Source organism: Lolium rigidum, chromosome 2, assembly GCF_022539505.1.
Source record: "Lolium rigidum isolate FL_2022 chromosome 2, APGP_CSIRO_Lrig_0.1, whole genome shotgun sequence".
Lineage (NCBI taxonomy): Eukaryota > Viridiplantae > Streptophyta > Magnoliopsida > Poales > Poaceae > Lolium > Lolium rigidum.
Genome location: NC_061509.1, coordinates 23,071,017 through 23,143,105, shown reverse-complemented (window position 1 = coordinate 23,143,105; position 72,089 = coordinate 23,071,017). Strand labels below are relative to the sequence as shown.

The following is a 72,089-nucleotide window of genomic DNA, read 5'->3' as shown; positions in this document are numbered from 1 at the left end:
TTTGCTATTTTCCATTTCTATTTCTATTTTCTATTTTCCATTTCTATTTTCCATTTCTATTTCTATTTCCTATTTTCCATTTCTATTTCTATTTTCTATTTTCCATTTCCATTTCTATTTTCCATTTCTATTTTCCATTTCCATTTCTATTTCTATTTCCTATTTTCATTTTTGTTTCTATTTGCTATTTTTTCCAAATTGCAACAAGTAATTAGTAAAATGCAAAAAAAAATACACACCACGGGGAGGCAGGGGCGGAGCAGGGGAGGCGTCGGCGGCGCGGCAGGGGCGGCAGGGGCGGAGCAGGGGAGGCGGCGGCGTCGGAGCAGGGGAAGCGGCGGCGGCACGGCAGGGGCGGAGGAGCAGGGGAGGCGGCGGCACGGCAGGAGCAGGGGAGGCGGCGGCACGGCAGGAGGCAGGGGCGGAGGAGGGGAGGCGGAGCAGGGGAGGCGGCGGCGTCGGAGCAGGGGAGGCGGCGGCGGCGCGCGGGGTTGGAGGAGGCGACGGCGGCGCGGGCTTGAGGAAGAGGGAGCGTGCGTGGCTCGGTCGGCCCGACCAATTAAGTTAATGAAACCCTATCTGTGCCGACGGCTAGGCCGTCGGCACACTTTTTTTCTTTTTTTTATATTTCTATTTATATTTTTCTTTTTCTTTTTATTTTTTTATTTTTATTTCTTTATTTACTTTTGCGGTGGTTGCTAGGAGCTGAGCGCGCGGGGTGGAGGAGCTGACTGTGTTTACTTCGCCAACTGTGCAAAACGGGGCCGCCGGGACATGCGGTATGGTCGTACCGGGCGCGCGGTTGCACCCGTCCGCCAACGCGCGAAACGGAAAACATTTAGCACATAAAATGACGCGTCATAGACCTAAAAACATTTTCCCCTCCATTTATTGAGCGAAGGAAAGTGTCGCCCCAGTTCAAATCCGGTCAGTTTCCAGCGGATTCGGCGGGACACCGCAGGAAGCGGGAGGGATTCCCAGATGGCTACCGCGCGCATATGGCATGTGATAGGTGGTGCGTAGGAGGTATCCTACCGCTGCACGGAGGTCCCGCGCAATACTGAAATGTGCACCATGTAGCTGCTTCACAAAAAAAAGCCCTTCCGGCACCCCGAAAATGGAAAAACCGTCGCCCGTGGTTCGGATTGGAAATCCGCGACCGGGGCCTTGCTTCCCATCCTAGGGCCCACGCACGTGCCAAATATGGCCTCGTTCCGAGCAAACTATGTGGTGAAACGGGCCGTTTCCTACTCATTTCCCCTAAAAGCCATAGAACTCCGAACGTGATAGCCACGTTCGTGAAGGGTTTTTTCAAGATAATTGCCGTATCCCGGTTCCGTCTTTTGCGGTGGTTGCTAGGACACATAAAATGACGCCACGCGGCTCCGCGCGATTTTATGACTTCGTTTACTTCGCCAATCTGTGCAAAACGGGGCCGCCGGGACATGCGGTATGGCCGTACCGGGCGCGCGGTTGCACCCGTCCGCCAACGCGCGAAACGGAAAACATTTAGCACATAAAATGACGCGTCATAGACCTAAAAACATTTTCCCCTCCATTTATTGAGCGAAGGAAAGTGTCCCCCCAGTTCAAATCCGGTCAGTTTCCAGCGGATTCGGCGGGACACCGCAGGAAGCGGGAGGGATTCCCAGATGGCTACCGCGCGCATATGGCATGTGATAGGTGGTGCGTAGTAGGTATCCTACCGCTGCGCGGAGGTCCCGCGCAATACTGAAATGCGCACCATGTAGGCCGCTTCACAAAAAAAGCCCTTCCAGGCACCCCGAAAATGGAAAAACCGTCGCCCATGGTTCGGATTGGAAATCCGCGACCGGGCCTTGCTTCCCATCCTAGGGCCCACGCACGTGCCAAATATGGCCTCGTTCCGACAAACTATGTGGTGAAACGGGCCGTTTCCTACTCATTTCCCCTAAAAGCCATAGAACTCCGGACGTGATAGCCCTGTTCGTGAAGGGTTTTTCAAGATAATTGCCGTATCCCGGTTCCGTCTTTTGCGGTGGTTGCTAGGACACATAAAATGACGCCACGCGGCTCCGCGCGATTTTATGACTTCGTTTACTTCGCCAACTGTGCAAAACGGGGCCGCCGGGACATGCGGTATGGCCGTACGGGCGCGCGGTTGCACCCGTCCGCCAACGCGCGAAACGGAAAACATTTAGCACATAAAATGACGCGTCATAGACCTAAAAACATTTTCCCCTCTATTTATTGAGCGAAGGAAAGTGTCGCCCCAGTTCAAATCCGGTCAGTTTCCAACGGATTCGGCGGGACACCGCAGGAAGCGGGAGGGATTCCCAGATGGCTACCGCTCGCATATGGCATGTGATAAGTGGTGCGTAGGAGGTATCCTACCGCTGCGCGGAGGTCCCGCGCAATACTGAAATGCGCACCATGTAGCTGCTTCACAAAAAAAAGCCCTTCCGGCACCCCGAAAATGGAAAAACCGTCGCCCGTGGTTCGGATTGGAAATCCGCGACCGGGGCCTTGCTTCCCATCCTAGGGCCCACGCACGTGCCAAATATGGCCTCGTTCCGACAAACTATGTGGTGAAACGGGCCGTTTCCTACTCATTTCCCCTAAAAGCCATAGAACTCCGGACGTGATAGCCCTGTTCGTGAAGGGTTTTTTCAAGATAATTGCCGTATCCCAGTTCCGTCTTTTCCAGTGGTTGCTAGGACACATAAAATGACGCCACGCGGCTCCGCGCGATTTTATGACTTCGTTTACTTCGCCAACTGTGCAAAACGGGGCCGCCGGGACATGCGGTATGGCCGTACCGGGCGCGCGGTTGCACCCGTCCGCCAACGCGCGAAACGGAAAACATTTAGCACATAAAATGACGCGTCATAGACCTAAAAACATTTTCCCCTCCATTTATTGAGCGAAGGAAAGTGTCGCCCCAGTTCAAATCCGGTCAGTTTCCAGCGGATTCGGCGGGACACCGCGAGGAAGCGGGAGGGATTCCCGGATGGCTACCGCGCGCATATGGCATGTGATAGGTGGTGCGTAGGAGGTATCCTACCGCTGCGCGGAGGTCCCGCGCAATGCGAAATGCGCACCATGTAGGCTGCTTCACAAAAAAAAGCCCTTCGGCACCCCGAAAATGGAAAAACCGTCGCCGTGGTTCGGATTGGAAATCCGCGACCGGGGCCTTGCTTCCCATCCTAGGGCCCACGCACGTGCCAAATATGGCCTCGTTCCGACAAACTATGTGGTGAAACGGGCCGTTTCCTACTCATTTCCCCTAAAAGCCATAGAATTCCGGACGTGATAGCCCTGTTCGTGAAGGGTTTTTTCAAGATAATTGCCGTATCCCAGTTCCGTCTTTTGCATTGGTTGCTAGGACACATAAAATGATGCCACGCGGCTCCGCGCGATTTTATGACTTCGTTTACTTCGCCAACTGTGCAAAACGGGGCCGCCGGGACATGCGGTATGGCCGTACCGGGCGCGCGGTTGCACCCGTCCGCCAACGCGCAAAACGGAAAACATTTAGCACATAAAATGACGCGTCATAGACCTAAAAACATTTTCCCCTCCATTTATTGAGCGAAGGAAAGTGTCGCCCCAGTTCAAATCCGGTCAGTTTCCAGCGGATTCGGCGGGACACCGCAGGAAGCGGGAGGGATTCCAAGATGGCTACCGCGCGCATATGGCATGTGATAGGTGGTGCGTAGGAGGTATCCTACCGCTGCGCAGATTTCCGCGCAATGCGAAATGCGCACCATGTAGGCTGCTTCACAAAAAAACCCTTCCAGGCACCCCGAAAATGGAAAAACCGTCGCCCGTGGTTCGGATTGGAAATCCGCGACCGGGGCCTTGCTTCCATCCTAGGGCCCACGCACGTGCCAAATATGGCCTCGTTCCGACAAACTATGTGGTGAAACGGGCCGTTTCCTACTCATTTCCCCTAAAAGCCATAGAACTCCGGACGTGATAGCCCTGTTCGTGAAGGGTTTTTCAAGATAATTGCCGTATCCCAGTTCCGTCTTTTGCAGTGGTTGCTAGGACACATAAAATGACGCCACGCGGTTCCGCGCGATTTTATGACTTCGTTTACTTCGCCAACTGTGCAAAACGGGGCCGCCGGGACATGCGGTATGGCCGTACCGGGCGCGCGGTTGCACCCGTCCGCCAACGCGCGAAACGGAAAACATTTAGCACATAAAATGACGTGTCATAGACCTAAAAACATTTTCCCCTCCATTTATTGAGCGAAGGAAAGTGTCGCCCCAGTTCAAATCCGGTCAGTTTCCAGCGGATTCGGAGGGACACCGCAGGAAGCGGGAGGGATTCCCAGATGGCTACCGCGCGCATATGGCATGTGATAGGTGGTGCGTAGGAGGTATCCTACCGCTGCGCGGAGGTCCCGCGCAATACTGAAATGCGCACCATGTAGGCGCTTCACAAAAAAAAGCCCTTCGGCACCCCGAAAATGGAAAAGCGTCGCCCGTGGTTCGGATTGGAAATCCGCGACCGGGGCCTTGCTTCCCATCCTAGGGCCCACGCAAGTGCCAAATATGGCCTCGTTCCGACAAACTATGTGGTGAAACGGGTCGTTTCCTACTCATTTCCCCTAAAAGCCATAGAACTCCGGACGTGATAGCCCTGTTCGTGAAGGGTTTTTCAAGATAATTGCCGTATCCCAGTTCCGTCTTTTGCAGTGGTTGCTAGGACACATAAAATGACGCCACGCGGCTCCGCGCGATTTTATGACTTCGTTTACTTCGCCAACTGTGCAAAACGGGGCCGCCGGGACATGCGGTATGGCCGTACCGGGCGCGCGGTTGCACCCGTCCGCTAACGCGCGAAACGGAAAACATTTAGCACATAAAATGACGCATCATAGACCTAAAAACTTTTTCCCCTCCATTTATTGAGCGAAGGAAAGTGTCACCCCAGTTCAAATCCGGTCAGTTTCCAGCGGATTCGGCGGGACACCGCAGGAAGCGGGAGGGATTCCCAGATGGCTACCGCGCGCTACATGCAAGGTTAGCCAAACCCTACATCACACTTGTGCACATATGCTAGGGACATATGCAAGTTTTTAAGCGGTTCCGACGCTCCGCTGATCTGTATCTTCGGAAACCCTTGGGCGGGGACATCGCAGATCTACCCCCTATAGCTTTCTCCGTGTGACGGTGTAACAATGGATTTTTTTATTTGCTTTGGTTTGTTTAGAACATATGTACATGGGAAACCATAGGTTGGGCTTACTTTACCATAAAATAGGCTCCATTTTAGCCGTACCGGGAGTTTCCACATACGAGATCCTGGATTTTCACCAAGTCTTGGCCCATGTCTGCGAAAATAATCGTCAACGCCGGGTACATGCAAGGTTAGCCAAACCCTACATCACACTTGTGCACATATGCTAGGGACATATGCAAGTTTTTAAGCGGTTCCGACGCTCCGCCGATCTGTATCTTCGGAAACCCTAGGGCGGGGACCCCGCAGATCTACCCCCTATAGCTTTCTACGTGTGACGGTGTAACAATGGATTTTTTTATTTGCTTTGGTTTGTTTAGAACATATGTACATGGGAAACCATAGGTTGGGCTTACTTTACCATAAAATAGGCTCCATTTAGCCGTACCAGGAGTTTCCACATACAGATCCTTGATTTTCACCAAGTGCTGGCCCATGTCTGCGAAAATAATCGTCAACGCCGGGTACATGCAAGGTTAGCCAAACCCTACATCACACTTGTGCACATATGCTAGGGACATATGCAAGTTTTTAAGCGTTTCCGACGCTCCGCCGATCTGTATCTTCGGAAACCCTAGGGCGGGGACCCCGCAGATCTACCCCCTATAGCTTTCTCCGTGTGACGGTGTAACAATGGATTTTTTTATTTGCTTTGGTTTGTTTAGGACATATGTACATGGGAAACCATAGGTTGGGCTTACTTTACCATAAAATAGGCTCCATTTTAGCCGTACCGGGAGTTTCCACATACGGATCCTGGATTTTCACCAAGTGCTTGGCCCATGTCTGCGAAAATAATCGTCAACGCCGGGTACATGCAAGGTTAGCCAAACCCTACATCACACTTGTGCACATATGCTAGGGACATATGCAAGTTTTTAAGAGGTTCCGACGCTCCGCCGATCTGTATCTTCGGAAACCCTAGGACGGGGACCCCGCAGATCTACCCCCTATAGCTTTCTCCGTGTGACGGTGTAACAATGGATTTTTTATTTGCTTTGGTTTGTTTAGGACATATGTACATGGGAAACCATAGGTTGGGCTTACTTTACCATAAAATAGGCTCCATTTTAGCCGTACTAGGAGTTTTTCCACATTCAGATCCTGGATTTTACCCCTACAGTCTATAATCTGCCTGAGTTTTGGGACCATTCCCACCTTCCGATGCTCGATTTCTGATGACACACAATAATGATACACTTAAGAACTTGAGACCCACACACGTTACAAAGCACTTAAATAAATAGACCCACACACAAACCAAAGCACTTAAAGAACTAGACCACACACAAACCAAAGCACTTAAAGAACTACACCCACACACGAAGCAAAACACTTAAAAACTACACTTCTAACACACAAACCAAAACACTTAAAAAAGTAAACCCACACACGAACAAAGCACTTAACACTGGGTCGACACATGACCCGTTAGACACACGGACTCGACACACACACATACTAATCAGTACTCGAAATCTTCGTCCTCGCTAGGGGTGTCCTCTGAAGCGGTACTTGAGAGGTACTGGAACCACCGTTCATCATTTTCCCCCCATGTTGACGCCTCTCCTTTGGCGTACTCCGCGTCATATTCGGCCCTCCTCTGCCGCTTTTCCGCCCTCCTCTCTCTCCTGTACGCCTGCTTCTCCTTCCAGAATGCGCGCGTGGCCGCGACGTCTCCGGGATGGTCTCTGCGCCACTGTGCCATGAACTGCTCGTCCGCCTCGATGGTATCAATCCGCCGCTGGCCATCTCTGAACCGCTGCGCTTCACCCTCTGAGCGAAGTAGCGGCTCGATGAGAGACTCTCGGCTTCCGTCGGAGACCGACCTCGGGAAGTTCAATTCGTGGCGCGAACGGCCAAACCTCCAAGCCGCAACGTCGTATGCGCGGGCAGCAGCCTCCTTCGTGTAGAAGGTGCCGAGCCACACACGCACACCACCGGCGGTGATTTCGGACGCGAAATGGCCCGCAGCCCGGCCGGCGAACGCCGATGAAGCCCGTGTTGCTACGGCGACGAGGAGCCATCTCGACGGCGGCGAGCTCGAGAGGATTCTGTGGTGTTTTTTTGGATGAGAGAGTTGATGAGGAGAGAAATGTTGCTGGTGATGTTAGTGTGAAGAAGACATGGCTATATATAGGACGACGACGGCTGAAACGGCGGGAAAACTTGGCGGGAGAAAATGGGCGCGAGAAGAATGGCGGGAGGGAAAGAGCGGGAAAAAATGGCGGGAAAGTTGGAGGAAAAATTGGCAGGGAAGATGTGCCGACGGCCTGGCCGTCGGCCTACATAAGAAATGCGCGAAAAGAATGGCGGGAAAAAGGGAGGGAAGAAGGAAAAAAGGGCGGGGAAGCTGTGCCGACGGCCTGGCCGTCGGCCCACATCACGCCGTTTGCCACCTGGGGACGCCGTTGTCGGTGGCTGTCGGTGGCCCCACCATCTGTCCATGTGCCGACGGCTAGGTTACGTGCCGTCGGCACAGACTGGGTGCCGACGGCTAAGGTGTGCCGACGGCGGCCGTCGGCTCTAGGGTTTCTGTGCCGACGGCCGGGCTGTGCCGACGGCCAATTTACTGGGCTGACGGCGAGTGAGGCTGTGCCGACGGCCGCCGTCAGTATAGATTATGGCCGTCGGCACGTCGGCGGGTTCCCGTAGTGCACCCCGTATGGCAGAATGTGTGGCGCCCTTGCGAAGGGAGCCACACAAAAAGATTAGAAGCGTGGGATAGGTTGGCCCGAGGCTCATTTTATGCAATTGTTACCTAAAAGGGTTATTTTTTTTTTAAATCGCCGGAGGTGAAGTACATGAGCATTACTAGCATCAAAAATTTTTTTTTTTAAAGGTTACTAGCATGAACCTTTTTTTTTTTTGAAGTAAACTAGCATGAACCTTAATTCAAGCCAAGAATCGCATTCCCGCCTCTGCACACACATGGCACATGCGTGCATACGTGTGGGCCTAATCAACCTCGCTTAGTCACTGACGAAAGGTATCCACGGAAGACAAACTCTATCGCTGGCCCACCTGTCAGTGGGCGTAACAACCTGTTGACTACTCCCTTCTTGATCCCTTCCTGGCTCATAAAGCACCCTGAGAGCCTAACCGAGCGGCCCGGACGATCGGACGCGCGCGCCGGCCGGCCATGTCGTCCGCGGTCGGCGACGACGAGCCGCTGGTCCTCCTTCACGGTGACCTGGACCTGACCATCCACGAGGCGCGCGGCCTCCCCAACATGGACGTCCTCTCCACCCTCCTCCGCCGCCTCTGCATCCGCCGCAGCCGCCGCCGCCTCGCCACCCGCTCCGTCCCCGGCGACGACGCCGAGACCGACGCCGACAGCCCGCTCCACCGCCGCCAGCCGCACGGCCACCGCATCCTCCCCACCTCCGACCCCTACGCCGTCGTCGCGCTGTCGCCGCCGGACACCACGCTCGCCCGCACCCACGTCTTCCGCAACTCCGAGGCGCCCGAATGGTCGGCGCGCGTCCGCGTCGCGCTCGCCCACGTCGCCTCGCGGCTCGTGTTCCAGGTCAGGGACTCCGACCCCTTCGGCTCCGACCTCATGGGCGCCGCCAGCATCCCCGCCGCCGCCCTCCTCGACGGCCAGCCCATCGTCGGCGAGTGGCTCGAGCTGCTCCGCCCCGACGGCCGCGGCCCGCCCAAGCCCGGGTCCGCCATCCGCGTCTCCGCCACCTTCACCCGAGCAACCTTGTGCTCCCGTCGGCACCACGGCGTGCCCGCGTACTTCCCGGAGCGGCGCGGCTGCGAGGTCAAGTTGTACCAGGATGCGCACGTGCCAGCCGTCGATGTGCCGTCCTCGTACGAGCGTGCGCGGTGCTGGGAGGACGTGTGCATGGCGGTGCTGGGGGCTCAGAAGCTGGTGTACGTCGCAGGGTGGGCCGTCGGCGCCAAGGTCAGGCTGTTGCGGGAGGACATGTCGCCGGCGATGGCAGAGAAGGCCGCCGAGGTCAGGGCGCTGGCCGGCGTGTCGGTCGATGCAATGACACTGGGAGAGCTGCTCAAGTACAAGTCGCAGGAGGGCGTCCGCGTCTGCCTCCTCGTTTCCGAACACCATAGCGCTCCACATCATAGCTTCTTCCTAAGCACGGTACGGTATTTATATACTACTCACACGTAATTCTTGTTTCCAATTATATTTCGTTAAATTTCACTCATCTCATGTAGTAAGTTTGATCTCCGTCAGATTATCTCAGTCACACATCATGAACTGGAGCTAGTTCAATCGTAATTCAAACCTTTGCCAAATTTACTCGAATCTGTAGTGGATTTTTGTTGAATTCAAGTGATATTTTGTGACATTTGCGAAACTAAAGACCTTAATTTCTGAAAATACTGGTCATTAATCTCAGTGTTGTCCAAAAATTTCCCACACAAAATTTTGGGAACACGATTACCATAGGATTGTATGAAACTACTTGTGTTGATTATAACTCGGTAAAATCAGTCGAATACGCCACCTTTGGATGTAAATGAGAATACCTTGAGCGAGCATTTTAGGTCTATTTTAAGTCGCGAATATTCACGCGAGCGCACGCGCTAGTGTGGTGCAACCCTATGTGTGTCTCTACCATTTTAGATGTTACAAAAGAGCTCTCCTTATAAGTTGCTCCAAACCTTCTTCCCTTAGCAATGTGGGACTAAAAATTGGTCATGCCTCCACCACCTCTAGTATGTATGGCTATTTTCTGAAACTGGACTGGGTCATGGCCCATTATTCACGTTGATGGGCTGAATAGGGCAGACCATACACATACAATTATTACTACACATTGGCCTGCTGGGAGGATGAGAGTGTATGGAATATTTTAATGGTCATGCATGCAACATTCGATGGGTCATGAATGTGCAACGTTGAGCTCCTGAACACTGTGGCCTGAGAGTCCAATGCAGATTTCCTCCAGCTGATAGGGCGCCTGGACTGTATCGGTACCATTTCCAAATCAATGGGAATATGTGATGCATGTTGTCCAGGTTCCAACGTGCTCGATGTATTGGCTGGAAATTCCTCGTATTACAGTTTTCAGCGCGTTGTACCGGTGGGAGATTCCCCGTGTCAGATCTGAAAGGGAGCGGATCGGTGGCTGATATTGTGAGCATACGGGGTAGAGCTTGAGAAAAGAGAAGGAAGCAATTGAGATTTAAAATGGAACTTAGTGTGGAGGCCGGGCTGGACATTGACGAGGAAAAGGAAGCTAGCAGAGGAATATATGGAGGCTGGGCGCCATATGAGATGGAGCTTCTCATTTTCGGTGAGAGTCGCGCCAACTCTGATGAGTCTATTGTCGGGGCTGCACGCCAGCAGGAAGTACTTGGTCCTCATGGGCATTTTTCATGGTGGTGGGACAGCGAGAAGGTGTAAGCCTGCAACGCCTCGACATCTAGGGGCTTCATGCCAGCAGCGCCTCGACATCGGTGACCAGAACGCCAACAGAAATTTCGGCAAGCTGCACACCGGCAGCCACGACGTCGTCATCTTTGGGCATGTTGGTGAAGACGCCACACGCCAGCAACACCTAGATGTTGGCGGGAGTGTGGAAGAGTAGCACAACGTAACACTCTCATTAGCCTGGAACGCATGTACTGGTCGAGTATGCACCTCCAGTGCCGGTGCATGCATATAACACATGCATGGTATGCTAGGGTAAAGAAGGCGACAAGCTACACGCCAACAATTGGTAGATCATCATGCCCCTGTCTTCGATGTGGCCGACATCCGGGCGGCACGCCGGGAGCCACGCGAGTCCTCCTCCTTTGGCAAGGTTCGTGGATGTGATCCACGTGAGTAGCACGTTGAGCTCTGACGCCATCGCCTTGGGCACCATTTACGGAGGTGAAGATGGAATCGGGCTACACGCCGGAGCCCCGGAGAAGGTCGTCCCCTGCATGACAACGTGCCGGCCAGAAGTGGTGGCAGGAGTGTCGAAGAGTACAACAACGACTCTCCTCAACGTGGAGAGCATGCACTAGTCGTGTGTGGTGTGCCGGTGAAGAGCATGCACTAGTCGTGTGTGGTGTGCTTCTTTTTTGTTATTGTGGTGTGTGGTGCGTTAGTCTCATATGAAAATCAACAGTTTTGATATCCACTGCGTCCCATTTCCACTTGCATTTTTGTGGGTGCATGCATTAATGTGTACATACACGTATTTGATATTTATTGAGAGTTGTCTATACATCAATGACTTCTAGCGTAGTGTCTCCCTAGCGGAGCACTTGCTGATGTCTCTCTAGTGAAGCACGGGGAGGTGATACTGCACGCTACATGCCGCCAAGCTCAACACATCACAACGGTGTCTCCGTGCTGCATAGGCACGACTCGCGGTAAGCTACTCGTGGGCGATGTTGTGTCGCGGGATTACTGCATGCCAGCCTCAGTTCCATCGTGAGTCGTGAGGACATGCAGCGCCCTGAGCTGCACCAAGTCACCGAACACCATGACCACCATAGTTGTTTCTCCTCCGATGAGTCCGTGGTCGTTCTGATGAAGAACGGCAACAAGATTAGCACCTTGACGTTGTTCATGGTGGTGGTCTGGTCGAAATGGCGAGGGGTTGCATGCCCAGCTACATCATTGCGGCGAGGACGGGGCGCCCTCCACTCCCGCAGCTCTAGTGCGCTACCATAATAGTGAGGATGGTGGAGGTCTGAACGCCCACCGCTCCGGTGTCCATGTCATGGCGGCCAGGACGGAGAAAAGGTGACAAGCTGGCAAATCCTCATGTCGTCATCTTCGAGGTGATCTAGGAAAGTGGAGATGAGGCGGTGATGACCCACAAGTATAGGGGGTGTATCGTAGTATCTTCGATAAGTAAGAATGTCGATCCCAACGAGGAGCAGAAGGTGTTGGCAGCAGTTTCGATGAAGGATTCACTGTAAATGCTCACAGACAAGTATTCGGGGGTTTTGATATTTCGGATAAATAAAGTACAAGTAAATAAAATGCGAGAGAAATAATTGCAGCGAGTGGCCCAATCCTTTTTAGCACAAAGGACAAGCCGGTTTGATTACTTATAATGACCAAACGTTCACGAGGACACACGGGGATTTTAGTCTAGTGCTTTCGCTACATACAGACTGATTAATCTTCATTGTTTTGATAAGTGTTGTGTGGGTGAACCTATGCTAATGCACCGCCCTTCCTAGGACTAATACATACTTGTGATTATACCCCTTGCAAGCATCCGCAACTACAAGAAAGTAATTAAGATAAATCTAACCACGGCCTTAAACTATGAGATCCTGCGATCCCTCCTGCATCGATATACTAACGGGGGCTTAGGTTTCTGTCACTCCGGCAACCCCGCAATTAGCAACCGAATACAAGATGCACTCCCCTAGGCCCATAAATGGTGAAGTGTCGTGTAGTCGACGTTCACACGACACCACTAGAAGAATGACACCACAACTTAAATATCATAACATTGAATATTACTCAACCATAATTCACTACTAGCATTTAGACTTCACCCATGTCCTCAAGAACTAAACGAACTACTCACGAGACATCATATGGAATACAATCAGAGGTGATATGATGATGAATAGCAATCTGAACATAAACCTTGGTTCAATGGTTTCACTCAATAGCATCTACAACAAGTATAGAATAACACCGGGAGAGTTTCCCCTATCAAACAATCAAGATTTAACCCGAATTGCTACAGCGATGACGAGGTGCAGCGGTGGTGATGGCGGTGTAGATGGTGGAGATGATGATGATGATGATGGAGATGATGTCCCGCTCGATGACGATGGCGATGGCGTCGATTTCCCCCTCCGGGAGGGAATTTCCCCGGCGGATTCCTGCCCGCCGGAGAGCTCTTTTCTCTCTGGTGTTCTCCGCCCCGCAGAGGCGGCTGTAACCCTTCGTGAGGATCCCTCTGTGGCTTGGAAAAATAGGAATTTACGTGAAATTCCCTTCCACAGTTGATCTTCCGAAATATTGCGTTCTGACGGTGCTTTTTCCAGCAGAATCCTGGCTCCGGTGTTTGATCCTCCAATGATGATGAAACATGCAAAATAGATGAAATAACATAAGTATTGTGTCCCAATATGAAATATATCAATGAATAACAGCAAATTATGATACAAAATAGTGATGCAAATTGGACGTATCAACTCCCCCCAAGCTTAGACCTCGCTTGTCCCCAAGCGAAACTGAGCTCGATAAACAAGACCACATGTTTATGGAGTGAAGAGTCGATAAATAAAATACGGACAAGAAGCATCATATTCATTTGCACAAGACATTCTAGTAAACAACTTCCTCATATAACTCATCTCGAAATAAGTAAAGAGAAATCACAAGTAAAGGTGCATAAGAAATCATAATTGATGATGGCAAACTTTGTTCTTGGTCAGAGAACTACTAACGGATTGTTCTTCTAAGCAAAGCTTTCATATTAGAATTTATAGCTGAGCCTTCATATTTAAGCATGACAATCTCTTCATAATCATTGATAACTTCAAAGTCATATTCATTCAGATAAAATTGGTACTAAACAAGAAAGTATAAAAGACATGATTAGCTGAATCATAGCATAAATGATTGGTTCACAACAACTCAATTGCTTGCTTGAGATAGAGGGGAATAGGTTTACTGACTCAACATAAAAGTAAAAGATAGGCCCTTCGCGAGAGGGAAGCAGGGATTAAATCATGTGCTAGAGCTTTTCAAGTTTTGAAATCATATAAAGAGAATAAAAGTAAGATTTTAAGAGGTGTTTGTTGTTGTCAACGAATGGTAGCGGGCACTCTAACCCCCTTGCCAGACAAACTCTCAAAGAGCGGCTCCCATTTTATTTTATTTTTGGGTGGCACTCCTTCCAACCTTTCTTTCACAAACCATGGCTAACCGAATCCTCGGGTGCCTGCCAACAATCTCATACCATGAAGGAGTGCCTTTTTATTTTAGTTTTATTATGTTGACACTCCTCCCCACCTTTGCTTTCTCAAGCCATGGCTAACCGAATCCTTCGGGTGCCGTCCAACAATCACAAACCATGGAGGAGTGTCTATTTTGATTAATTACTTTGGGACTGGGAATCCCGTTGCCAGCTCTTATTGCAAAGTTATTGGATAAGCGGATGTGCCGCTAGTCCATTAGTGAAAGTTGCCCAACAAGATTGAAAGATAAAACACCACATACTTCCTCATGAGCTATTAAACATTGACACAAATAAGGAGGAGTATAGTTTGAATTATTTAAAGGTAGCACATGAAGTATTTACTTGGAATGGCAGAAAATACCATGTAGTAGGTAGGTATGGTGGACACAAATGGCATAGGTTTAGTTTAAAGTTATGGATGTATGAGAAGCATTCCCTCTCGATACAGGTCTTTGGCTAGCAAGGTTTGATAGCAAGCATAAGGGTTGAGGGAAACAAACAAATATACATATGATAGAAACAATCATGCATCTTTCTCATAAGCACAAGCAATTTTAACCTCAGAATACTAAGCATAGAGATAATAGAGTAATGTATCTAAGTGTATTTCTCTCTTCTAATTAAACATCAAGATGTTGTTGCTATTGACCAATGCTAAGTTTGCCAAAACCAAATAGATTTACTTAATGCTCCCAAAGTGATATCAATACTCATATCAAGAGTAATCATATAATGGAGATTGCAAACTAAAATAAGGTGTGCAAAAAGTAAATGATAAGACTTCTCATTAATATTCCATAACGATAACTCACACCAATGGATACATAGATAACTAAGAGAGATACTTCCACATTGCATACTATTCTATATAATAACTTCCCTACTCATGATATGACACTACTTGATAGTAAAAGATAAAGGTAATGATGTGATACCGCGGCACTCCCCAAGCTTGGAACAAACCAAGGGGATGCCAATACCGATGATGAATTACTCCTTAGGTGATGGTGGTGAATCTTTGTCGTCATCGGACTTCCATGGAAGAGGCCCTCCATCAACAAAAGACATCTTGGTCTCAGGAAACCTGAAATTAGCGAGCATGACCTATGCGCTTAAACCTGTTTTCATACTCACGAGTTTTGATTATGAACATCATAGAGTTGAGCTTGGAGTTTGTTGGTGGTGTCGTGAAGTGAGAAGATATCATCCCACGGCTTTGCAGTCTCCTTCTTGTGTCCATCAATGAGTTCAGACACAATCTTGTGAAAGATATCCACTTCACGCTCAGCCATCTTCTTGTAGTTGAAAACCTCTTGTTCCAGCTTCTCTATCCTGGCTTCCAAGCTCCCTTCTCCCTTAGGACCCTGGACATCTTTGATCTGCAATTCTCCATCCACGAGCTGTAACTCTTTGGGGTGCATCTTCAGCTCGTTCATGTACGGGTTGACGACGTCCTCAAAGAAACTGTCCTTCGAGTTCCCGACGAAGACATGATGGATCTAGATCCGAGCGAGATCTGGCGAAAACAGCTCGAAACAAAACACGACGAGAAAACGATATTACGGACCTCCAGGGGTCCGGGGGATTATATAGCAAATATTTTTACGACAAAAGGAAGGTTCCAGGTCGAAAACGAGTCGGAAAGGGGCAACGAGGCGGCCAGACCATAGGTCGGCGCGGGCCCAGGTCAGGCCGCGCCGGCCTATGGTGGCACCCCCTCGTGCGTCTTTTCCACTCCGTTTCGATTCCGTAATTTTTCATATTTTCTAAAAACAGCAGAAATAATGTTCGGAAAGGTAAACGCGGACTTTTTATTACCTATACTGTTACCTATTCAAAGTCCAGTTTCGGCGGATTGTCAATTTGTCCTTTGATGAAGGCCTCCGGTGTTTCCACTTGAATAATATCAACATCAACATTATAAGAATCACCGAGATATAATGCTTGAGTCTTTGTCCATTCACCACTTGTGTGGCATTGCCTTGGAGAGAGCTAATTTTAATTGCTCCTGAGCGATACACCTCCTCAACAACATATGGTCCTTCCCACTTTGAGAGTAATTTCCCTGCAAAGAATCTGAGACAGAGACCGATACAATAGAACTTGATCTCCAACATTAAATTCTCTTTTAATGATCCTTCTATCATGCCACTTCTTAACTTTTTCTTTAAAGAGTTTAGCATTTTCATAAGCTTCATTTCTCCATTCATCTAGAGAACTTAATTGCAACAACCTCTTATTGCCAGGCTAATTTAGGATCTTTATTTAGTTCTCTAACAGCCCAATAAGCTTTGTGCTCTAGCTCTAGAGGTAAATGACAAGCTTTTCCATAAACCATTTTATAAGGTGACATTCCCATAGGATTTTTATAAGCAGTTCTATAAGCCCATAACGCTTCTTTCAATTTGCTAGGCCAATTCTTTCTAGATTTATTAACGAGTTTACCTAAGATAGCTTTAATCTCTCTATTTGATAATTCTACTTGACCGCTAGTTTGAGGGTGATAAGCGAAGCAATTCTATGATTAATACCATACTTAGCAAGAGTTTTTCTAAAACCTCCATGAATAAAATGAGAACCTCCATCGGTCATAATATATCTAGGTACTCCAAATCTAGGAAATATAATATCTACAAGCATTTTTATAGAGGTCTCACCATCGGCGCTTTTTGTAGGTATAGCTTCTACCCATTTAGTAACATAATCAACAGCGACAAGTATATGAGTGTTACCGTACTGAAGAGGGAAAGGACCCATGAAGTCGAATCCCCAACAATCGAATGGTTCAATAACAAGAGTATAATTCATAGGCATTTCATTGCGTCTGGAGATATTACCAACTCTTTGACATTCATCACAAGATAAAATAAATTTCCTTGCATCTTTGAAGAGTGTTGGCCAATAAAAACCTGATTGTAGAACCTTTTGCGCGGTTCTATCTCCAGCGTGATGTCCTCCATAAACACTTCCATGACATTTATTCAATATCTCCTGTTGTTCATATTCAGGAACACATCTTCGCATAATACCATCCACTCCTTCTTTATATAAGTGTGGGTCATCCCAAAAATAATGCCTCAAGTCATAAAAGAATTTCCTCCTTTGCTTGAGCTGAAAAGGTTGGAGGCAAATACTTCGAAACAATAAAGTTAGCATAATCTGCATACCATGGGCTCTCTCGCGAGCTCACCTTTATTACAGCCAATTGTTCATTTGGAAAACTATCATTAACGAGAACAGGATCATAAGCAATATTTTCCAATCTAGACAAATTGTCGACAACGAGGATTATCGACACCTTTCCTATCTATAATGTGTAAATCAAATTCTTGCAACGAAGTACCCATCTAATAAGCCTTGGCTTAGCATCTTTCTTTGTCATAAGGTATCTAATTGCAGCATGATCGGTATGAATTGTAACTTTCGAATCAACAATATAGGGTCTAAACTTGTCACAAGCAAAGACTACGGCTAACAATTCCTTTTCAGTTGTAGCATAATTTCTTTGAGCAGCATCAAGAGTCTTACTAGCATAATGAATAACATTTAATTTTTTATCTACCCAGCTGTCCAAGAACGAGCGCCTACAGTAAAATCACTAGCATCACACATAATTTCAAAAGGCAAATTCCAATCAGGAGGTTCGACTATAGGAGCAGTTGTTAAGGCTTTCTTTAGAGTTTCAAAAGCTTCCTTACAATCATCATCAAAAACAAAAGGTACATCTTTTTGAAGAAGATTAGTAAGAGGCTTTGAAATTTTAGAGAAGTCTTTAATAAATCTCCTATAAAACCCAGCATGACCAAGAACACTACGAATACCTTTAACATCCCTCGGATAGGGCATCTTCTCAATTGCTTCGACTTTAGCTCTATCAACTTCAATACCTCTCTCGGAAATTTTATGTCCCAATACAATTCCTTCATTAACCATAAAGTGGCATTTCTCCCAATTAAGAACAAGGTTAGTTTCTTCACATCTCTGCAAAACTTTATCGAGATTTCGCAGGCAATTATCAAAAGAATTTCCATAGACGAGAAAAATCATCCATGAACACCTCTACAATACTTTCGCAAAAACCATGAAAAATAGCGAGACATGCATCTTTGAAAAGTAAGCGAGGAGCATTACATAAACCAAAAGGCATACGCCTATAAGCATACGTTCCATAAGGACAAGTAAAAGTGGTTTTCTCTTGATCTTTAGCTTTAACGAGCAATTTGTGAAAACCCGAATAACCATCAAGAAAGCAAAAATGAGTATTTTTAGACAACCTCTCTAACATTTGATCAATAAAGGGTAAAGGGTAATGATCTTTCTTAGTAACTTTATTAACTTTTCGAAAATCAATGCACATTCTATAACCTACAACTATTCTTTGAGGGATAAGCTCATCATTATCATTAGGCACAACAGTCATTCCTCCCTTCTTAGGAACACAATGAACAGGACTAACCCATCTACTATCAGCAATAGGATATATAATACCAGCTTCAAGGAGTTTTAATACCTCGTTTCTTACCACTTCCTTCATCTTCGGAATTAGACGACGTTGATGTTCAACAACAGGCTTTGCGTCTTCTTCCATATTAATAGCATGTTGGCAAATAGAAGGAGAAATCCCTTTCAAATCATCAAGAGTATAGCCAATAGCTCCTCGGTGTTTCTTCAATATTTCCAATAACCTTTCTTCCTCAATTTCGAAAGCTTAGAACTAATAATAACAGGATATATTTTCTTATCATCAATATGAGCATATTTAAGATTATCGGGTAAAGGCTTTAAATCGAAAACAGGATCTTCCTTTGGTGGCGGTGTTGTACCCAAATCTTCCACCTAGGTAAATCATGCTTGAGAATAGGTTGGCGACGAAAAATTTCCTCAAGCTCATCTCTTTCTTTCCTAAAAGCTTCACTTTCACTATTCTCCAAATGTTGCTGCAAAGAATTATTAGGAACAAGAACAATAGATGCACACTTGCTCCATTTTAAAATCATTACTAGGCAAGTCGAGTTTTATAAGGAGTTTTGGTAAATTTAGAAAAGTTAAATTCATAAGGTTCACCAGCAAATCTAGTCAATATTTTCTCTTTCTTACAATCTATAATAGCTCCACAAGTATTTAGAAAAGGTCTACCAAAAATGATAGGACAATAATCACTAGCAGCAGAACCAAGTACCAAAAAGTCAGCAGGATATTTAATCTTACCACATAGAACTTCCACATCCCGAACAATACCAATTGGAGAAATAGTTTCTCTATTAGCCAGATGAATAACCACATCAATATCTTCAAGTTCACAAGAACCAATTTCGTGCATAATCTCCGTGTAAAGCTCATAAGGAATAGCACTAACACTTGCACCAATATCACATAAACCATAATAGCAATGATCACCAATTCTAACGAGATAGCATAGGAACACTAACTTGTTTGGATTTATTAGGATGTGAAACAATATTAGAAGCATCTTCACGAGAAAATAATATGACCATCCTCCACATTTTCGAGTCACAAGATCTTTAACTATTGCAACGACGAGGTTCAATTTTAATTTGTTCTTCGGGTTCTCTAGGTTTCTTTTCGCTTTTATTAACCGCACTAGATATGACAGAGTACTCCTTCATTTTAGCGGGGAAATGAGTTTTTTCGATATAAGCTTCGGGAATAACATTATCAACGGTTTCAACCACTACACATTTGTTTACGGATGAATCAATTTTATCTTTATACGGTTCATGATACTTATCAAAATTCTTCTTAGGCAGTTCATAATGAGAGGCAAAAGCTCTATAAAGATTTGCAACAACTTGGGAATCAAGACCATATGTAGCACTCATATTACGAAATTTATCGGTATCCATAAAAGCTTCAATGCATTTATAATCATAAATTATACACGATTCTCTATCTTTGTCGTTCTCCCATCCTTCAGTATTTTCTTGGATCCGATCAAGAAGGTCCCTTTTAAACTCCTCATTCTTGCGTGTAAATGATCCAGAACAGGAAGTATCCAGCAAGGTCTTGTCTTGAAAAGAAAGTCTTGCATAGAAATTATCAATAATAACATTACCAGGAAGCTCATGAATGGGGCATTTGAGCATTAAAGACTTCAATCTCCCCAAGCTTGGGCAATACTCTCTCCATCATGAGGCCAGAAATTATATATGCGGTTCCGATCTTTGTGAATTTCACTTGGAGGATAAAATTTGGAATAGAATAAAGGCACAATGTCCTCCCAATCAATAGAATCACCATTCTTCAGTAATTTATACCAGTGCGCCGCTTTACCAGACAGCGATATAGTGAATAGTTTCTTCCTAACTTCATTCATAGAAATACCTCACATTTGAATAACCCGCATAATTCATGCAAAAACGAGTAAATGATCACCGGGATGGACAGTTCCATCCCCTTCATAGACGGTTATCCATAACACGTTCAATAATTTTCATAGGTATTTTATATGGTACTACTTCCTCACCTGGCGCTTCATCCACTACCGTTGCAGTAGTAGTAGATTTCCCAAATAGAAATTGAAGAGAGGATCTCTCCATAATGATTTATAGCAACGAGTGCGAAATAAAATCAGCACAAACGGTAAATTTCCTTACCAATTCCACTTACCAATAGCGCTTCACTCCCCGGCAACGGCGCCAGGAAAATAGTCTTGATGACCCACAAGTATAGGGGGTGTATCGTAGTATCTTCGATAAGTAAGAATGTCGATCCCAACGAGGAGCGAAGGTGTTGGCAGCGGTTTCGATGAAGGATTCATCGTAAATGCTCACGGACAAGTATTCGGGGGTTTTGATATTTCAGATAAATAAAGTACAAGTAAATAAAATGCGAGAGAAATAATTGCAGCGAGTGGCCCAATCCTTTTTAGCACAAAGGACAAGCCGGTTTGATTACTTATAATGACCAAACGTTCTCGAGGACACACGGGGATTTTAGTCTAGTGCTTTCGCTACATACAGACTGATTAATCTTCATTGTTTTGATAAGTGTTGTGTGGGTGAACCTATGCTAATGCACCGCCCTTCCTAGGACTAATACATACTTGTGATTATACCCCTTGCAAGCATCCGCAACTACAAGAAAGTAATTAAGATAAATCTAACCACAGCCTTAAACTGCGAGATCCTGCGATCCCTCCTGCATCGATATACTAACGGGGGCTTAGGTTTCGTCACTCCGGCAACCCCGCAATTAGCAACCGAATACAAGATGCACTCCCCTAGGCCCATAAATGGTGAAGTGTCGTGTAGTCGACGTTCACACGACACCACTAGAAGAATGACACCACAACTTAAATATCATAACATTGAATATTACTCAACCATAATTCACTACTAGCATTTAGACTTCACCCATGTCCTCAAGAACTAAACGAACTACTCACGAGACATCATATGGAATACAATCAGAGGTGATATGATGATGAATAGAAATCTGAACATAAACCTTGGTTCAATGGTTTCACTCAATAGCATCTACAACAAGTATAGAATAACACCGGGAGAGTTTCCCCTATCAAACAATCAAGATTTAACCCGAATTGCTACAGCGATGACGAGGTGCAGCGGTGGTGATGGCGGTGTAGATGGTGGAGATGATGATGATGATGATGGAGATGATGTCCCGCTCGATGACGATGGCGATGGCGTCGATTTCCCCCTCCGGGAGGGAATTTCCCCGGCGGATTCCTGCCCGCCGGAGAGCTCTTTCTCTCTGGTGTTCTCCGCCCCGCAGAGGCGGCTGTAACCCTTCGTGAGGATCCCTCTGTGGCTTGGAAAAATAGGAATTTACGTGAAATTCCCTTCCACAGTTGATCTTCCGAAATATTGCGTTCTGACGGTGCTTTTTCCAGCAGAATCCTGGCTCCGGTGTTTGATCCTCCAATGATGATGAAACATGCAAAATAGATGAAATAACATAAGTATTGTGTCCCAATATGAAATATATCAATGAATAACAGCAAATTATGATACAAAATAGTGATGCAAATTGGACGTATCAGGCGGCACGCCGACAGCCATGGGAGTCCTCCTCGGGCTAGGTTCACGGAGGAATTGCACGTCGGCAGCGTCGAGCGCCCCAATTCCTTGGGCACCATTCACCATGAAATCCGGAATGGCCGGCCCCCACGCCACCACCATGGCTGGGATCAGCGGTCCATCTTCCTCCTCCAACCCGGCCGGTGGAGGTCAGCAGCGTTCACGCTACCATCCTTTCTCCACCGAGTTCCACCACACCACCGCGTCTCCCACCATGATCTAGGTGAAGTAGCCGAAGGCCACCACCATCAGACCCGCCGTCCACCGTCGCCGCCCCTGGAAGACCCCGCCTCCGTGCGAAGGGGAGTCCATGGACGAGCCACCACCCCGACGGCGGCAGCGGCCAAGAGGAGGAAGATGGGTCGCCTCTTCTTGGGTTCGGGTCGCCGCCCAGAGCCGCCAGCGTGTAAGTATGTATAAAATTATTTCATAAAAAAACTATGTATGAAACTAATCAAATATGATCCGATGGATCTGCATTGTGCAACTAGGATATCTGTTAAAACTTAAGTTATCGAGAGTCCAACGCGGAAATAGCGAGCTTGACGTACTGAATCCTATCTTATCTTCTACCGCCTATAAATTAAGCAAAACCCCCAAGCCAACACTAGGAAGACAAAGCGGAGAGGTCGGACACACCCAAAGCCAGAGGCTCGCATTGGCCATACGCCGGTGGCCGGCATGCTGTGCCAAGATCGGCAGCGAGCTGAACGCTCTCCTCGCTGCAGCGAGGCGCTCAAGGCGACCCCTGCACTGGCATCCACGCACGTGCATTTGCAATCCCAAGGATGTTGTCAGCTAGGCAGTAGCACCGCTGCTAGCCACCACGTACGGCACCTAGCTCGCTGTCATGTCGACGACGACGATGGAGACCACAACTTCCTAGCTAGCATCTTGCCTAGCGATGTATGCACGTTCAACAGCTAGTGTGACGCTACCAGAATAGCGGCCATGTCGAGCGGACGTGGCCGACAGGGACAAGTCTAGTGTGACAAGGCTAGCTTTGGTACTCTAAAAAGAATCTGATTTTCTTTTTGTGTTGAAGTGACTTGAAAAGAAGAAATAGAGTCTTGCGAAGAGAAACATGAATTATCTTTTCGCGCAAAATAGACTTGAAACACACAAAAAAATAGAGAGGCGTGCCCATTGCGTTTGACCCATGCATTACCGGTCTACCTACGAATCATCGTTCTCTTCTATGCTTGCCAGACTAGGTCTGTTGGCAGATGCCGGTGGCCATTGATGACCCCTTCTCTGGTCTCACTATATATAGCTCACCATCGGACAAGTGCCTCGTGTGTCGGGCCTTGACAACCATCATAGTGCTGCCACGACGGTTCCCATAGTCTATTCTATTTGGTCCAAATAAAATTGTTAGACCAAAAAAAACCCACTAGATAGTTGCAAAACACTAGAAAATTTAGAGTGTACATGTAGCAAGATGCAATATATACGGAAAAAGTAGCAACGCCAAGGTAGCACATGCATACTCCCTCTGTCCCTTACTACAATTAAGAATGGCAATCTCTTCCATTACTCCTCGTAGCGTGGCACCGTTGGACTCCTCGATTCCTGCATGTGCGCATTAGAGCAAGTACAATAAGGTACAGTCAGCTGGCTATAAGAGATAAAATATTATAAACTTGCTTAGTTGGAGGAGAGAGATTAGGAGAGAGAAGAGGAGTGGGCTCTTATCTTATAGCCAGCTCTAGCACGTGCTCCTAGGCACTATGTGAGACTAAAAGGTGGGCCATGTATTGTAAAAGTACTATATTTTTATAGCTCACTATTGTATATGTTGGCTCTAAGTTAGCTATAGATGACATGTCACTTGACTTATAGCCAACAGCTGGCTACACTATTGGAATTGCTCTCAGCAGTCCTCTCATTCCTTGGCTCTCCTTGATTTTACACCAGGGTACAGTATTACTACCTTCATCCCAAAATTTAAGGCTTATATTATTTTTAGGAAGTCAAACTATGTTAAGTTTGATCAAGATTTTATTAAAAATTGTTAACATGCAAAATATAAATTCAATACCATTAGATAGATAATTAAATATATTTTCATATGGTATCTATAAAATATGGTATTTGTTGATACATTTATTAAAAAGAAATTGGACAAACTTTAATTAGTTTGACTTTCTAAAAAAGTATAAGTCTTTAGATTTGAGATGTAGTTAGTACTAGCTAGCTCGTACGTGAGGGGCGGGAAAAGCAAAAGGCTGTATTTGAAACTAGCTAAATGATCATGTTTATGGAGTTCTAACTAACTAGCGGAGTAGCTAGCTAGCTAGATATAAATCCTATAGAAAATAATGGAGTGTAAAAAAAGAGTCCATTTCTGAATTTCCTTCTTAAAAATACATAGGTACCAGTTAAGCTTATATATTAATCAATGCAAGTTTAATCAGCTTAACTAATAATTTTATTTCTTAAAGAAAACTTTAGACGTTTATCTATAGTACAAATATTTTCTTGAAATCGATTCGGATTAGCTGAGCACATGAATCGATCTAGCTAATCTAGTTTCATACCTGAGCTAGGTATATCCGATCGATCAATCAGTTAAGCACGTTTGCACAGAGTCAACAAAGATGCACATGCATGCACAGGGACGATCGATTAATAATGAAGCAAGTCTGCCATATTGGTGTATCGGCCAGAGTGCCATGCATGGTACCTCTACCCACTTACTCTACATATGTGTTCGACCAATTACGAGACTACCCATGAATCACTTTTTGTCGGACCAAATTTGTTTGGAAAAGTGGTCGTGAGCATCTGTTTGTGCCGCCCCGCGGACATATTTTGTCTGCGCGATCGTTTGCGTCTGGGTGTGCGCTTCCCGGGACGACCCATTTTTTGATTTGCAAAGAAAGTAGTACACTCAAACTATACAAAGTAGTTCTAGAAGCATAGACTACTTGTTGCCTGACGGGCCATCCCCGTCGATGCGTCGCTCCCTCGTCTGCTTCTCCGCCGCCTCCCGTGCGGCCGGTAGGGCTCGGTGCGCCGCCGCGTCCTCTAGCAGGCACTGTCGCAGCCTCGCGTTGGCAGCGTCGTCCTTGAGCATCTCGAAGGACTCAACTAACGCCCTCTGTTCCGTCGCATTCTCCTCCAGGGTAGGCGCATCAGGGTCATCGAAAGACCATGAGATGTCGGAGTCGGCGTCCTCTGCGGCTGCGGCGGTCGCCACCCTGCGATGTTCCATCTCGGCGTCGAACCCCGCATGGACCGCCCGCTCCTCCTTTGCTTCCTCCTCCGTGAGAGCCAGGGCCTCATCTACCGCGTCAAGACCGAGCACGTCTTCGTCAACGGCGACTAGAGATCATCGTCGGCCGCCGCACCTACAGATCCCGGTGAGGTATCATGGGGACGATTTTTTTTGTGAAAATGGGTTAGCGGCCGTGTACAATTAGGTTTCATTGCACAGTTTTTGTAAAATCTATTATGTTTGTAGTTGAATTGCACCGAGGAACTCAAAACTCGTAGTTTATTTCTCTCACGAAATTCAGTTTCAAGTTTATCTGTTTGTATTTGCGGGGATCTGATCTACGTGATATGGAACGCTAGTTAAACCGAGTTTTTTGGGCCCTGTACTCGTGATTTTACGGGCCAAAGATGTTAGGCATCTGGTAGAGGTGCTCTAAGTCACGTCGTAGTAGTGGAGTACAAGATTTGAAGGAATCGATACACACTCACGTGGAGCAGTAGCTAGGTAACGCATATAGGTTGGGGCTGAAATTTCAAACCCAAGGTCAGGAAAGGGGTGCTTCTAGCGCTGCTAATGGGCCGTGTTCCAGAGAAGGTACATATCTTCTCCTGGAAAGCCATGTCTAATGGGCTGGCGACAGAGGATAACAAACTTCGACGCCATATGAAGGTTTCGGGCCGGTGCCGTATTTGCGATTATGAGCTAGAGGACGTGGATCATGCTCTTTTCCGTTGCCCCCATGCTCGCGGTTTATGGGAGGCCATGGCGCAAGTGTGGTCGCTCCCGAACCTGCGACAGGTGATTGGGAAGCATGGCTCTGGACTGGAGGAGCTCATCTTAGCAGCACCCACGGGCACATGCAGACATATACTCATGATCGCATGGCGTGCATGGTTTGCAAGAAATGAGGTCACCCATGAGAAGCCGCTACGAGCCATAGAGGGTTCACGGCGGTTCCTGTGCAGCTACGTCAATTCTTTGGACAATCTTCGGAAGCTATCGAATGAAGAGATCTTGAAAGGGAAGCAGCCCGTGCAGAAGGAGCAGCCAGGGAGTCATGGTCGAGTGGAAGAGGTAAAGAGTCAGCCGAAGCTGCACATTGCGTGGGAGAAGCCTCGCACTGGTACGGTCAAGCTCAACGTTGATGGATCCTTCATGGAGCAGCCGGGTGGTGCAGGTGCTGGCATGATCCTCAGAGATGCGGAGGGAAGGATCGTCATCTCAGCCTGCCGGACCCTCCACCACTGCGGCTCGGCGTTGGAGGCGGAGCTAGGGGCGTGTATGCAAGGCATTGCCCTTGCTCTACAGCAAACCCAAGCTCCGATCATTGTTGAAACGGACAGTGTTGTGCTCTGTAAGAGTAGGGATAGATCTAGCTTAGGTCACCGCGTGTCCGAGGTTAGATCGCTATGCCTGGGCCATCAGGTGGGTTTTGTCAAGATCGCTCACTCTCAAAATAAGGCTAGTGATGCTTTAGCTAGATTTGGTAGAGTTTATGATACCACAGCTGTATGGCTTGGGTCTGGGCCGGATGAGATCATGGAGATCATCCTTGCTGATTGTAAAGCTACTGTTTGAGTAAGACAATCTTTTTCCCCCGCAAAAAAAAAGCAGTAGCTAGGTAGGCAAAGCAGTGGCAAAATATACATGATATTCTTTGTACGTGTGCGCTCGGGCGGGAAACTAGCATGCTTGATCATCATGGCGGTGGATTCTTAACTAGCTAGCTAGAAATATATCCTGAAGCAAATAATGGAGTGTAAAAAAAAGATCCATTTCTGAAAAAAGAAAATCTTAAAAAAGAAAGGTACTAGTTAAGCTAACTAATACTACCTCCATCCAAAATTAAGTGTCTTAGTTTTACCTAAGGTCGAATGTATCTAGATAAATTTTAGCTGCGGTATCTAGGGAAAAAAAAGCCGAGAAAATTGTATTAATTTGGAGGGAGGGAGTACCTTTCTTTGGTAAAGAAAAAAAATTATAGAGGTTTTTGTATCTACTATTGAATAAAGATTTTCTTACAAGTCGATTCGATTCGCCATGCATGAGCTGGGCACGTGAATCGATCACGCATGCACATGGGTAGGAGCAGGACGCGTTTCACTGAGTCGTACGTGTTGAGGCTGGTCGAGAGGTATAGGAACTGGTTTTGCCTAGATATATAGTGCAAGAAATAGCTTAATGCAATATAAGATTAGCTTAAAAGCAGTATAGTCCAAATAAAGTTGTTAGAGCAAAAGTACATATTTTTACGAGAAATCCACCGATCTATGAGTCAACAGTAGTACAAATAGCTTGAAAATTAAAGAAAATTACAAATTGGTACTTGGATCTCCTAGCGACGACTACAGACACTAGAACGAGCCGAAGACGCGCCACTGTCCTTGCCCCTCTATCGCCGGAGTCAGGCAAAGCTTGTCGTAGTAGAGCTTGTTGTAGTAAACAAACTTCGCCATGCTAACGTCCCAAAGGACAAGCCCACCTGAGTAGTAACCATCGTCAATAATGACAACTGTAGATCGAAAGAGACTGGCATGAAACCAAACTAACAACCACGAAAACCGATCGGATCCCAGGAGATCCGACGGACACACAACTCCACGCACCTTCCGTCAGCGCTAGATGCACCACCGGAGCGAGGATAGGGCGGGGAGGACATTATTCTGACTTGAGGATCGATGTAGCCGCCACATCACCATCCAAATAAAAAGACCAAAAAGCAAACTAAATTAAGAACGAAAACTCTCCGATGGCGAGGGACCGTAGTCCGCCATACCTCCAAGGCCCCAAGGCCACCGGAGGCGGAGCGGACCAGTGGTATCGCCAGCGAGAAGGACGGAATTCTAGATGGGTTTTATGGTTTTCCGCCGCCTCCTGGTTATTTCCTGCACATAGACCAAAAGTATATTATTGAACAATATTTTAACAGTGTATTAAAACAAGTTTCCCTTATTAGTACACACCCACTAGATAGTTGCAAATCACTTTAAAATTTAGAGTGCGTAGCAAGATGCAAAACACGGCGGAAAAGCTAGCAACGCTAGGCTAGCTAGCATTTCGATATAACATGCCTAAGTCACATAGTAGTAACCTACAAAATGGGCGGAGTTAATACACACTACGTGGAGTAGTAGCTTGCTAGGAAAAGCAGAGGCAATGCACTAGAGTGCAGCGCTTGATTTTTCGCGTACCTGTGCATGCGGGCGGGAAATTAGGTATAGTAGCTAGCTCGTACGACTGTACGAGGACGGGCGGGAAAAGCAGAAGGCTGTATTTGACACTAGCTAAATGATCATGCCGTGGGATGTGTTCAGTTAGCTAGAAATAAATTGTACCGAAAATAATTGAGTGTAAAAAAGGCCATTTTTGGATTTTCCTAAGAAATCAAATGTAGTAGTAAATATTATTAGCCAATGCAAGTTTAATTAAGTTAACTAACAAACTCTAGAATTATTCTTTTTGTGTCTTACCCATTTTTGAATTTTCGAGTTCTTCTTCTTTTTCTTAAAGAAAAACTCTGGAATTTTGGAGGTTTTTCTTGACTAGTAGGCGTATTTTAGTGTTTGGAACAGAGCATGTACTATACTCTAATCTAATACTCCAATCGATGGATCTTTCTATTCAGACTAGGAAAGCTAGTTTTATCAGCTTGGCCCTTTTTGTGCATGCATGATCGATCGACGGAGTCATAGCTTGAACCAAAATCACGATCGATCGGGTCCTTTTCTTCTCCTTGTCTCTCACGCCTGCTATATACTGTATGCGCTGCTAGATGCTAGCTACGTGTTCATTCTCACCAAGGCTGCAGTACGTGTACCAAGTGCGTGCCAAGATTCCCATGCATCGTTAGTTCCGATTATAGAGATCTATCAGCAAGAAGGGTCTTATACAGTGGAATTATAGTTGCAGCAGAGCTATTATTAGTACCCAAAGATTATACGATTTATGACCCAAATTCCTATCTGGAAACATAGTCAACCGCCCGCGCCATTAGTTGCCATAGTTCTAGTAGCTTCCACGTTGGCTGCAGCCGCACTACGAGAACCCACATCCCGACACACCTCTCTTTCACGCCGTAGTTCCTCTCCACCTCACGAATCTCAGCCGCCGCCGCCATGGGCGGACGCAGCGTCCCTACTGCCCGGCGCTTGCCAGGGCTTCGGTCGCTTTCGCTTCCTGCGTGAAGTCTGAGTTTACCGAGAAAAGCCAAGAACGCGAGGGCAAAAACATCGATTTGTTGGGCCTTGCCCGGGGCAGGAGGACAAGCATCTTGGCCACCACGCGAAGGAAACATATATACTAGCAAGCGAATCCAACCTTTCAGCGCTTCGAATGGAAACAGAGCAACGATACCCAGAGTCTTCGGTTCCCCAACCACACCACCGCAAACGCCGAAACCCTTGACCTGTTGCACGCCCGCTCAGGCGCCAGTGGCCGACCCCAATCCCACCCAGCCCTAGATGGCCAATGCCAACAACGATAGAGAATGGAGGAAAGAGACCCGGGAGGTGGAGCGGTTCTGGCGCCGGGCTAGGCAGCAGCGGCAGCCAGGCCCCACCGCATCTGGCAGCAGCAAGCGCCGACGAACATTGGAATATGTTGTGAACGTGTAATGTATTATATCAGTGTTTCCGCATTAAAACAATTGAGAAAACAGGATTATCTCCAAATAATGCTTATATTTGACTGGGAAAAAATGTAGTTTCTTTGTGACCCGCCCAGGCTTGGAAAAATTGCTGGGTCCACCTCTGGCCGCTGCCGTACATCGACGGCGACAACCACGGCGGCTACGCGTTGCGACTCTCCTCGGCCGTCGGCTCCCACCGGCAGCCTCCCGCAGGCCTCGTCGAGTTGCCGCAAGCCTCGCCGAGCCATCCACGCTCGCCATCCCCGTCTTTCGCCACCGTTCTTGTCTAGGTTCCGAAAACCATCGCGGGCACCACAGCACCCGCCCACCCCGTTGCGTCCCATCTCGCGGTCGCCGACTGCGGGATCACCTTGAACGCCTCGCCTCCTCCGGTGAAGGTCACCGACACCACCGTGCCCTGCGGTCGGGTCCGTCTCGGGGGCGATCGACGAGCTTACGTAGGTAGAGCACGGCGGAGGCCGCGGCGACGATCGGGTCCACGACAGCGTGCCCGCGTTGTCCCGTACGTGACGGTGGCCGTGAAGAGGCCCCGGCCTTGACCCGACGACGCCAGCCGGGAGGTCCGCGTCGACGTGCATCGCGAAGATTGATGGCGTCCACATCGTCCAGGACCTCCTGCAGCGCGTGTCAGTGGCGGAGCCACACTAGAGCTATGTAGTCTATTGACTACACAGTTTTTTAGGTGCATATGAAGAAATTATGCAAAAAAAATAAATTTAAAAATCATATAAATACATAAGTTTGACTACACAGTTTTGAACTGACTACACAAAATTATTGTTCTGGCTCCGCCACTGGCGCGTGTGGTACCCGCCAGCGTGGCCCTCCTCCGCCTGCTGGAACACCAGCTTCACCGTGCCCGTGAGGCCGTCCTGCGGGACTGCAGCAGCTTGGCGGCGCCCCAGGAGCATGGCCACGTGAGCTTCGTGCCCTCACACGCGTGCATCTTGCCGTCTTCCTTGCTGTTGAACTCCCATTCTACCATCTCCTGCATAGGCCAGTGGGAATCGATTTGTCAACGAATCCTACCACTAATTAAGATGGAGTTTCTATCCGCAAAACAAGTGGTCTAGTGAGACGCACCTTTTCTGTTGGCAGTCCATATCAGTATCGTCTAAAATCACTTTGCTTTGGCAGTCATCTGTCAAATTACTATATCTGTTCTGTTGGTACGTAGTAGCAGTCGATTTCCGTATCGGCACGGTGCCGTTGCGAGACCGTATAGGGAATCACAATGTCTGCATGATCGATCCGAGATCCCTACAGTCAACTCTCTTATCCATTCTCGCGAATCTATAGCCGCGACAGAAAGAAGGCACATTGCTATATTGGGGTGATTTTGCATTCGATGGTGTCTAGCCAGACTTACCTGAAGAGTAGCGAAACTTAAACTTTAGTATTTTCTATGAACTCTATCTCGATGACTACTTGCCTAATGATTACGGCCAAGTTAATCAGTGATATCTCAAATCTAAGTGGAGTAAACATTACAGTATATTTTTCCAATTTTATAAGGAGCCTCTCCTTCTGCATGCATGCGTAATTAACAGCGAAGAGTACAGTAGCGATTGCCTGCATTTTCACTGATAGACCTGTATGGGCAGCCCGTCCATGTCAGCCCAGAGCACGAACACGGCACCAGGGCCGGCACCGCCGACAATGGTGGCGACGAGGCAGGTGCGCGCGACGGGACATGTGTGTATGGAACGCCGAGGGCGTCGATCTCGCCCGGACAGGAGCGAAGATATGCGGTGCTCTTGGAAGGCCAGCTCTGGGTGCTGGTGGATCCGCCGCCGTAGGCCTTGCACCCACGCCGCGAACCCGGTGCCCCTGGCATTGCGGTGGCGGCCTCATCCTCATCCTAGTCCATCCGATTCTCCTAGACTACGAATGGATAATGATTGAAATAACTGACGAGAAACTTGAGCAGGCGATTCCCTACAGTCTCCCACCTAAAATGCCGCTAAGCCAAGTTGTCCTTCCATATTCTCGCGTCCATCCAGGCTATATACCTTCTGGCTTCCTACCATTGCATGCTCGCCTTCCCGGTAAGTCGGAAGTACCCCCTCTAGCACTAATCGGTCTAGGCTACCGACCACGAGTGTTGTAACTACATGGAGTTAATGGTTCTTGCAGGCATCTAGCGATAAAGAAACTAAATTAAGAGGGCAAGGAGTCCATAAGGTAACCAAACATTCATGGGTACTCTTTTCCTTTTAATCTCATGTGCTCCATTCTCCCTTACATGAATGCATGCTTCAATAACAGCGAAACGATTTGTTTCAATAATCAGTTTTGACCGAGAATTTTGGATAGCTAGCTCAAGACCTTTTTTGCATGCTATTTTGCATCACGCTCCAACGGTGTGACCTAAAAGGACCGATGCATCCGTTTACCAAATTTAGGTCGTGAATGTGTCGGGCTGGACAACACGCGTTCTCCCAGTCCCAGGCCCTCCAGCTAGCCACTAGCCAACACATGCTCCCACACATGCTCCCCTTGGCGACGCCAGGCCCTCCCATAATGGCCAGCGCGAATCGAATGGGTCGCGTCGCTGGGAAGACAAGCCTAGCATGCCGCTCCTCGTTTCAATTTATGTTCGTGGCGTGACCCAAACGGACAGAATCGGGACGAGATGGTCAATATTGGTCGGGTCACACCGCTAGAGATGGCCTAAGAGCATCTCCACCGATGCCCCCCAGTTAGGCGCCGGCATGGAAGTATGGGGGGAGTCGGCACTTCATCCTCCATTTGTTGGTGTTGCTCCCACGCCGGCGGCCCCGATAGGATTTTTTAGACAAACAAGATATTTTCTTGAAGTTTCATTTTCATGTTAGTTAGGATGGAGGAATGAATAATGTTCTAGCAGAGCGAATCCGGGTTCGCTTCGCGGGCAGTAAAACACTATTCATTCCTCGATTCTGGATGGCATGTGAAATCGTCTTCAACTCCAGCCTGCTGGCCGGCCGGCTCTACGGAGAGGTGGTCGATCGCCCGCTGCTGCGCCGCTTGCTCTCTCCGCTGCTGCGCCCTGGCGTCATTGACAGCGCGGCTCCGTTGCAAAACGCTACGCGCCGGCACGCCCGATTCGCACCCTTTGCGAAGGGACCGACACGGGATTGCCGGCGCGCCTGATTCGCACCCTTTGCGAAGGGGCCGACACGGGGTTGCCGGCGCTTTTGTTGGGCTCGAAAACTAGCATGTGCTTTTTGTGGCGCGCCGGTGTGAGACCATTTTGGCCGCTGGCCCCAAAACGCTATCAGGGCCGCTGTGGGGAGAGACGATGGAGATGCTCAAAGTAATTTGAATAGGAGCTATTTACCCCATCCTTACATTTAGTATAAAAAAAATTGGAGTAAGGACTTTGGATGGATCTTGGCATTTAATTGGAGTATAGGTAGTACTTTGTGGCGATGGAATTTTGACCCGTTTGGCATGCATGCGCGCATGAGACAAGTTTGGTATGGCATGGATTAGATTAGTGATCTTTGTTTTGGTGTGCAGCGCGGGCGGAGCGAAGAAACGAATGAAGCGCGCGGGCGGCGTATTAATTAATTCCACGCATTAATTCGTGGCTGTCTTAGGCGCACATATGCTTATATTATATTGGTGCAGCACGGAACGTAACGAAGCGGCGGCCGCTAATTACGCATGTACGTGCTGCGTGCGCGGATGCATGTCTCACTCCGTCCTCATCATATTAATTAATTAATTCTCCGCGCGCAACAAGGCCGGGAGAGGCTTTAATTATAACGCGGGGATTTGGTGGCTCGCTCAACAGCCTGGCTGCAGCTGGACACGGATTTGACCACGGCAAAACAGAACCCGCCCACGTCCTGCACGGGCCACGAACATGCTTCAGGAACTGGTAGTACGCATCCTCCGCTCACCACGTCCTCCGCTCTCTCCGCGTTCACACCCGCACGAGCTCACGGGACGGGACGGCAGTGCTAGTCCTGCCGCGCTGCTTGCATGGGGCGGTGGCGACTGCTCGCACGTGAAGAGGCGCGCGGCGAGAAGAAAAAGGCGACAGCTTTATAGCGGTAGCCGATGGAGACGGACGGCCAACTCAGATCAGAGAAAGAAGAAACAAAGACGGAAACCAAATTAGCAATGTACTACTGGCTGCTATATTAGATTAGCAAATTAGCAATGCTTCTTTTGGGATCGGATTGGGATCCAATTGATTTGATTTGTGTTAGGAAAGGAAAGAAATTGAGAGACTTGATTTGTGTTCGGGAGGAAAGCAAAGATAGTGGGATGTGATTTGATTTGCGTGCCCGGCCCCCTGATTTGCTCCCTGTTTATTAGAGTATATTGATTTAACAGGATTTGGTGGCATGGAGGATGGGTGATGATAAAAGAATGGGGAGACGAAGTCAGATGTGATGCGGAGAATGGAGGATGGGTAATTACATGCACACTATAAAGTATTTCTTGACCGACAATTCTAGAAAATAATTCCTTGGCTAACAATTTACAAAGTAAAAAAAATCAATAATATGAAAACTTGATCTTTATGCTAAAAAAAATTAACGACCAAATAAATTGACTTACTCCACAAAGACAAAACTCTAAAAGACTACTGTAAGACAAAATTCTAAAAGATATTTCTTGACCAACAATTCTCAAAAATAATTTCTTGGCTAACAATTTATAAAGTAAAAAATTAATAATACAAAATCTTGATCTCTCGTACTCAAAAAATTATTAATGAGCAAATAAATTGACTTGCTCCACAAACACAACTTTAAAGACTATAGTAACAAAAAATTACAACTCTATATGCTTCTCGGCGTCTAGGGGTAAGTAGTAATCGAACTGATCACGGGATTCTTGCAGAACCTAGAAGATATGGCCCACATGGCATTGTCTATGGTAGTGTATCGCGCTTTTTTTTTTGCTTTGTCTCAAGCCATTTGGCACCGCATCGAAATGCAAATATGGTCCTAAGGGCACGAGTAGCGGTGCCATACTCATGTAGCTGCTCCATGTAAGAATCAGTATGATTAATTTTATCTCCAATGAAAACTACAACCTCAACTAGAAAAAAGAGAGGATCGATGGACCCCATAGACACATGCATACTATGTATCTCTTTCTCTCTTCAAAGACCATGATTTTAAGCCTTGAGATCCCGCTTCCTGCAACCAAACCTATTTTGGAACAACCAAACCTAGCTCAAACTGTGAGGCGGTACCCCTAGGCCAGCCTGTTGGCCATTCCTAAGATGGCTTATGTGCGATGTGAAACAATAGTGTAAAATTCCGTACTAGTGAACGTTGTGGTTCCATGGTTCACCGGTCAGACAATTGTTGGCTTTTCAGAACACAATTTAGTTATTTTTTATAATAAAATAATCTGTTATAGAAAAATCCTCCTCCAATGTACAACAACAAGTCCTAGTCAATTGGTTTTTACTTCAACCCGGCATACATCGCGCATGTATTCAAGGTTTGAATCATGTCGAACATAGTAAGTCTATTCCAAAGCCTCATGATACCTAGTCTTGAGACCTAGTGAGGTAAATTGGAATATGGGTCAATAATTAATGCATATTCCTAGTGGGCTTTGGATTTTGGGGGCCCTAAGCAGTTGTCCACCGAGCTCCTTCCCATCGACGGTCATATGCTGCAAGCTGAGGATGTCTCTACATGAGCCGGTTTACTATGTTAAAAACAGATCTATTCATTTATTAATCATGTTTGTCTCTAATCACTTTTGTGTTTTTTGGGTACTGATCTAATAGCTTCCATAATACAATACCTCCATATTTTCCCTGGTTTTATCATGAGTCTGGAGAAAAACTTTTTGGTTTATCTACATAGGTGAATGGAAGTAATGTCTTCTCTTCGTCAACCCTCCCCTATATATACGAATACTTACTTCACAATATATTTTGTCTCTCCCCGTATCCGACATGATTTGTGTGGAGCTATCTTGCCTCTCTGCCATACAATCATATGGTTTCATCCCAAATGGTTAGCCAATATTGGTACATGCAATCTAGACACATACTTCAATCATGTCTATACATTACAAACACATCAACATGTTGAATCGAGATACCCTTCACAACATGATAAGCTAAAGTAATCAATGGGCCAACTAGATATCCTAAATATCCACGGAAGGAATTAATTTGTTTTCTCAAATCTGTTGTTGTAGGTGTTTTTCTTACTCAATAAGAAATTCAGGTCCATTGATTGTTGTACTCTCTCCGTCTCATGAACTTTGGATTTATCTAGAATACAAACTTACTTTAGTGATATCAATTATCTAGAGCCTCCTAAAGCCGGCATTTGTAAGGCACGTCTAACCATGTGTCGTGGGGTGCAAAACATAAATTATTATATGTTGACAACACTAAAACAAATAATAATCGATAAAAATCAGAGCATCTGAGTTCTTTGTGTGCTTGTAGAATTTGGTGGGGAGTTATTTCCGTCTCATGTAGAAGAAGTTTCATCTAGAAGAAGTTCACATAAATCCCACCACACCACAAAAATAATGGTGGTTCATGTAAGTACCATGTAGTATTCTTCCCTGAAAGCACAATTGAGCCTTCTCATTGCCCTAGCTAAATGATAGACAGTAATGTCATCACACTCCACTACAGAGCATGAATACTATGTAGAAAAGGTAAATGAAAAAAGCACCCATCGTAGGTAGACAAAAGCATGTAATGTCGTCAAACCCTAGCCCCTTATCCGTATGTCCATATTATGGATCTTCCCGATGCTCGGGAGCCATTTCGCCTCTTACTGTAAATCGAACTACTTTCATCCTATATGATACCCTCGGGAGCCATTTCGTCTTTCTCCCCGCAAAGCCACACATAGCGCACTACAGAGCATGAATGCTATTTAGAAAAGGTAAATGACAATAACACCCACCCTAAATAGACAAAGGTATGTAATGTCGTCAAACCCTAGCCCTTATCCCTATGTCCATGTTGTGGCTCTGCCTGATGCTCGAGACTACCTGGGCATTCTTCGGACTGGACCGGGCTTCAGGTCGGGCCTAACAAAGACTGACACAAAAACCCATGCCCAGTCTGGCCCGATCATCAGGCTTAACTTTCAGGCCCAAGCCCGGCCCATCACTACAAAAGCCCGTCGGGCCTCGGGCCGAACCGCTTCCCTATTTCACACATTTTCAGGCCCAGGCCTGGCCATCGGCCCACAGACATGCTCGGGTTGACCCAAGCCCGGAAAATTCGGGCCGGGCCGGGCTTCCCATGGCCAGGTATGCTCAAGAGCCATTTCGCATCTCACTGAAAATCTAACTATGCCCTCGGGAGCCATTTCGCCTATCTCCCTGCAAAGCCAGCTAGTTTCATCCCCAAACACTTACTCCCACTAGGTTCATCCAATATAGACACATAGTAGTTCAATCGTGTCTACATTAGGTAGCTTAATTTGTCCTGATCACTATTCCACGGTACTGACATAAAATTTTGAACCTAGATGCCGTCCACAGCATGATAAGCTAAACTAGTCTAATATGGCCCGATGGGATATCCTAAACAATCGAAGGAAGCCATTGAAAAACAAGAGCATCCCGCTGTTGCCATTTTAGGCTACTCCCTGCATAGAGTACTTGCCATTTTAGATAGCTGCTGCAGGTTGTAGAGTTTGACTTTGGGTGAGACATTGGAACTAGCAGAGCTGAGACGTGGAGACCCGCATGCGTGCGCGACTCGGTAGCCGTTGTCGATCAGCCCCGTCACATACACATGGACCAGATTAGCTCTATGTGGAATATGCTTTCCCTCACCGGTACACTACTCGTTAGATTAATCCATCCAAGAAGATGTGTCGGAACGAGGCAAGATGATTCCAGCGGCAGCCAGCACTGGATAAAGACTGCACCGCAACTACTTGCCAGTTGCTACAAGTTTATCATTGACCTGGACGAACGAGTGATCGGGCGGTACTTAGGCCCGCTGCTTAATTAATATGCTAATTAGGGTTTATGCCAAAGGTTTGTACGGTCATTGGAGAAGGCATATCCTATTGGCCGTCGTAGATACTCTCTATGTTCAGTGTATTAGTTCATTGTGGATTTGGACAGTCTTCGCCGTGTAACTTGGTTATCATACTTTTCACGACATGCATATAGTAGTGTACGTCTATGTCCCAGTCAAATACTAAATTCGTTCATACAGCCCTCAAATTAGACCACGGTGCTTGAATAACTTGTTTGAGATATATATTACATCGTTTTTTAACTACCATTGTATTCTCTTCTAATGATCCACAGCGTTTCGCTCTCTTCAACCGCTCAAACTCCACTCTAACCTTGCGGCATACCTCTGAGGGCATCGAGGCAAACTTATGTAACACTCAACTATTTCTCTCCGGCCAAAGACAGCGTGTCACTTTAAAAAAATAGTAGCAGAAATAATATACTCCGAATAACTTAAATCTTAATTAACCAAATTGATAGTCGATAAAACGTAAAATACGAGTGACCCATATAACCCGGGGCGGAGGAGGAGAGGAGTGCGGACAAATGGTTCCTGAGCTCAATTTTTACTTAACTATTCGCTATATATATATTTCGGTCTGCACTTTTGCCATTTTGATTTTGTGTGGCCCAAAATATATTGTATTTTTCATAATTATAGTATACATCATTCACTACCTTTAGATTTATTTATTTTTGATCTTGTTTGATATGATCTCGAACTTTTAAACATAAAAGACTCTGTGAGCTTGGACTCCATTTCCGGTTTTCATCCGGAGGTTTCAGTCTACTCGTCCGTTCCTTTGACAGGGAAAGAGAGAGAGAGAGCAAGTAGTGCAACAAGAGCGAAAGCGTGCCGACACGTACGGGTCTGTTTGGCTCGCGGTGGTTATCCAGGGTAGAATAGATGGTCCAATGACTACACACGTGGCAACCGTGTGCGTCTGCATGCAAGGCTAGGCTCTCGTTCTAAGGACTCCAACGGGAGGACGAGCGACCGTTTGTGTCTATCGCCGAAAATGCGTCCATAATACATTCCACCGGGGGATCCATAGTGACTGGGTCGTCCGCAGCGACCCAAACCGGCCAGACGCATATTTGCGTCTGGGATGCGTCGCGGCGGACGCTGCGCGGACGTCCCAAGTGACCGCTCGCTTTTTCACCGCGCCCGCCTAGCAGTGAGCCTGTATGGAGGGCATCGCTTCCGCGGCCAGCGCTTTCGCGTCTGCGCCGCAGCCTTCGCCATCAATGTTCCAGCTGCCTCTTCTGCGCGCGCACTGGCGGGCGGCGGCTGGGCTTCTGCGCCGCCTTCAATGGCATCATTTCCCGCGTGTGGTCGGCCTTAAAAGTTGACTGGCATCGTTCCAGCCATCGCACACACCTCCACTCCCACCACCACCGCGCGCCGCCGCAGCACCATGGGGAAGAAGAAGAAGAACAAGAACGACTTCGAGGCTTTCGACAGCGACACCAAGAAGGCGGAGCGGCCACATAGGGTGTCGCTGCCCGTCAGCGTGGCGCGGCTGATGCACGCGCACTGGACGCCGTGCGACGGCTGGGGGACGTGCACATGCCTGGCGGCTGAGCTACCTTCGGGTGCCCATCCCGCCCGTGCCTGCGCCCGTACCTGCCGCCGGACCTCCTCGCTGATCCCGCCTACGCCATCGACTCCGACACCTGGCGCACCTTTTGCGAGTCCGAGAAGGATTCGAGGAGGAGGGCGGGCTTCCTCGGCGACAGGGACTTCCCCTTTGACCGTCCAGCCTCTTCGTCGAACGCGGTAGGCGTCGGCGCCTGCACAGCACAACGACGACGACCACGACCACGGGGACGACGACGACAAGGACTACAGCGAGGTGCTGGCCTACCACAACGAGGAGGCCAAGGACGACAGCGACGACTACGTCATGTGCATTTTCTAGGAATGGCAGTTGGCCATGGCGGAGGGCTGGAAGTTTGAGTACCCGGACAACGTGACGGACGACGAGATCGCGAGGCTCGACGTCCTCGTCTCGGAGGTGGACTGACCGGTGCAGCCGCCGCTGCCCTGGTACGCCACCGGCATCATGCCGCCGGGCCTCACAGAGGAAGAGCCTACGACTTACGCTCCAGGACTCGGCCACGCCACCGGTTCAACCGCCGCCTCCACCTCCGCCGTACAACCGTGGGGGCCTCCACCTCCACCATCGGCGTGGGCTGCTCAACCTCCTCCGCCGGAGTGGGCTGCTCCACCTCCACCACCGGCCTGGGCTGCTCCACCTCACGCACAACCACCGGCCTGGGCTACTCCACCTCACGCACCACCACCGGCCTGGGCTGCTCCACCTCCACCACTGTCGGCGGCACCGGCGTATGTTCCGCCGCTTCCCAACTGGCCGTGGGTGGTACTGGAGCTCGTCGTGATCGACAACGACAACGAGAACCAGTAGGCGCGGGCGTTTTTGGATTTATATTTTCCTTTCTTTTACTATGTAAATTATATTTTCATGTTAAAAAATGCAAAATTGAAAATAAATGTGTCGTGCCGCTGGAGCCGCCACCCCCTCCCCTCCCCGACGCAAACGGACGCGCGGACGCACGCGATTATTTTCGACGTCCAAAATATATCGCCCCGTTGGAGATGCCCTAAAGCAGGTATTTGGTGGCGGCACCTTCTCAGTAGTGCGTACGAGTTCGCATCTTCCAGGGGAGGTCACTCCTCCATCAAAGCTTCCTCTGCTCACTCCACCTGGGATGCGATTGATCCAGTACGGCCGGGAGAAAACAAGCAGTCCGGTCGTCATCGCTGACGCATAAGTATGCCATCCATCCCGGCACAAAATCAGGCCGAACTTAAACCTTGTGAGGCATCGAGACTGGCTTTTCAGAACCTGGGTGCATATGAACTTACTTTTTAAAAAGTTCCGTTTGTGATGTCAAAACATGTTTTAAAAATCGAAACACAAAATGATTTTCCAAATGATCTCAAATATGTGCCCTGGACATGAGTTTCGTGACGAAAAAACTTTTTATTTGTCTTGGCAAAAAAGTGAAATTTTGCAGGGCTATATAGCAATATATATGTGACGTATTTTGTCTTTTTTAGATTCTGAAATAAAAAAGTGGTTTCTCAGCGAAAACTTTGTACGCACACATGAAACATGTGTACGTACCCGGTTATTTTTATTTCAATTTTTTTAAAACATTTGGAAAATACATTTTCAACCTGGGTTCACATGCACGCAGGTTCAAACCGGACTATTCCGTGAGGCATCGTACTACGCTGACACACAGACGCTCACCCACTCCCATTCCATCATGGCATGGAATCGACAAACAGCCAGCTTCTTTTTTTATTTTTAAAGGGAAATCGACGATGCATCCGTTTTTCTAAAAAAAAAATTTGATGTAGGTTTTTTTGGGGGGGGGGGGGGGGGGGGGTGGGGGATTTTGATTGAGCTCGACATAGGCGAATAGTACTATACAAGAAAGGAGACATGCATTACTGGGCCAAAGTCTTGTCCACGAGCTCTCACCGGGCCAAGAGATAAGTATTGTATGGCAACCAGGTTCTAGCCCAATACTAGGTATGTTCGGCTTGGGCCGATTGATGGAAGGCTACGGGTCATTTTCATGATTTCATTTATGTAGACCATTGCTCTCGCAAAAACACAATTCATCTAAAAAATAACTTCGCTCAAAAAAAAAATCTAAAAAGTAACCATGTACACTTCGCCAATGGGTGTCCAAATGGGATACGATAGGAAATAGAGGCAACTTTTTTTCATCAGGTACAAAATAAGTTTTTACAAAATCCGTGGATTAATTGTTTGACACACAGCACTCGTAAGGCACTACAAGAACATATGTCATATCCCGGCGGAATTTTTCAACATCGTATGATAAATGCACCAGTTTTCTACCCAATCGATTGATCTATCTTGACGAATAGCAAGGGTGCTAACATGTATGTGTCATGGCAGAATGCATAACGGCATATAATGGTGTCGTAGTACGTGGTGAGCATGAACGGCAAATTGAAATGCCGCGGTAGAGGAGGGAGATTTATATTAGTGTGTCATGGATTGTACGCGATGTTTACATTGGATCCTACACTGACAAATGGTCGAACATCGTTGTGCTAATTAACTTGTCAAGCGCATCTCACTAGCTGGTGTCACCCACCACCGTCAAGTCATTTCACTACGACTATACACCACTCTTCCTTTCGTTTATTGGGCGAGTCGCGTGCTGTGGCGGTGGTGATCTCACGATGATGCAGATCGATAATGAAAGTGAATGCGGCGGCTGCATTGCATGTTACCTTCAACCTTTCTCAAAATGGTTTTTGAAGTCTCTTCCGATCAATGTTGGGCTTTTTGGTCTCACAAACAATTTGTAGTTTTCTCAAGCCCTCGCGATCAGTAACGACTGCTACAATGTTGATGTGGACATAGATACCTCGGATATGAACAAATACATTATAGGTGGATAATTTTATCAGGTGATTTCTAGTATTGACTCTAAAATATATTATTTAATTATTAAAAATAAAGTTACTACATATCCATATATTATATGCATATACACTCAAGGTCTACATATAATACGAGTTAAAATACAGGAACAAGACAAAGTTTACTTAAGGAGAAGTGTGTTCCAAGGTCGGTATGGATCCGGCCACTCACATTCAGTTGGACTCCTCCATCTTGATTCCTCCGATAATTGGGTCGTTCGATGTGCCATATGTCTCAACACCATCTATGGGCTACCCGGGCTTACCGAAAATGAGACCCTGGCGTGGTATACCTAGTTAACATACTCATGACACACATATAGGTAGTTCAATAACGACTACTACAATGTTGATGTGGACATAAATACCTCGGATATGAACAAATACATTATAGGTGGATATTTTTATCAGGTGATTTCTAGTATTGACTCTAAAATATATTATTTAATTATTAAAAATAAAGTTACTACATATCCATATATTATATGCATATACACTCAAGGTCTACATATAATACGAGTTAAAATACAGGAACAAGACAAAGTTTACTTAAGGAGAAGTGTGTTCCAAGGTCAGTATGGATCCGGCCACTCACATTCAGTTGGACTCCTCCATCTTGATTCCTCCGATAATTGGGTCGTTCGATGTGCCATATGTCTCAACACCATCTATGGGCTACCCGGGCTTACCGAAAATGAGACCCTGGCGTGGTATACCTAGTTAACATACTCATGACACGCATATAGGTAGTTCAATAACGACTACTACAATGTTGATGTGGACATAAATACCTCGGATACGAACAAATACATTATAGGTGGATATTTTTATCAGGTGATTTCTAGTAGCGACTCTAAAATATATTATTTAATTATTAAAAATAAAGTTACTACATATCCATATATTATATGCATATACACTCAAGGTCTACATATAATACGAGTTAAAATACAGGAACGAGACAAAGTTTACTTAAGGAGAAGTGTGTTCCAAGGTCGGTATGGATCCGGCCACTCACATTCAGTTGGACTCCTCCATCTTGATTCCTCCGGTAACTGGGTCGTTCGATGTGCCATATGTCTCAACACCATCTATGGGCTACCCGAGCTTACCGAAAATGAGACCCTGGCGTGGTATACCTAGTTAACGTACTCATGACACACATATAGGTAGTTCAGCGCGTTGATTAAAATAGATTAGAGGTAGTACAATATTGCGTTATATTGGCACTGATCTATTATCTCTGGCTAATGTTTACTGTAGATGTACTAATATTGTGTTATATTGACATGATGTGTATCTCTAGCTAGTCTAGATGTACAAATATGTTTATGTTAGAACTATTTTTGCTACATGTTTCACATATTTAACTATACATTGAGATTTTATAATAGGGATAGAATTCCGAGAACACTGCATAAGAAGACTTGGTTATCTATCTTATGTCGTGATCTGAGGACATGCTAAGATCACATAGACAAAGACATTACCAAGAGGGAAGGTGTGTGACGTGGTGCTTCTGCTAGTATAGCATGACAGGATCGCGAGGGCTGGCATGTGGTTATGGAACCACCTCCCAAGTAACAAACAAACACGAAAACCGCGGACAAGGTTCAACTAAAAGGCTACAAACCAGGGTCTTGGGTAGACTTTGGCAGATCTTTTCAAGGGAACATATCTAGAAGGCAGAGACGTAACCAAGATTAATGACTCATCGTATAGCTAGCATCGAATGCATGTATGCAAGTGTTGTATCAAATCTACATTCAAGTATAATGAAATTTTGGTACTGTGTTTCTGTGAAATGTTGCATGTGTTTTTGATTGCCATGAACACACACGGTAGAATACATAACACCGTTTGCAACATGTCTCGCATCAACCTTAATTCAAGCCAAGAATCGCATTCCCGCCTCTGCACAGACATGGCACATGCGTGCATACGTGTGGGCCTAATCAACCTCGCTGGCCCACACTGCTTAGTCACTGACGAAAGGTATCCACGGAAGACAAACTCTATCGCTGGCCCACCTGTCAGTGGCCGTAACAACCTGTTGACTACTCCCTTGATCCCTTCCTGGCTCATAAAGCACCCTGAGAGCCTAACCGAGCGGCGCCCCGGACGATCGTACGCGCGCGCGCCGGCCGGCCATGTCGTCCACAGACGGCGACGACGAGCCGCTCGTCCTCCTTCACGGCGACCTGGACCTGACCATCCACGAGGCGCGCGGCCTCCCCAACATGGACGTCCTCTCCACCCTCATCCGCCGCCTCTGCATCCGCCGCAGCCGCCGCCGTCTCGCCACCCGCTCCGTCCCCGGCGACGACGCCGAGACCGACGCCGACAGCCCGCTCCACCGACGCCAGCCGCACGGCCACCGCATCCTCCCCACCTCCGACCCCTACGCCGTCGTCGCGCTGTCGCCGCCGGACACCACGCTCGCCCGCACCCACGTCTTCCGCAACTCCGAGGCGCCCGACTGGTCGGCGCGCGTCCGCGTCGCGCTCGCGCACGTCGCCTCGCGGCTCGTGTTCCAGGTCAGGGACTCCGACCCCTTCGGCTCCGACCTCATGGGCGCCGCCCACATCCCCGCCGCCAAACTCCTCGACGGCGAGCCCATCGTCGGCGAGTGGCTCCAGCTGCTCCGCCCCTACGGCCGCGGCCCGCCCAAGCCCGGATCCGCCATCCGCGTCTCCGCCACCTTCACCCCGGCGACCCTGTACTCCCGTCGGCGCCACGGCGTGCCCGCGTACTTCCCGGAGCGGCGCGGCTGCGAGGTGAAGCTGTACCAGGATGCGCACGTGCCAGCCGATGTGCCGTCCTCGTACGAGCGTGGGCGGTGCTGGGAGGACGTGTGCATGGCGGTGCTGGGGGCTCAGAAGCTGGTGTACGTCGCAGGGTGGGCCGTGGGCGCCAATGTCAGGCTGTTGCGGGAGGACATGTCGCCGGCCATGGCGGAGAAGGCGGCCGAGGTCAGGGCGCTGGCCGGCGTGTCGGTGGATGCCATGACGCTCGGCGAGCTCCTCAAGTACAAGTCGCAGGAGGGCGTTCGCGTCTGCCTCCTCGTTTCCGAACACCATAGCGCTCCACATCATAGCTTCTTCCTAAGCACGGTACGTTACATTCTTATCCGGCCTCTCACACGTTGGATCTCCGATATTTCGTAAAATTTCACTCATCTCATGTACCAAGAAAATTGGATCTCCGTCAGATTATCTCAGTGACACATCATGAACTGGAACTAGTTCAATCGTAATTCAAACCTTTGCCAGATTTATTTACTCAAATCTGTAGTGGATTTCAGTTGAATTCAAGTGGAATTTTGTGACATTTGCTAAACTAACCTTAATTTCTGAAATTAGTGGTCATTAATTTCAGTGGTACCAGAACAGTTTCCAAGACAAAATTTTGGGAACACGGTTCTTGTATATAACAAAGTTGTGTTGAGTGTAGGTACAACTCGGTAAAATCAGTCGAATACACCACCTTTGGAATTTTGAATTAGAATACTGTGAGCTAGAGTTCTAGGTATATTTTAATAGTACTTCCTCCATTCCAAATAAGTGTCGTAGTTTTAGTTCATTTTAGTTCAAATATGATAAAAATAAACTAAAACCACAACACTTATTAATCATACATCGAAGGGAGTAATAGAATTGTAAACACAAAGAAATTAACACGAATCAACCTGCAAAATGATGTTATGTATTTTCGATACAATAAAAAAATATGAATAATGTATGGCCTTGTTGAATACGATCCTGAAATTCCCTACGTATTGATTATAAATCTCAAATACTCTAATGGAAATCCTTCGATATATACATGAGACCCTTTGTGTGAGAGCTCAAATGCTAGGATTCGGGCCCGTCGTGGACATAAAGGAGGTGTTTTGTCTTTTTATGTATTTTATCCAGGGAGGTGTGATGCAAACTAGTGGTGAAGATACCAAGAAGTTCTTCAAGCACTCTTCGGTGATCTGTATTCTCTCACATCGCTACCCTAAAGGAAAGCTCAACATGGCAAAACAGAAGGCAAGCTAAGATACCATATTTCACTCTTACACGCTCTATTAATATAATTCTTATTTATTACTAACTATAGAATGCTTTCTTGGGACATGGATTATAGTAAAATGAACAAAATAAGATTTCAACATGATTCTACCGCAGCAAATGCCTTTTAGCATCATCTTGAGATATTTTACACCCCTTCTTTCTTTATGTGTCTATATCTTCTCTATCCATGCATGGATACATGGATAGACTAAGAAGAATCATTGTGGTGAGATGAGTACTAGAGAGAAGTTGGGATGATGTGTTCTATTTGATGAGATACCATCTATATGAGATTACTTAATTAATTTTTGGATATTCAAGTCTTTGGTCACTCCGGCAATAATTAACATTGATTAATGTTGATACATAAAATTGTGACTTCAAAAACTCAATCACCACACTTCTGGTCAAAAAAAATAGGAGAGATATTTTACACACATGCAGGATTTAGGCCCACATGTATATGCACGCCTTAAAGTCACTGATAATCTAACAAACCAATATAATGTAATTGTGTTAAAAAGCTTAAAGTTTCATCCAACCTTTTTAGATGCAAGGCCAACCATTATTAATTAAAGTTTTGAAATGTCAACTGTTTCTTATTCGAGCTAATACACACTGGGGTTAAGAACAAGAAAGTTCCAGCAATTATTTCGGCGGTATTGTAAGAGAGAGAGAACATGGCGCGCTTCTATTATCGCACCATGTAATTATTAAAATTTTCTATTACACTAAATAAATATTTTTGTTGTAATATTCTAAATACAAGTTTATTTGGGATATAATTTGAAACACGGTGTTGCCAAGATGGGTTTTATAAATTTTAATAGTATATTACAACAAAAGTTGCATCGATTGGTTCTTATTTGTTACATTGCCTCTTAAAAACCTTTCACTACATCGTGTCCTTTGGTTCCCCCAAAATAAAAATAAAACACATCTATGTACATTAATTGGTACCTCATGTAAATTATAGTCAATATGTTCTTTTCTTATATAACATCCTCTAATATTTGATTGAAATATCTTATTCGAAGTGTCTAGACTATATGGTTATATATGTCAGATATAAATAACATGGAAATTCTACATGGTTCATGTATTTTAAATATTATGTAAATCTGGATTTAAAATGAGAGCTGAAGTACGCCTAAGAAAGTGCGCATGGTTTCATAGCTTAAATAGAAGCAACTATATATCAAGACACTTGATTTTGTTAATTATAAAGCATCATATAAAATAAACTTTTCATATTCTTGAAACTCTATGTGCTTATATAGGTGAGATTAACATGGTCACCACATTGATATTTGACAAATATAGATCCACCCATTAGGGGTGGGGATCACTTCACTGTTGCCTCCTCCAACTTGGGGCTCCAGTGCGGAGACCCAGGATCAAATTGTCAAGGGTAGACCTAGGATCCCTTTGTTCTTCCCCAGCTTCCTCATGCTCCATGAAATCATTCAGGGCTTGTTTGATTCAAAAGTTTTCTAAAGAAATCTTCTAGGCTTTTTACCCATAGGAAATTTTTCTATAGAGATTATTTGATTCAAATGATTGAACCCTTCAAAAAATTTATGGATTGCTTTCTCATAGTACAACCCTATATGATTTCTAACAAGAGGTTACACCTCTTGGAAAAGTTTCTATGTGTTTATGACAACTATGATATTTCTAAAAAAACAATTTATGGCTTTCCTATGCTACCATCAAAATACTAGTTGTACCTATTTCCATAGGTTTCTTTCCTATAGGATTCAAGGGGGCATGTCATAGCAATCCTCTATTTTTTCTATTCCTCCACTTTTCCTATGAGTCAAACAAGCCCTCAGTGAGTCATGTTATCCGTGAAGTCTCTTGCATGATTGAACGGAGAAACAATATACTTGGATCCGACAACTGATTAGAGGACTGGAAATTGATACATAATTATAGTAAACTATACCATATGTCAAATAGAAATTTTTAAGAGTAAACTTTGGATGAAATGTTTGACCCTAAATATCAAGCCCCATTGTACATAGTTTTTGAGTTGGAGAAGAATCCCAAGTAAGACTCAAATAAAGAAAAAGAAGGCAGAAGAGTTGAATATTAGTTCAGCGGATGAAAAACTTGTCAGCTGGAGATTTAGAAGATAACTATGATTACCACTCTCATGTAGATCCTTACTTTCCTGTTTATTTTTTTTTGGATTTATAGGTAACATAAATATACATATAATTTATTGTTGTCGGTTGCATACCGAGAATAGGTCTATGTCTTTTGCTAATTCCTAAGATGTCGGTTGTTTATCTATTCGTTGTCGATGTTTTAACACAAAGTTGCATTTTATTTTGCTTCTCCTAGCAGTATTACCAAAATATGCAAGTTGAGTGTCATGATTATGCAACTCCCGTATTAGCATTGTATGTTTAAAAATATGATAACTTTTGTTTTCATTTAATCTATTTCTTATTGTAAATTAATACATTCTAACTGTTCTATTTTTTCGTTTTGATCATGTTCTATTCTAAATTAATAAATCTAACTATTCTTTTATTTCAAGTATGTTTGATTTTTTTCTTGTTTTATTTTCTTAAAATTTAGTGCCATCTTTAGGATACAACAGTAACGAGGACTACTTGAGATTAATTATACCTTAGTCAAAACTAAAATCATATGTCTGAATTTAGCAACCCGCTAATGCATTGTCTAGTACTAGTGTTTTTGTCGGGATTAGAGGAGACAATTCCTGCAGGGTTAGAGCATCTCTAGCAGAGCCCGTAAATACGCGAACTGAAAACGCGGAGTTCAGTTCACTGAACTCGTATTTACGGATCGAAAAATTGGTGGCGCAGAGCGAAAATTGTAAAACAGCATATTCCTTAAATATTCCATATTCCTATTTTTTTTTCTGTTTTTTCTTCTTCCTCCCGTGCAGTCCCCAGCAACCAGCACGTCCGGCCCGGCCACCGTGCCCCATCGGCCACCGCCGCGCCCGGCCCCGCCTCGCGCCCGCCGCCCCGCGCCTTCACGGCCGCGCGCCGCTCCGCCCCGTGCCTTCCCGGCCGCGCCCCACCCCCGCCCGGTCGCCGCCGCTCCCGGCCCCGCCTCGCGCCCGTCACCCCTCGCCCGCACGGTCGCGCCCCCTCCGCCCCTCGCACGCACGGCCGCGCCCCCTCCGCCCCGTGCACCGCCCGCCGCGCCCCCGCCCCGCCCGACCGTCGCACGCTCGGCCGCCGCTGCCCGCGCCTCCACGGCCGCGCGCCGCTCCGCCCCTGCCCGGCCGAGCCCCGCTCCGCCCAGCTCGGCTCCGCCTCCGCCGCGCCCGACCTGTCCCGCCCCGCCTCGGCCTGTGCTGCCTCGGCCATCCCCGGTCTTGCTTCACCCCGCCCACGCAGACTCACACCGGCGCGAGCTCGCCGGAATTTGGTCGGACCGGCGAATTTGGTAGGATTCCGGCGGCTGTACCGGCGGAAGTAGTTAGCTCGAGCTGAAATTGCAGCGCGCCACGAATAGGGGTTCGTGTTCGGTTCATTGTTTCAGCCCCTACAAATACGAGGCAAAGTTGGGTTTTCGGTCTCGGCCTGAAAACTTTTTTTTCGATTTTGGCTCGTTTACGGTGACTAATCTGCGCCATTTTCTAAACGGAACCTGTAAAATGGCAGTTATTTTTCGGTTTTGCCCAGTTTACGGGCTCTGTTAGAGATGCTGTTAGGGTGAAACCCCGTTTCACTCAATCATGTCAAATCTCCACTTATCTCTAATACTCAATCCGCTAGGGTACGGTAGTTGTATTGGGTCATGTGGAAAGTACACTATGGTTTGGAAAATTCTTGAAAAAAATAGATTTAACGGACACAATGCACCAAATTGGGAGGGCTAGCGTATTTGGGTCTTGGGGAAAATATGAGGAAAAGTGAGGATTGAACTGACACAATACACTAGAGCCAAACATTCATTTTGATATTCGTTGGAATTTTAGGTTAGACCAGGACCATCTCTCCACCAACGCTACAAATACACTAATGCCAACAGTGCCTAATTGTTCATGTACAAATAAGTTAAACCAAAACTGTAAATAAATTATGGGAAAGTTGTAAGAGAGCAGGTGTTTAGTGCACACCTATTTTTTTGAGTTTTTCTTTTTCTATCTCACAAACTATATAAATTATGGATTTGAAACTTAATTTGCTGGTAAAAATAATTCGGATTTTTTTAAGCAATTTAAAATTTCACAATTCTAAACAAATGTATTCCTGATCGGTGAGACGTCTCCGGCGTGCAGGTGGTGGGCACGCCATACGCACACAACCAGAAGTGCATCCTCGTCGACACGCCCGCGTCCGAGGCCACCCGTCGGATCACGGCCTTCCTAGGCGGCCTCGACCTCGGCTGCCGGCTGCTACGACACCCCGTCCCACGGGCTCTTCGGCGACCTGGACACCGTCTTCCGCGGTGACCTCCACAACCCCACCCTCGGCGATACCGATGCGAACGACGGACCCGGGCAGCCATGGCACGACATGCATTGTCGGATCGACGGCGCCGCCGCGTACGATGTCTTGGAGAACTTCGAGCAGCGGTGGCGGAAGGCTACCGCCAAGCACAATCATTGGAAGGACGACACCCTGATAAAGCTGAAACGCATCCCCTGGATCCTCAGCCCCGCCTCAGGAGCCGCCGCCGACGCGCTGCGCGTCCTGCCGGAGGATGACCACCGGTGCTGGCACGCGCAGGTGTTCCGTTCGGTAGACTCCGGGTCGGTGAAGGGGTTTCCGCGTTCCTGGGAGACACAGGACATGGCGGCACGGCACCTGCTCTGCGATAAGAGCTTGGCGGTGGAGCAGAGCATCCACACGGCGTACGTTGCGGCGATCCGCGCCGCCGACCGGTTCGTGTATCTCGAGACCGAGCGGTTCGTGGGGTCGTCGTACGCGTGGCCGCCGTCGTGCCGGCACCCGGGCGCTGGCAACCTGGTGCCGATGGAGATCGCGTTGAAGGTGGCGAGCAAGATCAGCGCCGGCGAGGCGTTCGCTGCGTACGTGGTGCTGCCGATGTGGCCAGCCGCGGAGGGCCCGCCGGGGTCGGCGCCGGCGCAAGAGGCCCTCTTCGGCGGGCACAAACGATGCGGATGATGTACGAGGTGGTCGAGGAGGCGGTCACCGCGGCGGGGCTCGCCGGCGGAGCGCACCCGCAGGACTACCTAAACTTCTACTGCCTCGGCAACCGCGAACCGGCACCGCCGCCGTTGCACGGATGGACGTCGGAGACGGCAGCGGCGCTGGCACGGAGGCACGGGCGGTTCATGGTGTACGTGCATTCCAAGGGGATGATCGTGGACGACGAATACGTGCTCCTCGGCTCCGCCAACGTCAACCAGCGCTCCCTCTCCGGCTCCCGTGACACCGAGATCGCCGTCGGCGCACACCAGCCGCACCACACCGGCGCCGGAGGCCGGCGGCCGCATGGGCAGGTGCATGCTTACAGGATGTCACCGTGGGAGGAGCACCTGGGCGGGCTGACTCTCCCGGAGATGGAGATGCCGGAGTCGCCGGACTGCGTGCGGCTGGTGAACCGGGTGGCGCGGCAGAGCCGGGAGAGATACGTGTATGAGGGGGAGGAGGTGGAGAAGATGCGGATGCGGGGGTACCTTATGAGGTACCCGGTGGAGGTGAGCGCCGACGGCAAGGTCGGGCCGCTGCCGGGACACGAGTTCTTCCCTGACGTTGGCGGCAAGGTCCTCGGCTCCACCAACAAGCTCCCCGATCACCTCACCATGTAGCATTATTCTACCGCCTTCTACATGACTACCTTGTAAACACTACGCTAGATCTAGATCGGAATCAACATCCCAGGGAGGAAATTCTAGAGTTCGAGCTCGTTATCCTCCCAACCACCCCCGAGCAGGTCCACGGCAACGCCGGGCAAAACATACGAATGGTCCTCGACACCGATCCCGATACAACGATGCCTCGCTTAAATTACAACCCTCCACTCTTCTGGGCCTACTGGACCCAGTCACCACTGGCTAGCCAATGGGGTGTCTTCTTCTTCCTCGTGGGCCGCCCTTCCTCTGCACGGCTTGGCCCAGCCGTGTCCGAGTCAACGCCGCTGGTACCAGGTGGAGCTCGGTCGTTGACAATCCCCCTCGCTTGAATACCTGCTTGACCCCAAGCAGGAGCAGCTGGAAACTGTTGTCGGAGCGACTCCACGTCCTCCCAGGTTGCTTGTTCTTCAGGCATGCCACTCCAGTGAATGAGAGCTTGCGGCACCGTGCGAAATCCCACCTGTCGCACTCGTCGTCCCAACACAGCGACAGGTATCTGCAACATATCTGTAGGAGAAGGAAGTTGGGGCAATACCTGCTGGTTCGGTCCGATACAAGGTTTCAATTGGGAGACATGGAACACGGGATGCACACGACTGGACGGTGGCAATTCCAGCTTGTATGCCACTTCCCCCACTCGCTCGACAATCTTGTAAGGCCCAAAGAACTTGAATGCCAGCTTATGGTTTGCTCGTTTCACCACCGAAGACTGAATATATGGCTGCAGACGAAGAAAAACCTCATCTCCCACTGCGAAGACGCGTTCCCTGCGATTCTTGTCTGCCTGGGATTTCATACGCTGTTGCATGCGCAATAAGTGCTGACGAGCAGAGGCCATAATCAGGTTGCGCTCCGCCAACCAGTGCTCAATATCCGACGATGCCACTTGATCAGAAGCTGTGATACCGAAATACCTGGGCTTCCTACCATACAACAGCTCAAACGGGGATTTTCCAAGGGAGGAATGCCAATTGGTGTTGTACCAAAATTCACAGAGTGAAAGCCACTTAGACCAATGTTGTGGGTGAGCACTAATGAAACACCTTAGATAGCATTCCACTGATTGGTTAACGCGTTCTGTCTGCCCATCGGTTTCAGGATGGTTTGCTGTGCTCATTTTCAGCTGTGTGCCGGTGGCTTGGAAGACAGCTCTCCAGAACTGGCTCGTAAACACGGGGTCCCTGTCTGAAACTAAGGCAGCTGGCATGCTATGCAGGCGATAGATGTTGTCAACAAATAGCTCAGCCACTTTACTAGCTGTGTAGGGGTGACGAAGAGGAATAAAGTGAGCATACTTAGTCAGTTTGTCAACTACGACCAGGATGCAGTTAAACTGACGAGACTGTGGCAAACCATCAATGAAGTCCATTGTTGCAGTCTCCCAAGGTTCACTGGGAATCGGCAAGGGTTGGAGCAAACCTGCAGGAGGAAGACGCTCCGGCTTGGCCTGTTGGCAGATGCGGCAGGCGCGGACAAATGCTTGAACCATTTTCTTCATCGCCGGCCAAGCAAATAATGAAACCAGACGCCTGTAAGTTACAGGAAAACCAGAATGGCCACCTTGTGGGCTGTCGTGGAAGGCAGAAATGATCTGCTGCTGTAAGTTAACATCCGCTCCCACCCAGATACGTCCATTGTATCGCAGCACGCCATGGTCCAAGCTGTACCTGGTTTCAGCATTAGGATCCACCGACAACCTCTGTAACAGGCCCTGGGCATGAGCATCTCGCATGTAACTGTCCAACACAGTGGACAACCATTGTGGTTGTACCGTAGTTATCGCAAAAGCCTGTGAGCTGGTAGGAGGTTTTCGGGAGAGAGCATCGGCAGCACCATTGAGCGCACCCTTCTTATACACGATCTTGTATTGGAATCCCATCAACTTGGTCAAGAGCTTCTGTTGCCAATCCGTATGCAGTCTCTGGTCAGTCAAATGTGCAAGACTTTCATGATCTGTCCTGATCACAAATTCACCCACCTGCAAATATGGGCGCCAATGCTGGACCGCCAAGATGATGGCTAGGTACTCCTTTTCATATACTGAAAGACCTCTGTTCCTTGGACCCAATGCACGACTGACATATGCCACAGGATGACCTTGCTGGGACAACACAGCACCAATTCCCACATCACAAGCGTCAGTGTCAATGATGAACTGCAACTTGAAATCTGGAACAGCTAAAACAGGAGCAGTGATCATAGCTGTTTTCAGGGCTAAAAATGCAGTCTCTTCTACCTCCGTCCAAACAAACAACACCCCTTTTTTGAGCAAGTCTGTTAAAGGTCGACTGATAACGGCATAATGGCGAATGAATTTCCTGTAGTAGCCGGTAAGACCAAGGAATCCTCTCAGTTCCTTCAGATTGACTGGGGTTGGCCAGGAACGAACTGACTGAATTTTGGACTCGTCTGTAGAAACTCCTTCAGACGAGACAACATGGCCAAGGTAATTAACTTTCTGCTGTGCAAAAGCACATTTGGACAGTTTCACTTGCCACTTATCCTTCTGCAGAATGGATAGAACTGTAGCTAAATGCTCCAAATGCAGTTCAAAGGTGGGACTGTAAATCAGTATATCATCAAAGAAAACCAGGGCGAACTTCCTCAAGACTGGAGCTAAGGAATCATTCATGGCGTGTTGGAAGGTGGCCGGTGCGCCAGTAAGGCCAAAGGCCATGACCTTGAACTCATAGTGCCCATTGTGTGTCTGGAAGGCCGTCTTATGTTCTTCACCTGGAGCCAATCTGATTTGGTGGTATCCTGCCCTAAGATCGAGCTTGGAAAACCATCGTGCACCCGCAAGTTCATCCAGTAACTCATCAATAATAGGCAACGGGTATTTCCCTTTAACTGTGAGTGCATTCAAATGTCTATAGTCCACCACTAAACGCCATGTTTTGTCGCCCTTCTTGACCAAAATAACTGGGGAGCCAAAAGCACTGGTGCTATGGACAATGACACCTTGGTCCAGGAGTTCTTGAATCTGTCTCTCCAACTCAGTCTTTAAATCAGGAGCAATACGGTATGGCCTCATGGAGACTGGTCTGGCGCCATGAATCAGAGGAATACTGTGATCGTATCGCCTCCGTGGTGGTAACCCAGAGGGAGCTGCAAACACATCAACAAATTTGTCCAAGAGTCGTTGTACTTCTGGGGGAAGGACAGGCTTCTCTGGTTCTTCAGCTTCACGCACCAAATGTAACTCCAACATAGCATCGCCCCATGCAGCTTGGTCCTCTCCTTGCAACACCACAAATTGTCCAGAATGTGGAATGGCAATCCAACCCTGTTCCCAGTGGGTTATCATGGGACTGTATTTAGCCAACCAATCCAGACCAATAATGCCATCGTAGCTACCCAGGTCAAGAAGTTTGAAGTCATCCTTGAATTGTGCACCTGCAGCAGACCAACCCAACTGGACAAACTGGAATGCACTGTGTAGAATGCCACCACCTGCCACTTTAACCCTAACAGGATCCTTTAGCTGTGAAATCCCTGTCAGTGCTCTTGCTTTCTGAGTGTCAATGAAACAAGAAGAGCTACCAGAGTCAACCAGGAATAAAAAATTCTGCCCTTGGATAGTGACCTGCAGTTTCATAGTCTTGGGAGCAGTAATACTGGGATTGACAGCAGCTGTCGAAAGTAACATTAAATGTGGATCAGGAGGAGGACTATCAGGCTGGAAACTTGCTTGGGCATCAGCAAATCGTTCCTCGCTGGCTGCCTCAGAGAATTGCATGTAATCTATCATCTCTTGCACCACATGGAGCTGGATAGTGCTCTTGCATTGATGATCCTTATGATACTTCTCTCCACAGGTAAAACAGAGGTTCTTGGCGCGTCGATAAGCTCTGAGACTTTGCCACTTGTCCTCAGCTGGTCCCTTATGCTGCTCTGCTCTACGATTTTCTTCCAGTTTTGGTGACACCCAACGTGAGGGAGGTGGTGGAGGTGTAATTGGTTGCAGCAGTGGTTGATGGTTCCTTCTTGGTGGTATGTACGGCTGCACCGGTGGTAAATCAGCTATCGTACCACACTCTGTTCCCAACTCCTCATACAGTAGTGCCAGGGTATAGGCCGTCTCTAGATCTCGTGGTTGTTGAATTGCGACGAGGATTCTGACGCCTGGTTGCAACCCATCGAGGAACTTGGTGGTATAGTGCACAGGATCGGGGTTGGATTCATAAGCCGATAACTGATCCATCAATTCAGAGTAACGAGTAACATAATCTTCAACAGTGGAAGTCTGCGAGATGTGTATGAGCCTTCTCACCAGGATGGCATGCTGATTCCGACAGAACCTTGCCATGACTGCTGTTACAAATTCCGGCCATTGCGGCTGGCTGTGTTGATGCAGATGTGCTTCAAGCCAAGTAGCCGCTGCTCCAGTGAAGTGGTCGGACGCGAGAGAGTTCCATGACCGCGTAGGAGTCTTCCATCTCTGGAAATAATCCTCACACCGCCGTTGCCACAATTTCGGATTGGATCCATCAAATTGCGGCAATTCAGCGCGTGTACCATGCCCGGTGTCAGTACCAGCAGATAGATCACATGGAAAGGAATTTTGGCCATGGGGAAACTGAGAAAAATTTGTACCTCCTCCCGGAGGAGGCAGGGTCGAACCCAGTGCCGTCCCCCGGCTGTTGTATGTCCAGCGGCGCCCATCCGGGCCGGCGGTGGCTTCCTCCAGGTCACGGATCCGTGACGAGGACGGATCACTCGCCCCTGCGGCTAGATCGGGGCGCTGAATGCCCGCGATCGCTGCCGTGAGGTTGGCGACCTCCGTCGTGAGCGTGGTGCGGACGGCGTCGAGATCCTGTCCGAGCTGCGCCTTCACGCCTTGAAGATCTGAAGAGAGGGCCGCCATACCAGAGTCGACGCTCTTGAGTTGCGCTCACTTCGGTCCCGTTGGTCCGGTATCAACACCGATTGCCAAAAATGGGCGGGCGTGCAAGCCAACATCGATGTTCTCAATCCAAGTGGCACTAATGAGAATGATAGGGTAAGTCATTCTACTATGTTCACCATATGGCTCATATGATAGGGTTGTACAAATGGCTCATCTATTTTCTTTTCCGCATATGTGTAGAACTCCATGGCTCAAGGATTGTTTAGGGATGTGGGAAAGAAGAACAAAAAAGGCAATAAGATTCTTGGCAAGCCATTCACCTTGCATCATTGTTATGAAGTGCTAGGGAATGAAGAGAAGTGGAAGACGCGCGGCAAGTTGGATGCGGCAACTATGGCGGCCAATGCTACCGGTGATGCAACAATCATCGATGATGATGATTCAAGTGATGAAGGGAAGAAGAGAAGCTCCACTCCTCACTCCATCAACAATGGGCGGAGGAATGTGCCCGGTAGGAAGACCGCCAAGGAAATGAAGGGAAGGAAGGCCGGAGATGATGACATTGCCATGGCTATGGAGAGGATTGCACTCCGTCAGGCCGCAGCATATAGGTAGTTTACTAGTCCACACTGACATCAAAATTTGAACCTAGATGCCGTCCACAGCATGATAAGCTAAACTAACCCAACATGGGCCAATGGCAATGGGATATCCTAAATAATCAGAAGGAAGCAAATGAAAAAAACAAGAGCATCCCACTGTTGCCATTTTAGGCTACTCCATGTGTATACTATAGAGTACTTGCCATTTTGGATAGCTGCTACGTACTACCGGCAAACAGGGCAAAAATATTCTTGTAGAAATTAATATGAGCAGAAGCTATATAAAATAGGACGGAAGCAACAGTGAACGAGGGGATAAATCAACAGAATATGTTGAACCGAACAGATCGGACCAATCAATTGGGGAAGATGTTGATGTTCACCGAGAAATTCTACACGACGTGTAGCAAACTGCATGCCTGAATTGGACTCGACCGAGTGGCAGAAAAATAGTGTGATTAGCATAATGGGAATGAAAAAAATAAGGCTGCGGTCGCGCCAAGCGTCCAAAGTCTTAAGTCGCGAATATTCACGCGAGCGCACGCGCTAGTGTGGTGCAACCCTATGTGTGTCTCTACCATTTTAGATGTTACAAAAGAGCTCTCCTTATAAGTTGCTCCAAACCTTCTTCCCTTAGCAATGTGGGACTAAAGATTAGTCATGCCTCCACCACCTCTAGTATGTATAGCTATTTTCTGAAACTGGACTGGGTCATGGCCCATTATTCACGTTGATGGGCTGAATAGGGCGGACCATACACATACCATTATTACTACACATTGGCCTGCTGGGAGGATGAGAGTGTATGGAATATTTTAATGATCATGCATGCAACCTTCGATGGGTCATGAATGTGCAAAGCTGAGCTCCTGAACACTGTGGCGTGAGAGTCCAATGCAGATTTCCTCTAGCTGATAGGGCGTCCGGACTGTATCGGTACCATTGGCAAATCAATGGGGATATGTGATGCATGTTGTCCAGGTTCCAACGTGCTCGGTGTATTGGCTTGAAATTCCTCGTATTACAGTTTTCAGCGTGTTGTACCGGCATGAGATGCCCCGTGTCAGATCTGAAAGGGAGCGGATCGGTGGCCGATATTGTGAGCATACGGGGCAGAGCTTGAGAAAAGAGAAGGAAGCAATTGAGATTTAAAATGGAACTTAGTGTGGAGGCCGGGCTGGACATTGACGAGGAAAAGGAAGCTAGCAGAGGAAGATAAGGAGGCTGGGCGCCATATGAGATGGAGCTTCTCATTTTCGGTGAGAGTCGCGCCAACTCTGATGAGTCTATTGTCGGGGCTGCACGCCAGCAGGAAGTACTTGGTCCTCATGGGCATTTTTCATGGTGGTGGGACGGCGAGAAGGTGTAAGCCTGCAACGCCTAGACATCTAGGGGCTTCACGCCAGCAGCGCCTCGACATTGGTGACCAGAACACCAACAGAAATTTCGGCAAGCTGCACACCGGCAGACACGACGTCGTCATCTTTGGGCATGTTGGTGAAGACGCCACACGCCAGCAACACCTAGATGTTGGCGGGAGTGTGGAAGAGTAGCACAACGTAACACTCTCATTAGCCTGGAACGCATGTACTGGTCGAGTATGAACCTCCAGTGCCGGTGCATGCATATATACATGCATGGTATGCCAGGGTAAAGAAGGCGACAAGCTACATGCCAACAGTTGGTAGATCATCATGCCCTGTCTTCGATGTGGCCGGCATCCGGGCGGCACGCCGGGAGCCACGCGAGTCCTCCTCCTTTGGCAAGGTTCGTGGATGTGATGCACGCGAGTAGCACCTTGAGCTCTGACGCCATCGCCTTGGGCACCATTTACGGAGGTGAAGATGGCATCGGGCCACACGCCGGAGCCCCGGAGAAGGTCGTCCCCTGCATGACAACGTGCCGGCCAGAAGTGGTGGCAGGAGTGTCGAAGAGTACAACAACGACTCTCCTCAACGTGGAGAGCGTGCACTAGTCGTGTGTGGTGTGCCGGTGAAGAGCATGCAATAGTCGTGTGTGGTGTGCTTCTTTTTTGTTATTGTGGTGTGTGGTGCGTTAGTCTCATATGAAAATCAACAGTTTTGATATCCACTGCGTCCCATTTCCACTTGTCGGATGCATTTTTGTGGGTGCATGCATTAATGTGTACATACACGTATTTGATATTTATTGAGAGCTGTCTATACATCAATGACTTCTAGCGTAGTGTCTCCCTAGCGGAGCACTCGCTGATGTCTCTCTAGGGGAGTAGCTAGCTAGCTAGATATAAATCCTATAGAAAATAATGGAGTGTAAAAAAAGAGTCCATTTCTGAATTTCCTTCTTAAAAATACATAGGTGCCAGTTAAGCTTATATATTAATCAATGCAAGTTTAATCAGCTTAACTAATATTTTTATTTCTTAAACAAAACTTTAGACGTTTATCTATAGTACAAATATTTTCTTGAAATCGATTCGGATTAGCTGAGCACGTGAATCAATCTAGCTAATCTAGTTTCGTACCTGAGCTAGGTATATCCGATCGATCAATCAGTTAAAGCACGTTTGCACAGAGTCACACAAAGATGCACATGCATGCACAGGGACGATCGATTAATAATGAATCAAGTCTGCCATATTGGTGTATCGGCCAGAGTGCCATGCATGCTACTCCTACACGGGTGAGGCTCTCGGTTCATAGTATAAACAAGAATCGTCGTCTATTTGCATTGGGTCTTGAGTAATTTGAAATTTTAGGGAAGAAAAAGCTGCAGCTTATTGGTTTGGTGGAGCCAGCCTGGCACGCACGTGAGCAGTATTTTCAAAGTGTTGCTATTTTCTATTTTCTTACTGCTATTATTGCCGACGCAATCAGTTTTTTTTTTTTTTTTGAACACGGAGTGCCCCGAAGGGCGTAGAAGCTTCATTCAATCCAAGCGGTGGGTGTACAGTGTATTACAAAGGACCTCATGAAATTGAAAAATAACACATAGGTCCCTGGTAAATGCAGAAAAGACCTCACAAGAAAAAATAAGATTGCAATCAGGTCCTCCTCTATCCCCACCGATGAGCAAGAGACCAGAGAGCCGCCGCCGGACTCCAAGGCGGGGACGGCACCACTTGCTTCAGAGTCGACGAAGAATGCGACCTCCAATCTCTGAAAGGGCCTCCGCTGGAGGTTGAAATTGCGCCAGAAGTCACTGGCAAGGATAACGGCAAGCAAGATCGCCGCCGATGTGCTGCTCGAAGGAATTGCTTCAGAAGAACTCCGACACCACTTCCGCATCCCATCCACCCTGCAAAGTCCCTTGTCTGTCACCGCCTTGGTGCTTGGAACAAGGGGGAGAAGCAAAGGAGTCCAGGTAGAAGAAGCAGCAAGGCCTGCTCTGCATCGCGACGGTGATATTGACCCGCCAGACCCGGAGCACCTGCCACGGACTCGGGGAGGCAAGCATAGATGATGGCGACGCCGGCGGACCCGGTAGATGAGCTTATTGAGGAAGCCATCCCCGGATCGTCTTCTTCCTTCAGCCGTCCTCCATGGACGAGCACCAGGAAGGAGGAAACCCAAGATCTGGGTGCTGCTCACAGGCACCCACATCGGATGACAGGGGAAGAAGGGAGAGGCCTTATTGGCGGCGATGCCACGCCACCTCCTCGCCGCCTGCCGCCACTCCTGCCACCAGAGAACAGCAGCCGCGAAGAAAGAAGCGAGGGCGGACCGGATCTGGCCAAGGGGATCCGATCTCCTACCCGCAGACTCCACAAGGGTAAACTGCAGAAATCTACAACCTAGACTACTATATACAATCAACCAGGCGCCTCTCCATCGTCCTCTCCGGCCGGCGGCGCCGACGGAGAAGATTCCGGGTCGGGCCGGCGATGGAGGTGAGAAGCGGCGGACTCTCAAACTAGCCTATCTACTGTAGCAGCCTGAGAGGGGAAAAGGCGCCAATCCGACGCAATCAGTTTCAGCGAGGGCTCACGTGCTGGTGATCCGTTTCGTTGCATGGTACCTCTACGCCACTTACTCTACCTATGTGTTCGACCAATTACGAGACTACCCATGAATCACTTTTTGTCAGACCAAATTTGTTTGGAAAAGTGGTCGCGAGCATCTGTTTGTGTCGCCCCGCGGACATATTTTGTCTGCGCGATCGTTTGCGTCTGGATGTGCGCTCCCCGGGGCGACCCATTTTTTGATTTGCAAAGAAAGTAGTACACTCAAACTATACAAAGTAGTTCTAGAAGCCTAGACTACTTGCTGCCTGACAGGCCAGCCCAGTCGTTGCGTCGCTCCCTCGTCTGCTTCTCCGCCGCCTCCCGTGCGGCCGCTAGGGCTCGGTGAGCCGCCACGTCCTTTAGCAGGCACTGCCGCAGCCTCGTGTTGGCAGCGTCGTCCTTGAGCATCTCGAAGGACTCAACTAACACCCTCTGTTCTGTCGCATTCTCCTCCAGGGTAGGCGCATCAGGGTGATCGAAAGACCATGAGATGTTGGAGTCGGCGTCCTCTGCGGCTGCGGCGGCCGCCACCCTGCGATGTTCCATCTCGACGTCGAACCCCGCATGGACCGCCCGCTCCTCCTATGCTTCCTCCTCCGCGAGAGCCAGGGCCTCATCTACCGTGTCAAGACCGAGCACGTCTTCATCAACGGCGACTAGAGATCATCGTTGGCCGCCGCACCTACAGATCCCGGTGAGGTATCATGGGGGCAATTTTTTGTGAAAATGGGTTAGCGGCCGTGTACAATTAGGTTTCATTGCGCATTTTTTGTAAAATATATTATGTTTGTAGTTGAATTGCACCGAGGAACTCAAAACTCGTAGTTTATTTCTCTCACGAAATTCAGTTTCAAGTTTATCTGTTTGTATTTACGGGGATCTGATCTACGCGATATGGAACGCTAGTGAAACCGAGTTTTTTTGGGCCCTGTACTCGTGATTTTACGGGCCAAAGATGTTAGGCATCTGGGAGAGGTGCTCTAAGTCACGTCGTAGTAGTGGAGTACAAGATTTGAAGGAATCGATACACACTCACGTGGAGCAGTAGCTAGGTAACGCATATAGGTTGGGGCTGAAATTTCAAACCCAAGGTCAGGAAAGGGGTGCTTCTAGCGCTGCTAATGGGTCCAGAGAAGGTACGCATCTTCGCCTGGAAAGCCGTGTCTAATGGGCCGGCGACAGAGGATAACAAACTTCGACGCCATATGAAGGTTTCGGGCCGGTGTCGTATTTGCGATTATGAGCTAGAGGACGTGGATCATGCTCTTTTCCGTTGCCCCCATGCTCGCGGTTTATGGGAGGCCATGGCGCAAGTGTGGTCGCTCCCGAACCTGCGACAGGTGATTGGTGAAAGGATCGTATGCCGCACCTAGAGGGGGGGTGAATAGGTGCTAACCAATTTTTAGTTCTTTTTCAATTTAGGTTTGACACAAAGGTAAATTCTCTAGATATGCAACTAAGTGAATTTACCTATATGACAAGGTTATCAACTAGGCAAGATATAGCTACACAATATATAGGAGATAGAGTGGGATAGAGGTAACCGAGAGTGTAGCACGCGTTGACACGGAGATGATTCCCGTAGTTCCCTTCCTTTGCAAGAAGGTACGTCTACGTTCGGAGGAGTGTGGTCGCTACGAAAGCCAGACCAACAGATCACGAAGACTTCACTCGGGTCTCCTGTGAGCAACGCCACGAAGGCCTAGCCCACTTCCACTAAGGGATTTCCTCGAGGCGGAAACCGGGCCTTTACAAGGTTCTTGGGGCACACATCCACAACTGAATTGGAGGCTCCCAAATCTGTAATAATACAACAATCAACAACAACACATCAACACAAATCAACTAGGGAACCAAATAGGAACACTAGCATGAGATCCCTCAAACAAGTGAGGGGAAATGAAGAACGCTTCGGTGAGGATGTAGATCGGTGTCTTCTCCTTCGAATCTCCAAAGATCAAGAGCTTTGGTTGGGGGAGGAAGGAGATCTTGCAAATCTTGACTTTCTTGAGGTGGCTCTAATGGAGGTGGCTTGGCAGAGTTCTTGTGTAATGATTGAGCAAAGCACCAAGGTAGGAGAAGGGGGGTATTTATACCTCCCTTCAAAATCGAGCCGTTGCAGCTTCCGGGGGGCCGGATATTCCGGCCTAAGTAAGGGCCGGATAATCCGCCCCCCCCGGATAATCCGGCCTATGGGACAAAAGTGTGACATTGTCCGGCCAAATATCCGGCCCTATGCCAGAGCCACATTTCTTCCAGTCCTTAGCCAAAATTGGGGGGGCCGGATATTTCCAAAATATCCGGCCCGGATAATCCGGCCCTGGTACAATACCGGGACATTATCCGGGCAAATGTCCGGCCCCCTTACTGCGCTGCTTTCCCTCGACGACTTAGCCAAAATCAGGGGGCCGGATATTTCAAGAATATCCGGCCCGGATTATCCGGCCTGGCCAAACTTTTCCTGTTGCTTTTTGACAGAACGACCAAATCCAACACACGCAAATATGAAACTATGTAATCCCTGTACCACTTAATCAAGCATTAGTGTATCACATATATTGACATCAAACATACAAAACATAACGTGAGAGATGTTCTTTCAATCTCCCCCTTTTTGGTGTTTGATGACAATATACGGATTTGCAAAGGAATCACAATAGAGACAAGCATGATGGCAAACCATAGAGGCACTCCCCCTACATGTGTGCATATAAGTAGTTTGCATTTGAATACAAATACACAACACATAGGAGTATGGTGCCTCAACACAAGAGATATCCAACATGAGCTCTAACACAAGACATTGACACATATGAAGTTGAGATAGGATGCAAGAAATCATACCCATGTGTAGATATAAGATACGGAGATATAACATCACACATAATGTAGCATCCTTGATCTCAACATATAGAAATCCGAAAACCATAACAATGTCTCACACCACATAGCACATAGTTTTAAACGACACAACCAAAGCAAATAGTGCAAATACGAGGGAACACAAGCGATAAAGGAATGGTAAACGCAAATGCTTGTGCCCAAACCATGCAAATCCCCGAGATAGTTCCTAATAGAACACTTCTCCCCCTTTGGCATCGAAACGCCAAAAAGGGGACAAGCGCGATGCTACTCGTCCCATGGGAATCACTCGGAGGCATAATCATCATCGGACTCGTCAGCCGCTTCCTCTTCTTCATCTTCGGTGTCGGGTGCATCCGGGAGCGGCGAGAGGTGTTGGACCTTTGAAGGCGAGTCATCCGAGTTCACTCCATGGAACCTGTTCGAGTGCCATCTATCGTAACTCCGGTGAGCTGGAGGCTGAGGCGGGGGCCTTGATCACCACTGAGCTTGTGAAGGATAACCGCCTGAGTGTGCTTAATCTCAGAACGCTCGCGGCTAGCAGCATAGTTTTCCTTGTGAATCTCAATGTTCATGCACAAGATGTGGCGCTGAAACCAACTCAGCCGGCTCACTTGCTTCCTCATGGCCGGGACATCAGGGTGACGTGCAGGAGCAAAGCCACTGGAGCGAGCATCACGCATGAAAGTGTCAGGAGCAGGTACGGCTGAGGAGACTGGCTTGAGCTTGTAGGGCTTCTTGACATGGTGCTTCACCAAAGGATACCCACTAATGTCTTCACCAACCTTAGCAACGAGAGTTGTTGATGAGAAGCTGAATGTAGGGAGCATAGGGAATGGTGGTCCGGGAGACCATGGCATCATGGATCTCATGGAAGATAAAGTCCATGATATCAAGAGTGTAGTCCCGTTCTTCATTATCATCACGAGCACACTTATAGCCGAGGTGCATAAGGTCCACAAGGGTTCCCCGAAGAGCATCATTGTTGCCACCACTTGGGCAAATGGTGGCCCGAAAGAACCGAAGCAGCCGATCGTATATGGGAAGCAGCCCCTTAGCTTGACCAATCTTTCCCGCTGAGGTGTAGAGATGCACAAGAGCATTCTTATCTGTCTGTTGTGGTCCATGAAGTCGACGATCCCCATCAACGGGAACTCCAAGAACACCGAGCAAGCGACGCAGAGTGGCGGTGCGGTGAGAGGAGCCGCTCATCCATTCCATGGTGTGTTCCTCATCTTTCCTGATTGCCAAAGTGGCAAAGAACTGCTTCACCAAAGCTGGGCTAAAGTCACACTGAATCTTCATGATATCATGCAGGCCCAACTTTCCAGCAACCCAGATAGCATCTTCAAAGTGATCGTTGACTGCCAGAATGTCCACATCGATAGCTTGCATGGGTCTCAGATTCTTCATGGGCTCATAGATGTCCATGAAGATGAACTCCTGCTCAGCGCACCAATATCTCCTGCCCGCTATGTCTTCATCCCTTGGGACATCATCATACCGAGTTCTTCGACGGATAGCGAGTAAGAAACCGGGTCCATGGCCTTGTAGTTCTCCCTCACTTCCTTGTTCTTCCGCCTTGAAGTGACGGACTTGCGAGGTGCATTGGTGGCAAACTCATCACTAGATCGATCATGCCTTGGGCGTCTCCGACCACCCCGAGAAGCACCACCTGTGAGAAGCAAAGACGGGTAGCAAAGGAAAGGTAATGCTCATAAGTCATGTAAGATACAGTAATATACTCGAGAAACATGCAAACAAGTCGGTACACATCTAGACATGATAGATTGAAGCAAACTGCATCGGCGATGAAGCTCCAGGCCGGATAATCCGGGGTCCCCTGGGGGCGGATAATCCGGCCGGGCCGGATAATCCGGTCGGCTCGAGGGCGGAAAATCCGGCCCTTCGAGATGTGCAGATTTCCAATCAAAGACATGTCTAAAACTAGATCGGCCTCATAGCATGCAAGAGGAGTACACTACACACGATTTGGAACAACTAGACACCAATTCCACCAAGAAAATAGCACATATAAAACACAACATCTAGGGTTAGAGATTGTGAATCATACCCACATCCATTGTGGAAACCGCTTGGAGGAGAAGGTAGCTAGGGAGGAGATCCACCCGATCCACCCAAGAACTCCGAGAGGGGGCGGACGGAGTGGCTCCGGCGAGGAGGAGGAGCTCCGGCGGCTTGAGGAGGAAGAAGGGGGGCGCGTGGGGGAACTGATTGGTGAGCCAACCGTTCACCCCGCGGCCTCCCTTAGTCCTCCCGCAAAACGCCCAGGCCGGATAATCCGGCCCAAAGTGAGGGCGGATAATCCGGCCCGGCCGGATAATCCGGGCACCACGGGGGCGGATTATCCGGTGTTCTGGAAAATTCCAGAATACCGTAAATCCAGCCTATCTTTAATTGGATATTTGCGAACCCATATGTGATGCAATATACTATCACGTCATATATGCGATGCATATTTACCAATAAGATGGGGCAACCTAGATCATCCGACCGAGAAACCTCAAACTCCAAGTTTTTTACCAAACATGACAAATGAGCAAGATGGAAATGGCTTATAGGAGGGAGTAGGCTTAGGTTGAAGAAGATACAAACTGTTAATGGTACATGATCACTCAAGTTTGCAAGATATGAGCAAATAAGGCCAAACTAGAGTGATTTCCCATAAGAACATGGAGTTGTCAAATAAAAGGCGATAAGACTCAAATAACTCCAACTCTTCACAAAGAAGAGTGTGGTGGCCTAGGCCACCATATATGAGTGTTATGGCATGGCACCGCGAAGATGTATCTTGGGCCCAAAACCACTACTCATCATTGAAGCTCACATATCATTATATGATATAAAGAGAATGATTTCTTTTAATGTTGGCATTATGGGGGAGGGATAGCTCAATAGTTTAAACCGCACTCCCCCTATTTCCATGCCCACATCTAAACCAAATAAAGTTTTGAGACAAAGGTGTGTTTGCAAGATGGTCAAGCTATACTCCTTGAATCAATGATATTTAGCTCATTCCTCAAATAAGAGAACCTTGCTTCATCAAGAGGCTTCGTGAATATATCGGCAAGTTGATCTTTGGTAGGAACATAGATGAGCTCAATATCACCACGGGCAACATGATCCCTAATGAAATGATTCCGGATCTCAATATGCTTCGTTCTTGAATGTTGCACCGGATTATAGGCAATCTTGATGGCACTTTCATTGTCACATAATAGAGGCATTTTGTCACAAATGACACCGTATTCCTTTAAAGTTTGCCTCATCCATAACAATTGAGTGCATCCACTAGCGGCGGCAACATATTCGGCTTCGGCGGTGGAGAGAGATATACAATTTTGCTTCTTAGAAGACCAACACACCAAGGACCTACCAAGGAATTGGCAAGCCCCGGAAGTTGATTTCCTATCATCCTTGTCACCCGCCCAATCCGCATCGGTATATCCATTGAGTATAAAGCTTGAGCCCTTGGGGTACCAAATACCATATCTTGGAGTATCAACCAAATATCGAAAGATTCTTTTGAGAGCCATCATGTGGCTCTCCTTAGGAGAAGCTTGATACCTTGCACACACACCAACACTCAACACTATGTCCGGTCTAGATGCACAAAGGTAAAGCAAGGATCCAATCATGGAGCGGTATACCTTTTGATCCACCTCTTTACCATTGGGATCTAGTGCAAGATGACATTTGGTAACCATAGGAGTGGCCACGCCCTTCAACTCGGTCATCTTGAACCTCTTGAGCATGTCTTGGAGATATTTTGCTTGATTGATGAAGGTTCCTCCTCTCAATTGCTTGATCTCAAAACCAAGGAAGAACTTCATCTCTCCCATCATAGACATCTCAAACCTATCGGTCATAAGCTTTGAAAATTCATCATTGAAAGCTTTGTTAGTAGAGCCAAAGATAATATCATCAACATACAATTGGCAAACGAAAAGCTCCCCATTGACCCTCTTAGTAAAAAGAGTGGGATCGATTAACCCAACATCAAACCCACGGTCTACCAACAATTCTTTAAGGTGCTCGTACCAAGCTCTAGGAGCTTGTTTGAGACCATAAAGTGCTTTATCAAGCTTGTAGACATGGTTAGGAAAGTTGAGATCCTCGAACCCCGGGGTTGCTTAACATAAACCTCTTCATGCAAAGGACCATTAAGAAATGCACTTTTAACATCCATTTGTTGCAACTTAAAATTATGATGCGATGCATAAGCAAGAAGGATACGGATGGACTCAAGACGAGCCACGGGAGCATAGGTCTCTCCAAAGTCAATTCCTTCAACTTGAGAGAAACCTTGAGCCACCAATCTTGCCTTGTTCCTCACAATATTTCCAAACTCATCTTGCTTGTTCTTGAATATCCACTTAGTGCCTATAACATTGCGGCACTCCTTTGGCTTCTCCACTAAGGTCCATACTTTGTTGCGCTTGAAGTTGTTGAGTTCCTCATGCATGGCTTCCACCCAATCCGAATCTTCAAGGGCTTCAAATACTTTCTTGGGTTCCACAACGGAGATATAAGCATGATGATTGCTAAAGTTAGCCAATTGCCTTCTTGTGGAGACCTTTGCCCTTACATCACCAAGAACCTTGTCATGTGTGTGTTCAAGACGTTCAAGTTGCCTTTCTCTTCTTGCTAGACGACGGGCCTCGATCTCCTCCTTGGTAGGCCTTGGAGGTATCACTTGATCAACTTGATCATTTGGGTCCCCGTCTTGACCTTCAATTGGAGCTTCCTCAATTTCTTGAGAATGCTCAACCTCATGTGCTTGATCTTGGACAATGTTTGGTGAAGTGCAAATATCAAATGGTTGATCTTGAATGCTTGGTTGATCTTGTCCTTGATCTTGTTCATGAGAGGGAGGATTTTCTTCTTGTTCTTGGGTTGGTGCATCATTAGCTTCAAGAGATGGGGTTTGTTGATGTTAAGAGGATGAGGGCTCCACCGTGGTAGAGCATAGTTCTTCCCGAGACGCCACACCGTGTCCCTCAATGGGGCGGAAAAATCCCACACCCATTCTTACTATGGCATCTTGAGGTATTTCATCACCTGCACATGCATCAACTTGTCCCACTTGGGAGCTATCATTTTCTTCGAACCTCACACTACAAGATTCGATGATAATCCCGGAGGCTATATCAAAGATTCTATAAGTGTGAGATTCGGCACCGTAACCAACAAATATACCCTCCAAAGCTTTAGGAGCAAATTTAGACAAACGAACTCCTTTGATTTTGTAGAAACACTTACAACCGAACACCTTGAAGTATGAGATATTAGGCTTGTTGCCGGTGAGTATTTCATATGGAGTCTTGTTCAATCCCTTGCGGAGGTAGAGCCGGTTAGAGGAGTGACAAGCGGTGGAGATGGCTTCGGCCCAAAAGTTATAGCGGGATTTATACTCCGCCATCATAGACCTTGCCATATCCATAAGAGTCCGGTTCTTCCTCTCCGCAACACCATTTTGTTGAGGGGTGTAAGCAACGGAATATTGATGACGAATCCCCTCATCACTAAGAAAATCATTGAGTGTGTAGTTCTTGAACTCGGAGCCGTTGTCACTTCTTATTGCCATAATGAGGAGGTTGTGTTGGCGTTGCACCTCGGTGGCAAAGTCAATGAATATTTGTTGAGTCTCATCTTTCGTCTTGAGAAAGTAGACCCAAGTGTATCTTGAGTAATCATCAACAATCACCAAGCAATGTTTCTTCGCACCAAGACTTGCATGAGTAACAGGACCAAAGAGATCCACATGAAGGAGCTCCAAGATCCTCTTGGAAGAGATGATAGTCTTGCTAGGATGCGGAGAGTCATGCATTTTGCCTTCAACACAAGCCCTACAAACACGATCTTTGGCAAAAGAAACACTTTCCATTAGTCCCACAATATGGTTCCCCTTGTGAAGACTTTGCAAAGTTCTCATGTTGACATGGGCTAGGCGGCGATGCCACAACCAACCCACATCCGCCTTTCCGAATAGGCACATCGCACTTGAAGTGGTGGTCCCCGAAAAGTCCACCACATACAAGTTATGTTCGCGATACCCAACGAAAGCGACTTTTAGAGTCTTGCTCCACAAGAGGACCACAATATCATTATCAATAAAGACGGCGAAACCCATCTTGCCAAGGGCGGAAACGGAAAGCAAATTGTAACCAAGGGTTTTGACAAGCATGACATCCACAAGTGTTATGTTGTGAGCAACCGCAACCTTGCCAAAACCCAATACCTTGGATGTAGAATTATCGCCAAAGGAGACGGTGATATTGTTTATGTTGGGCCTCAACTCCTTGACGAGGTTCTTGCCGCCGGTCATATGACTTGTACATCCACTATCAAGTACCCATTTTGAACCTCCGGCGGCATAGTCCTACATGAGATCAATTCTTGGATTTAGGTACCCATTTCACAATGGGTCCTCTTTTGTTAGCAACAAGGGTCTTTGGGACCCAAATAGACCAAGCAACATAACCATCATATGGGCCAACATATTTAGCATAAACATCACCATAATAATCTTTAAATAAAACATAGTGAGGGTTAGCATTTCCCGCATTATCATCATTAGTGGTGTTGCCCTTAGGGGCTTCACCATGGGTGATATCTTTCTTCTTCTCTTGTGCGGGCTTGGCCTTTTGCTTGTTTGCCTTCTTCGCCTTGGCATTGTAACCAAGGCCCTCCTTCCCATTGTTTGATCTTTGCTTACTCAAAAGATCATCCAAAGAAAGTTTACTTTGGGGAGAGGAGGCCTTAGCAAGTTCATCCTTCAACCTAGCATTTTCCTCAACAATATTTGCATGATCACAAGAAGGAGTAGAGGAACTAGGCACATCATATGAAGCAAGCCTAATTTGAAGTTGCTCATTTGACTTGGATAGGAGAGAGTATTCACTCTTCAAAGCTTTGTGAGCTTTGTCTAGTTCATCTAGATCCTTCACAAGTTTCTCATGATCAACACCAAATTGGGCCTTTTCCTTTCTAAGCAACTTAGTCTTAGCCCTAGCATGATCTCTAGCTTTAGTGAGCTTGTTAATTTCATCTTGAGGCTCTTCAAGATTTTCTAGCCTCTCCTCAAGAGAGGCTATAGTTTCTTGACTTTCCTCAAGGGCATTTTTAAGAGCATGGATTTCAAGAGAGTCTTCTCTCTCTATTTGACCCTTTTTCTCAAGCATATCAGTTTGTTGAGCTAAACGAGACATGAGATTTGAGACATGCTTTTTGTTGATACCTTGTAGGTTAAGCAAGAATTCATCAAATTCTAGCAATTCTTGTTTTACTTTTAGACTAGCATCATCAACCCCTAGATCACTTGATATGTTAGGCATAGAGGGGCTAGGAGATGATACCTCGGAGGATTTGGCC

The 72,089-nt window shown here is 47.5% G+C and overlaps 2 pseudogenes; one reads left to right on the top strand and one right to left on the bottom strand.

The window, feature by feature from the left end:
* Positions 1-30,328: 30,328 nt before the first annotated feature.
* LOC124689351 lies at positions 30,329-33,390 on the bottom strand (annotated as a pseudogene).
* Positions 33,391-44,679: 11,289 nt separating this feature from the next.
* LOC124689350 lies at positions 44,680-52,354 on the top strand (annotated as a pseudogene).
* The last annotated feature ends 19,735 nt before the right edge of the window (positions 52,355-72,089 follow it).